Genomic DNA, 68200 nt, shown 5'->3' with positions numbered 1-68200 from the left:
ATAATTTTGCAGTCATTTCATAAACATCATCTTTACTGCATTGTACAAGTTATTAATAAAAATACTGATTATACTGAATCTGGAAGACACTGAACTGTACCAAATACATCTTTCCTGTATGGTAGAGACTTAATAGTATCTCAGTAGATACTCACTAATCATATAGAAGTTTCATACAGATTATGTTTCCTTCATTTGCTTATGAGAATTTCTTTAGAGATAGTGTTTGAAGCCTGTATCCCTCTCCTACACTCCGCCCCCCAGAGCTGTCAGTGTGTCAGAGAAGAAAGATTACTTCTATTTCAGTCCTTCTCAGATGAATCTGTGCAGATTGTTACTTACTGCTGCGTTGTCTTCTGGGTGCTTGCATACAGTTTCTTCAATGGGTGATTCCAATATTTTTCCAAATACTGAAGCTAGGCTTAATGATCTGCTGTTTCCCAACTCCTCCTTTTCCGCCTTCTTAAGAGACAGACAGGTTTTTTCCAGTCTTCCGAAGAAAATTCCTTCATCCGCCACGGGTTTCCTGAAGGAATTGCCTACAGCTCTAGGATTATTTCAGACAACTTCTAGAAGACAAAAGATAACATAAGAACCTGTAATTAACACTACTTGAGGGAGTGTGTGTTAGCTGGTCCAGACCCTGTGTCATGACTGCTCTATGTGTTCTTGGTTTCTCATACTAAGTGAAGATTTTCCACTTCCTATGGACTAGTTAAATATTAATTTGGCTAACCAATAGCAGGGGCTAGCAGTAAAGGTGTACTGACCTAGAAATGGAACAGCAAGGTTTTACACTATTAGCTTCGCTAGGTCTTTTGCAGCACACCAGGATGCATGAATAAATGGTTTTCTCTTTGTAGCTCTGATCTGAGTTCATCTGGCTTTAGTTGGGATTCACATAAGTCTGTGTGTTAGCACAGATTTGGGATGACAGATTAAGGATATTCTTATCCATTAAAGCTTCATTATCAAGAACATCCTCATCATAAAATCTGTAACTTAGTGTGAGTGTACGTGTAGCTTTAATAGTGAGGAAATGATAATTGGACAACAGAACACAGCAAACCAATCATTCTTAATCTAGCTATACAACAGAAGAGGAATGAGGAAAATTCAGGTCACTGCTTCAGCGAGGACTTCTACAGCATAATTACTCTCTTAATCAATGCAAACCAAGTAGTGTTATTGCTATGAAGCAGACTTTGTTTATATCTATTTTTTTAGAACATTATTCATGTTGGATATAAATTATTCTCTTGCGGATGCACAGAAGAATAGAATGGCTTAGTGCAATGAAGAGCAATAAATCACAGATCTGCCATGTATTTCATCTATAGTTGGGTAATTTCTTATAATTTTATTCTAAGTATTTTGATTGCAACAGAATATGTTTATGCTTATCACTAAAGCAGAAATCTTTCTGCTCTAAGCTAAGCAACACTGTATATTTGATCTTACTGTTTGATCTTCATAAGAAATAATCATCCAACTAGCTTAAAAATAGCACTCTACAAGCAATGCTGCTATTAAATTATTGACAAAAATAAGTTACTAGTTAAAATATTAATTACTTTACCTAAACCCCAGCAAGCAGATCAGCAGCATTGCTTCAGTCCAGGTTGTTCTGTAGAGCATGAGAGCATTTGCTTACAGACCATACCCTACCAGTAGTGTTACTAAATGGCATAACCACATCCTTCTCTTCTTCTCTCTCTCTTTTTTTTTTTTTCTATTTCAAAACAGACTGTGGTTTAGTTTGAGTTTTGTTTGTTTGTTTGTTTTGGTTTTTATATAGGCTAGTGATGGTGAACAAGTGTAAAGACTTGAATCCTCAGCTCTTTCCAGTCAGTAGTCATTGTGGGGCAGAGAGCACTTTGTCTCTGAAGCCACGGTTGGTTTTGGACTTGATTGCCTGGTGTGAAGCAGCTGAGAGTTTTTATGGGCTTGTGGTGGCTGCCTCCAAATTTCCAATTATTCCTTGAGCTGGAGGGGAGACGGGGAATTGGAAAGTTGTAGGAGAGGCTGTGATAGAAATAAAGCTTCTTCCTCCAGTTTCTGCTCAATTTGCACACTGGAGATTAGTAGTTTAGCACTTGGATGCTTCTGAAAGATATGGCTACTTATATGTATGCAGCTGTTAAACTATTTAAAGGACATGTGCCAGTTTTAGTCAGTTCAGGTGTTTGATTCATAACCGCAAGTTGGCATACAAATGCTTATTGGCAAGAGGAGTGAGCTATATGGAGCACTAAACTAGTGCCTTATGCCTGAGACATAAAGTAGCCAAGACACTTTTCTTGAAATGAGCTTTCAAGCCTTTTCCATCAATAGGACTTTCCTGATGGAGTCTGCAGCTCTTCCTCTGCTCTGAGATGTGTCACGTAATGTACATCCTTTGAAGAGGTAACTGTGCTTGCAAAGAGTGAACAGGAGGAATATTCATCCACTGCTGTCTTTAGGAGATAGTGGACAGGAGTGGGACACAGCAAAGTACCCAAAGCTGCTGGTCTCCTCAAGTCCTGATCAGCTGTGGCTTGGCTGTGACTGGCATCAGAAGAATGTTTGCCATTACATAAAGTGACATAATTTACTGGGAAAAAATTGCTGTTTGATGACAGTATGACGTTCTTGTACACAATTTTATCTCCAAGCCACAAAAATGGTGGAAGAATAAAACCCTAAGTAGGCTTTCATCTGTGTATGTCGTATGGACACTTCATGCGAATAAGTGCAAATAGTCTCTGGAGCTGCTCTGGCGGAAGTGCAAAACTCGCTTGCTAGTGCTGAGAGGCATTCTTCTGACTTGTGGCCTGCTGTTTTACCTTACACACTGCAACCCTTTGCTGCAGCAGTAAATGCAGAAAAAAAAAAAAAAAGAATCTCTAAGTGACATTTTTCAAGTTGCTGCCTGGCTTTGGAGATAATATGGTCTTTCTGGTGAAGTTCTGCACTTCGTGAAGAAAAAGTAGCACGAGCATTTGAACTCCACAGGACTTGGAGAAGAAAAAACTTATAAGTTCTTAACAAATTTTTTCTTCCTGTCTCATCTGAAAATGAGATTTGAAGCAAAAAGAAAAAAAGCAGAACTTGAAGCTTTGGATAAGCCTTGTAAGAAAAAAATCACATGGCAGAGGAAGTGAAGGTAACATGATTCATATCGTTTGGGAAACATTACGGAATTGGGATGTTTCAAAGGCTTTTCAACTTCTGTCTTCTCAGAGATATGGGCTAGCAATAAGTCTCAGGAATGGGCTGTAATGAATATGGAGTCACAAAAAGAAATCTAAGAGTGGAACTAAATATTAGCAGAAAACAAATACCCTACAATTATATGTGACCTTAGAATGAATTATTCTGTGTCCTGTTACAGCTGAAATGGGGTTGCTTCTTTAAACCTCTTGCAACAGGCATATTTCAGACTTACCTTAAAAATTAATTTTAATACTTTGTGCTGCCTCCACTCCCAGCACTAGGTTCTTGTGGCTTTATGAACTTCCCACTTAGTATCACTTGGTGCAGCAGAGCTAAACAAAAAAATCACCATTTCTGCACACATCAACAGCATGTTTGCTAAGCTGGCAATTTGCTTGTGATATGAGTGGGCTCATCACTTGTAGATGAGCATGTCATTTGCTGGTTTGTATATAAGTTGTTCTTTTGCAGGTTGGCCTTTTTGGTTTAATATAGGACAACTTTTATCTAGAGTATATTTAATGAGGGCAAGTTATAAATGACTCACTCCCACATCTGCAGTTAGATTATTGGCTGAGAAATTAGAGCTTGTTTGCCCCCTGTCTTTGGTAACTTCTTTTGTAATTTCTCCCACCAGGTCCTCTACATGAATATGCTCAGCAGGAATTCTTTCAGTGAGTCCTTTGCGCTCCCAGTGCCTTTATCAGCCAGCACTACTGCTTGCTAAATGCTGAATTCCAGGGACCCAGGTGGCTGCATGGCTCTGAGGTTTTCAGCAGGAAGAAGGGCTTTGTTTGTTTCAGTTTCTTTTTTGTTATTTGGGTTTTTTTAATTAACCACTAAAATGTGCTGAATATGTATTATTTGCCCTGCCTAGAGACAGCAATATTATCAACCTTATCCTTTTCTCAAGATTGCATTCCAGCTAGCAAATGAATAGTGGCTGGAAGAACCTAAACCAAACTCTGAGTAACTAAAAGGAAGTATATGAGGAAAAAAATTATAACGCTTAGGGTAAAGATGAGTAGGGGTTTTTTGTGCTTTTTTTTTTGGTAGAGGTTGGTGAGCTTTCTCCATTTTTATCTAGGTGCAATGAGTGCTGCTTTTGCTAAGCTGGGCAACAGCAGGGAGCGTTTGTCATTTTCAAGGAATCAAAATCTGTTTCAAAGGAAAGATGTTCATACAGTGCAAAACCACATTCATTTGCATTACAGTATCATGAATTCTGCTGTTCTTCTTTTTTTAGTGGAAAATATATCAAAGCAGCTTTGCAGTTCAGCTTTCAGAAATGCCTAAAATATGTGTTTGTTTGTACTTAATGGCCAGAATGGAGTAAGTTGAGTCTCAGATCTAGAATTAGGATGCTTAAGTGCAAATGAATCAAATTTCAGTGGTGGTGTCCAATGTGTTTCTCTGCCATTCTGAAGGCATGTGTGATTTGTTGTTCTCCCAGACAGCTATAAAATATTGTCTCAGATAACAAGACTGAACATCCAGAACAAAAAGAGCCAGGAAAAGACATTGCGTACTTGAGTGCTAGGAGGTGAGCGAAAAACTGTCTTTGTCCTTGTGAAGCATGCTGGATGCAGTGGAGCAATAAAATGCTTATTATCCCAGACCTGAGTCTAAGTTGTCTTCTATATTGTGCTGTCACTGGTTTCTGATATTTTTGTGTGTTTAAGGGTTTCAAAAGCTGGATGGCCAAAGTGAGTTAAGCTAACAAATTGTCTTGTTCTGAGCAGGCTACCACAGCTTGCTACCCTAAAAAGGATTGGCTTCCTTTTAAGAGGAGGAATGCTGGGGACTTCACGTAACTCCAGTTGAGGTCACTCCTGGAAAGGAGAACTACACAAAGAGCTCATGGTGCTATCACCTACCCAAACATGTACCTTGATGCTCTTTCTGTCTAAAACAGGGATAAATTAAAGAACAAGCTCATTTTTCATTAGTGAATTAGAAATTGTTGTTTGTACTTGGGCTGGAATACAAACAGTGTTTTCTTTACTTGGAGGCCTTTTGCTTCACACTAGTGCTCTTTGGGTTGCTCAGTACTCTTTTCCTCATCTTCATAAGCAATCAAAGCCTGGCTTACAGCGAATTATCTTAATTGCACGGTTGGGAACTTTGGATGGCTGGGGGATTGTGTTATTCTCATGTAGCCACTTTTTTGGAGCAAGTGCAAAAGTGGAAATCAGGAAACCTGGCAACAGCTGTAATTTGTGGGGACCACATTCAGCCTATCCAAGATGAGACAGAGATCTTTAAAGGCAGCCCAGGACAGAGCAAAAAGTGGTTGTTCTTGGAGCTGACCAGCTATGAGTGTACATTTGTTTCTGACTGCATTTGAGAAACCTTGCAGAGGTTTCTTAGGGTTATATGTTGGTAGGAAAGGAACTGGCCAGTCTGGTAAACAGCCAGTCTCATGCTAGTATGGTTGAGTGAGCAGAACCGTGGGAGTAATATTTTAAGGTACAGTGTGTCTTCAGCTGTATCTGATTCAGAAATTCACCAAGCATGCAGGGCAGCATCTCCTTCATGACTTCAGAGACCCACAGTGTACACCTGATCTGAAATTATCTAGTTCACCATAGTTCAATTTGTTCTTCCAGAGCCAAAAAAGAAAATTTAGACATGGCCTGTGTCAGCTAGGTGCCAGTGAGGGCATGCATTTCATGGCAAGTCCATCTCTTCCCCAAGGCAGGGACAGAGCAGCTTGCATCTGGCCAAAAGCAATTCTGGTCATGGCTGTGCCAATAGGCTATAATTTTTCTTCTGTGTGTATAGGAAGAAGCAGCCAGTCAAGATGCGAGCTCAACTTTCATGAAACTGTGTAAGAATAGACATAGATCTTCCTGCATGAATGTGCTTTGCAGTCTGCTCCACAAGATTCACCAGTACACCCAACCTGTGCCAGCTGGCCAGTTGAGAGGGTTTGTGGTTGCTCAGAATAGCTGGCCTGGCGCTGGTGAAACACAGCCCACAGCAATTGCCATCCACGAAGATGTGTGCAGTTCTTACAGGTGTTTTCATGGGACGTATACAGACTCTTTTGAGGAGCCCCCTGGAAAGGGAAAAATGTGAGGCTGCTGTCTTTATCTCTTAAAACAGAGAGAAGCTTTTGTTTAATGAAGATGCTGTGCTCACTGAGCAGTGGCACTACCAGAGGAAATTGTAGGTGTGCACAAAACTAAGGTTTCAAACTAAACCACATGCTAATTTCACGATTATAAGTAAAAGGAACTAATACTTAGCAGCAGTGTGGATGCGTGTCATCTTTGCACTCTGGGTCTTTCCCATTTTAGTTTATGTGTTGCCAAGTTTCTACTACATTTTTATTGTTTTCAATAATTGGCTGTGCATTAATAAGGCATGTCTCAAAAGATTACGGAGAAGCAGGACCAGATCTGGCCTCTTGCAGTATGGCCAAAATGAATGTTGCTCTCCCAGGAACAAGGCTATTTGCAATGTCAGTTGGAGACTGTTTCTTATACTGGCATTATCTCACCTGGACAATGGCAGTTAGCATGCTCATGGCTCGTGTGTTTGATTAGCTTGTTTTTTCTTGAGATTTCTGCAGGCTATAGCACACACTGCATTGCTCCATCACAGCCCAAGTATACTGGCAGTGCTCTTGTCAGTGCAGACTTTCCAGCCTGTGCCAGCTCCTCTTGACACTTAGATCTGAGGGTATGAGAATAGCTGTCAACCTTGCTGCTGCCATAATAGTGTCCTGACAGATCCCAGGGCACCAAAGTCCAAACATAAATCCCTGAGTGACTTAACATGGAGATGCAATGACTACTGCTGAGAAATAGAAAGTGCCCGGAAAGAGCTAGTCAGACAGACAAAATAAGAAAAAGAAAAAAAAGGAAGTTTAAGAAAAAGCTTACAGGGATCTCTGCCTTTGCTTCAAAGTCACAGTTTTGGGTGGTTGCCGATGCTGGTGGAAATGCTACCCGACAGTGCCATCTTGAGGGAGTTTACATCTATAAGTTGGGAAAGAGGGATCAAGCTGGAACCTTACTTTTTCTTTGTGTGGTGCTCTCTCTCCCAGTATATATGTCTGTGTGTGTATATATAATATATAAATATATATAAAAAGTGTGCATATATTTGTGTGTGCATCAATATCTTAATAACAGTCATTATGTTGTGCATGTGGTTTGCAAGCACACTTACTTTATGAGCTTTATTTTGTTCTCATCTCTCCTAATCTCTCCTGGCTGACCACGTTTTATTTTAGTAAGATAGCCGGAATTTGAGAGAGAGAGCTCTATTTTCAGCTGCTGAAAATATGTCTCTCTGTGACAACATGGCTTAGTCTCTTCTCCCTTAGAAAGGGCAACTGAGCAAATTTCCTTATTTATTGCAGTGTAGAAGGGGTCTCTGCCTTGAAAACAATTATTCGTCCTTGAATCTGGCATCTGAAGATGACGGTAATGGAGGTAAGTTCAATCAGCTGTAGCTCGTTTCTTCTATGCATGTAGGTTATCTGCCCTTGCTATCAGCATATGGTTAGTATTTAAAATATAACTGATGGATCTCTGTCTCAGAGTCTTGGGTGCTGCAGAATGGGGATGATGCAATCTGTTACCAGCGCAGCTGGATCCCAAGGGGAAAAGGCACTCTGGCTTGTTTCACTGAGAGTGGGAATTCATCCTCCTTTGTGCACAGAGAAGTTGTGGTGTTTGAATATAACGGTGTCTAGATATTTACTTCTTTCTGATGTGTAATGTTAGTCTAGCAGAGTGGATATGTTTATCTTTGTTCCAGCTGCCTGCCAAAGCCAAATGTCTTTATACACAATTTACAGTGAATGAATGGCTTTGGAAATAAAACCGCACTTCATTTGAGTATAAACATGCCACTTACGATGATAACCTTCTAGCTTTCTGCTTCAAACTACGTGCTAGAAATTTATTTGAAATGCTGAAAAGGTCCCTTTGCTTTAGCACAGGTGCAGTCCTATAAATAGCCTGTATAGAAAAGCCTCATGACTTCGAAGGGATCAAGAAAGCAATTTGCAGGGAAGTGAAAAACCTCAAACAGATGAAAACCTCTCAAACTAAGTAAGGCTAGAATGGCAAAAACTATCACACAGTCAGATGCAGACTTTTTTTTTTTGAACAAAGAGAAAACCTAAGATTTTTTAAAAAAACCTTAAGGGACAGAAGTTTTGGCAAGTAACCTTACGAGGTTACTGAAGCATCAGTCTGAGATGACAACTTTTGGATTTCTGTGGACACACCCTCTGGAAGACCCAAGAATTACCTGAAATGCAGAGTGGTCCAGGATGCTCTCCACTTTAAAAATGCACTTTTTTCACTTTGCATCCAGGTAGATGTGTGTTGGCCTGTGCTAGGTGTGGACGCCAGACACCAATGTGGCTGCTCTCAGGCATGACTATTGCTGTATATTATGTAGGGTTTTGTTGTGCTGCAGTGTCCTGGGCGTGGAGGCCTTCAAGGATTCAGATAAAGGCCCTGAATGTATGCTGACTAGCTAGCTCTCTCCAAGAAAGACTGCCTCCATTTTTTTATGCTACAAACCTAAGTCATTGCCTGATCTGTTTGGAGTAGGATGAAGGGTATGTGAGCTGAATGCAAGTGTCAGCCTCTACTAAAAAAAACCATTGTGCTGTTATAATAGGCTGCTCTGAATAAATCGCATTTCTTTCTGTGTTGGGTGAGAAGGGTGATTGCTAAAACGAGAGTAGCTGTACAGGGATTGTACTGAGGTGGCTGAGAAACGTGTAGAACATAGGTTATCACATAGGAATTGTATTGTTGCCTTGAAGTCTTGTGCTTTTGGACTCCTCACTGATCCCAGAGATTACCTCATATGCACCACGTGTGACAAAAAAGGGGCTTTAGATTTGATGCTGGGCTTAAATTTTCTAGGCCAGAGGAAGACGTTCTTTGCAAATCTTTTCCCTGAGCCTAAACCTCAGTTTAGATCATTCTGGAGCACCTAGACAAACAATGGTAACTGGCCAGATGTGCAGATATTTCTCCAATTCCACCTTAAATCTGCAGTATTCCTCAAATGGCAAGCCTTTACCCCCAGATCACAGCCTGAGGGTCATCTTCCAGCCTGAACAAGCAAAGCTTGCCTTGGAGATGCTGCCAGCTAGTGAGGGACTTGCAGCCCAACAGCGTCTGGTCACAACTAATCATCTCCATCCTCTGCTTGCACCACCTCTGGGTAAGTTCACTTTCAAGGCAGATGTAACCAACAAATGCAAAAGTTCACCACAATAACTTTCCACATTCAGAGGTCTGACCAGATGGGAACGGGGAGAGGTTCTCCTGTTCCAGGCCCCAGACTCCATCAATCCCAGGGGAAACTCCACGTTACCATGAGCCCAGAGTTGCAGGGACAGAAGGCTTGAAGACCTGGTTAGCTGTGGTTACAGCTCAGGTAGAACTGTTGGATCCCTCTCAGCATCCCAGCTCAAGAGTGCTGAAACACACTGTTACTCTTGATGTCAGTGCTTCACACTTCTAAAACAAACAAAACGTCCTAAATCTTTGGTCATGGCAATGCAGTCCTAAATATAATGGAGAAGTTTCTGGTGAACATACTGTCCTGTGGTTCTGCTTAAGCTAGATGAACTGTTATCTCTGTGTGGAGGAGTATTTTCTTTTTGAAAATAACAACACTCTTCAAATATGTTAAAAGGACATCTCCTTCAAAAGGACAGAAACCACTAAACCTCTCTGTTCATTGTATGGCAGCAGTGGGGGTGATTGGAATAGCTTAGGCCAACAGTGCCAATTTGAGCATGAGCAAAGTGTTTTAGAGAAGATCTTCTGGATTACGGGCAGACCTTTGTAAGGCACATAGCACAGCAGCACTGAACACATACAGCATTAGCTGTATAGGGCTGTAATAAGGGGAACGCTGACAAGGCTGGTCTGTGGCTATAGCTGAGCTGCGGGAACTAAGGTGAGGTGGTGCTGTCAGACGTGTGCTGCCACGTACTGTAACTAAAAAGTTGGTTGACATCTCGGTGAAGTGATATTCCAAACCACCTGGGTGGCAGAGGTAGAAGTACGTTCCCTTCACCTGCAGCCCCTCACTGGGCTGCAAGTCGGAGAGGGCGCCTCTTCCCTCCCTGGCCTGCGGAGCCGCTGCACGAGCTGGCAGAGCCTCGCCTGGCAGCATGTGCGTGAAGAGAAAGAACCTTTTTCACTGGGGTATGGGGAGGGGAATGGAAAGGAGCGGGTCGAGAGGCAGTGGTCGCGGAAGGGATCAGTCGCCTTTTTTAGCACAGACTCTAGTTGAGAGGAGAGAGAGAGAGAGACTGTAGGCAGCACTGACAAGAGTGGAGGGTCTGCAGGGGAGATGTGGGTTCCCTCTTAGATCTTTAAGAGCACCTAGAAATCTTCATTCCCTCAGTGTCTAGTAAAATTTCAGAAGCCATTCAATATTTTTTTCCCCTTCTCTCACCAAGTTTTCAGCACCACCTTCTGAGAGTCACAAGCTTCCAAGTCCTTTCCTCCACTTGCTGTGCAACAGAGTTGTGTGTGTGTCCCTGATGCTGTAGGGATGTTTATAATGTCTGCTGAAAACGTAATATGTGTGATGTCTTTGTTGTTAGATGAGGGAAATTTATTTCTACCTAGCAGCAATAGGTAGCAGGTTGACTTGATTCACTTGTAGGAGGTTTAGCAGATCTAAGAATGCCAACTATGTTTTGCTAAGATTAATTCATGTCTTGGCTCTGTCGTTAAAGAGATGGGTGTTGGGAATACTGTGAACAGTTCACGGGAACACAAGCTTGTAGGAGGTTTTGCGAAAACTCTGTAGTGAGGAGGAAGAATCTAGCTCTGGTGTCCCAAGAGGCAGACAGCTAACTGGACGTGATCGATTATCTTGATGGATAAGCTTTGTTATATTTTTTACAGTGGAGATTATAAACTTCTCTGACCAAGGAAAAAAAGTGAAAGCTCTGGAAAACTTGTAACACAAGAGTGCTCACTCTTGCATGGGGTTTTGGCATAAACTTCCTGTCTCTGCTAGCTGCAGAGCACTGGGTTGCTGACGGCTGCAGTTTGGTGTCAGAGTATGGGCTGATTTTCAAGACCTTGCAGTTTGATAAAGAGATTAACAGTAGATACCAGAAAAGTGCCCTTAATAAAGCAAGAGATGCAATCTGCTTGCTTCCCATTTTATAATGCTAAAGAGCATAAGTTCTAGGCCAAGTAAAGGAAGTGGCTTGAAATAAGGCTTTTATGTGCAAAAATCCTATGGGAACTGAAAGTTACTGCTAGCAAGCATGTAGCAGTAACAAAGCTGTGTTGAACTCAGCAATGAGATCATTTAGATGTGGGTGATAAAGACCCAGTAATTCATGATAATTTCAATGTCTGTGGTATCCCCGCATGCTTAGTTGGCAAACTGGGGTACATGTTTCCCATAGGTACTGTACACACAAGCAGGAGTGTGTAGGCATGGAGAAGTCTTTGTATACACCTGTCTCTGCTTCCCAGTGAACTGTGAAGTCTCTGGTCCTAATAAAAATGCTCAATCCCTGCACTAGAAATGCAATTTCTAAATCCCTGATTGTCGCTGTTCCTGAGAAGATTAGTGGTATTCTTGCCACAAAACTACCAAATACAACTTTAGTCTTCCAAGGAGTTTCCTGTCCACATGGTCCATGGGGAATGGCTCTTTTCATTCATATTGGGAAGTTTTAATCTGTTTTGTTTTCATATCCCTTCAGAAATAACCTGGATTCTGAAGATGCCTTGACTATGAGACGAGCAGCTCAAGCAAAAGACATCAAGAACTCTCTTGCAGAAAGGATAAGGAGCCTGACCAGGAGTATGCAGAATGCTTCCAGCAGTTTTGCAGCCAGTCCCATAGCACAGATCATAAGGACAAGAAGTCCAAGAGGTATCCTAGACGATGCAGAGCCCATGAGACTTACAGCTATAGCAGCCACAAGGGGAAGGGTTGGGGCAGATCTTCCCACATCTTGCTCTCTTTAGATCAAGTGTACTTGGGCTATGGACGAGCTGTGTCACCTCAGCCTCAGGACACATACACAGACACTTATGCCTCTGAGGAGCAGGAAGAACCAACAGTCTTTTATCTAAAAGCCCGTAAAGGTCACAGCTTTCAGGAGAAGCTGCGTAGAAGCAGGGAGAGGTACCCGGGTGAGCTCTGTGAGAAAGGGAACATGAGTGGAACCAAAGAGCGCAAGTCTTCTCACGAGCAGCAGCGACTGGATGGCAGAGGGAAGAGCAAAGTCTCTGTCGTGGACGAAAAATCAAAGGGCTTTTCTTCAAATTTTGGGGAGGGGGAAGAGAAGGATGAATTTGAACAACCCACAATGTCCTTTGAGTGGTACCTCAACTATGACCAGCCCCAGAAAAAGTAAAAGGAAAGTGCTCAAGCCCTCTGTGTCAGCCGGGGAGAAAGACCAAGGGCACAGCAAACCGGACGGCTGCAGAGCCAGTGCCACCAGCTCAAGCCCAAGCCAGAAAAGTCCAAGCCGCAAGCGAACCAATGAGACAGAGGCAGAGAAGGAACTACCAGAGTCTCGTGAACCAAAGCGGGTAAGGATTTGAAGGATCCGAAAAGGAAGAAAGGAGGTGACATCAGCTGTTCTCGGGCCTCTGGCACCTGGGGCTTGTTAGTTTTCCCCTTGGAAGTGCTGGGCTTGGTTCTGCACCAGGGTGTGCTTGGGGTGTCTCATTGGTACCAGGTCTGTGACTCTTGGTTCCTGCCGGGAGCCACCGTGTGTTTCGTATGCTCTATGCCGCAGGCATTGCTTTGTGCTGTTGGAGCGGAGCTCTGCTGGAAAAGTGGGTGAAGAGAGAGAGGGGAGTAAAGAAATGCAATAGGCAAACCCCTCTTTATTAAAAAATGGGGGGGTGTGGGGGGGGGGGGGTGTATTTAAAAGAGAACACCTTCAGCTCAGTCCTCGTAAGAGAGCATATTGGGCGTGATCTACTTTTAAGCATGCAGAATACCTTGAGATGTGGGTCAGCTTCGAATCCAGCCTAATGTGCAGTGCAGCTCCACCCGCCAGCGAGGTTCCCCTGTCCCTCCTCCCAAGTATCGATGCGTCTCTAAAATGGACCTTTCAAAAATCTCTGTCAGCACTACAATTTTCTTAACGAAATCCGTTGGTCTCCAGAAGTGGGGGACAAGTGGGAGATCTGGTGTTAACAGTGCAGCTGATTCTAGAAGACAGAACGGTAAGGGTCGGACAGACCTTCTTGGGTGAAAGCTTGAAAAATGAGCATTATTTCTGTACAAATTCATAGCCACATGAGTGCCAGGGTTTTGTATATAAACAGGGACTGATGTGCAAAACCTTTAGTGCCTCATCTTTTTACTCAAGTCTGGAACACTTTGCTCTTCAAAACAGTGTTTTTCCACTCTCGGCAGCATTTTAAAACCCTGCTTTGCCATTCGTTCTAGCAAGTGCCTCCTATCAAAGTTTTAGGTTTCCCTCAGCTCGTGAGATTCCCCTCTCCTCTGCCACTGTGGATGGCTCTTAGTGGAGGGAGCGGAGCGATTCCGATCCCAAATTTTGGCTTCTTTGTATTCACAGCCTGGACAGAGCCACAGTAACGTGGCAGAAGGGCAGCCTCCCCGTGAGGCTACGTTGTGGCGCAAGCTGAGGAGCGTTGAGGGGCTTATTCGACATAGCAAACAAAATGCAGTTCAGTGCTGTTTGTATGCTGGCAGGATGCAACGTTCTGCTGTATTGTCGGCTTACGTGCACGGACATCCTCTCCTTCCAGATACTTTTAGATGTGCCACCACCGTTACCAGACAACCCGCTGGCCCTGCTCCCGGCCCGTTACCGCCCTGTTCCTTGCATCAAGTCCACTGCCCGCTCCCAGGCAAAAGGGAAAGGTATGCTGGGCAGGAAAATAGGTTTGAGCGGGGCTGCAGCCATTGTTTGTGGGAGAGAGTGGGAGCAGATGCCGGCTGGGTTCAAGCCCTTCTGTTGGGGTCTGGTGTCCTGCGTCTGATGCCCAGAGCCTAGGTTTCAGAGGAAGGGGGCTGCTCTCCCACATGCTCTAGCAGAAATGAGGAAGATCCTTTGCTGACCCTTCCTGAGGCTTGGGCTTTGGACTTGCCCTTTCTGAACTAGGTGGCAGGTCTTTTAGAGAAGACTTCGCCCTTTAGGTCGCTTCTGGGTGACTCCAATTGGTGTCTGCTGTGCCATTCAGCAGGGTGGGCTCTTCTTTTCTCCGCTCTCTTCTTACTCCAAGTCTTTCACTTTACAGCAGTGTCGTCACCAGCTGAAGAGAGTGAAGAAGGTTTTAAAGGCTGCCGGGTGTATTCAAGGATGCCCGTGTATTCGGGTTCCAAGGCTACCTCCTTGCCCGAGATGCTGTCTCTGTATCAGCAATGCGTCAGAGTGCTCAGTAACAACATGGACTGCAAGTACCTTTCCTCATCTGTCTTAAAGTCCTGAGCCGTGCCTGGCGTCTTGGTAGCTTGTTTGTATACCTCTCCGCAGCATCTGGCTTGGAGCATGTGAAGAGTTGCCCCTTGTTGCAAGGCAAGCTAGCTAGTAGGGGACAGATCCCACTGAAAGCTCAGGTGCTGCGGGACTCAGCACCCAGCATGCTTTCAGGGAGTGCTAAAGCGCTGGAAATAGTGTGAGACAGAGTCTTGCGCACGCACCTCTTGACTTGGAGGTACTGGTGCCCGACGGCTCCCTAGAGCTACGGCACCTACGGTTCCTTCCTCCTTGCCCTCCTATTGCGTGGCGTCACGCAGCACTGCAGGTTTTTCCACCGCGTTTCAAGGCGTCAAGCCCTTTCCTCGGCAAGCAAGAAGCAGGATCGATACTGTGTGCATCTTGCTTTGCTCTAGCAATCCACGAAGCGAGTGGCGTCCCTTTCTCAGCTCTGAGGCCAGTATTGGAGAGATGCACCCCAGAGCAGCTGTGTCGCATGGAGGAATGTAATCATGTGGGTGCCTTGGCCTGGGGAAGGGAGGGTGAGGTGTGGAAGTGATGTTCTGTCCTCACTTGCAACAGCAGAATGGTAAAGACCAACGCTCTTTATAGCAAGGGGTGGCTTTTGCTAGTCTCGAGTTCCTGCATTTGCCATCGGCCGATCTCTTGCTGCAAGTTGGCCCCTAAGCCGTCTTGCCCTCTGTGCTATTCCAGTGGCACTGGCACTAGCTGGTGCCGAGGGAGAGAGGGGAGTGAAGGTGTCAGGAGGGATCCCAGCTTACGTGTGCCTTTGCTTCAGTTCCTCACTGAGGATACGGACCAACTGTGGCGCAATCACTGTCTCCGAGACTTCAAGAATGAGAAGCCAGAAGAGGCTGAGTCCTGGCGGGAGGCGTACTTTCGGCTTCGCGATGCACGCGAGCAGCGGCTGCTCGTGTTAGTAGGGAAGATCAGCTCGGCTTATGCCAACAAACCCAGAGGTAAAGTAGGGCTGAATGACCAGAGCGGGGTCTGGGAATGCTGCCTAGGGGATATCTTTGGGGCGAGGGGGGTGGAAGGTCTTTTGAATGCCTGGTTGAAATCTAGTCCAATTTAGGAGATGCCTAGCTCTCTGTTCTTTCTGTGGCGGCCTTTGCTTAGTGGCTTAGCAGGCTCTTGATTTCATCCATAGCGGTGTCGATGCGGACTAGACAGGGCAGAAAACCGGGGGGAGGGAGGCGGCCGGGGGGGGGGGGCATTCCTCCTCTTTTGGTGAACCTAATGAGAGCTACCGACCCGATCAGTCTGGTTTCTCACGGCCCATGTTGTGACTGCAAGAGGTTCGGAGCTTAGGGACGAGGCTATCACCAGAGCCTGGGAATGGGTGGACTGGGGAGAGGTGGCTGGAGCTTGCTGTAATAAGGCAAGCACTGAGGAGCCTCCTTTATATATAGTAGGTTGGGTCCAAGCAACGTTTCCCTCTGGCCAACTACAGGCAGAGTGACCAAGGTGGCACTTATGGACTGTGCAGCGAAGCCCGCTTGGAACGTACACAGGAGACGAGAGCGGTTGGGAACTGGAGGACCTCCTCTTCCAAAGACCAAGTGAGCGTCTCTCTTTTCCTGGGAGCCCCTGCCAGCTTCCCGCTGAAGCTCTGCATCTGGCAGGAAAGGATACCGTGCGTCTGGGAGGTCTTTGTGCGGTGAAACTTGTAACTGTAATAGGCTCTTTCTTGCTGGGACGTATGGAGATCCTGGGCACCGCTGGCTCCGTGCGATATCAGCCGTGCTGCTGCGAACAGGTGTGGCTCGTGTCTGAAGAATCGCACCAGACCACAGGGATTCCCTTACTGCAGCGTCTGTCCCACCTCTGTTTCAGTACAAAACCAGTCCCGTACGTACCTAGCCAAAGCCGCGCTCCTGTGAGCGAGGAGCACTCGTGCGACGGGCCCAGCACCAGCAGCGCCCATTCTGTCTCTATCCCATCTTCAGCTAGAACCCGCTCCTCTAGTGGCGCCAGGAAACGACAAGGGAAGAGTAAGTACCAACTGCGGAACGTCCCTGTGGTCTCCTCGAGCTCCTCCTTTACAAACACATGAACCCGCTGCTTCTGCTGTGAGAGAAATGCAGGCTATGCAGGAGGGTTAACGTTGGTGGCCTCTCTTCTCTCCTCTCCCTAAGGAGAGCGTGAGAAAGACTGCCCAAACTTCTTGCAGAAGAAAAAGCATAGGGAAACAGCCGATTCGCCTGTCTGCTCGGCGCTGACTGTGTCAGCCTGTCCTAACGGTCCTAGTGGCAGAAACCCTGCCTTTTCCCTCCTGCTGTCCTTTGGTGCCTGTCCAGCCGTTTGGAACAAGGAAATTGTAGTGCAGCTCCCCTGGGAGGGAAGCAGGGAGAGTTTAAGCAGAGATCTGCGTTCCTGCAGTGCAGAAAGCAGAGTGGGCTCTCCTTGGTCTGTGACCTGAAAATACGACGAGCCACGATCAGAGAGCACACGCTTAGGCCCGCCTTGCGTCTCTTCTGCCAGGGCCGCGGCTTTGAATTGCTCTCTGCTCTCCTAGTCTGCGACTGCTGCTTTAACGCGTGGGGTTCTTGTTTGCTTTGTTTTGTTGGTTTTTTTTTTCCCTTCTCTTTCTCTGTCGCAGACCTTTCACCCGTGACGGCAAAAACGAACAAAGATTTTCAGAAGAGCTTCTCTCTGAGATGAGTTTGCAGTGCAGATCTGGGACTTTCTCTCTCATGGGGGGACTGGGAGTGAAGAGGGAGAAAGTACCCCACCCCCCTCAACAGCCCTTCTCGTTGAACTCTTTGGAGGCTGCCGCTGCTGGGAGAGGATTCGATCTGCACAAGACGACGGCACAGTGTTTTCTCTTTACTCTGGTCCCTTTCTCAGGTTCAAGCCCCCCTCTTTTCCCCCTGCCCTTAACATCCTGTTTCGGGCGCTGTCATTGGAAGATGGAGCGACTATTTGCTATTTGACCTCTTAATAAATGATAGAATTGTTTTAATTGATATTAAACTGCTCCTCTATCCCGCCTGTATTATTTACGTCGCTCCCAGTAGTCTCCCTCCTCCCAGTCCAGTACAAGGACCGGCCTCTCTGTGGCTCGAGCTGGCAGGAACCCATCTGTCTGAGGGGAGACACTGGGTGTCACTGGAGTCACTCCTCATGATCTGGTACCTGCTGGGCTCCAAGTCCCACCCGGACTCTCTGGGGCGGGTAGGACCGGCGGCCCATTTGCTCGTCAGTCCTTTGGCAAGCACGTCGAGTCCCGAGGCTTTGCTCTCTACCCATGTATGTTAATGAAACCTTAGCTCTTGACCTTTCCTCTGCTGTTACTATAGGTCTTGCACAGGTGCTTACGTTGCTGTGCAGGGGTGCCAAGAGGCCTTGGGGACTTGTGCTCTGCTGCTGTGGTCTTCTGCTGGCTACTGGGAATAAAACTAGGAGGGGGTTGGGGAGAAATTTTACTGCGCACCAAGTCAGGTTTTAACTTTTCTTTTTTTTTTTTTTTTCCTTTCCCCTTGAAGAGAGAGAGGGGACTTTGCCTCTCAAATTGCAGACAGCTTTTAAATGTCGATGGAGGCATCGGCTTGTCTCTTGTAGTGGAAAGAAGGAATGATTTTGTCGTGTTCTCTGTGTGGAACTGGGAAGGATTTCTTTCCAGTTTGGAAGCCGTTTCCCCTGTATGTTTTGCCCTGACCCCCTCTTTGGAAAAAAAAAGCAAGGATTTTAGTCTTTGAACCTGAAGCCACTTGACTGGGGTTGGAGGGAAGCGAATAACGGAACGCGGTTTGTTTCTAGTGCGTGCACACTTCATAGCCGGCGTTCAAAACGCTCGGTTGTACTTGGGGTGTGAGGAACTGGAGCTCTGGAAGGAGCAGGTGTGCGACGTGAGCCTGCAGACCCAGGGGTTGGTGGGAGTGTGAGGAGGTGCCCTGGAGCAGAGCTCCTCTGGGCAGGTTGGGGAGCCCGAGTGCTGCACGAGGCCTGTGGTTTCCGGTGGCCTCGCTGAGGCCGCAGCAGAGAGCGGGGAGCCGGCCACAACGGGGCAGTCGCTATTAACTGTGAAGTGAGCAGCAGAGGGCAGTTTTGGCCCGGGGGGCTGTGTTAGTCTTTGGTGGCCCCTGGAGAGGTGTCTTTCCGTGAACTCTGGAGTCTTTCTTCCCTATACGGGCTTCTGTTGTCTCGGCCCTCTGTTTGCCCGTTCTCCCGTTTCCTTGCCTTGGTTTCTCTTGGTTTCTCTGCATACGCCCAGGACGTGCCAGTCTAGGTGGCAAAGATGTCCTCGACCGTCTTCCTGCCTGAGGCTCCCTACAACACTGTAACTAAAAAGCTGGTCGACATCTCGGTGAAGGGATGTCCCAAACCACCTGGGTGGCAGAGGTAGAAGTACGTTCCCTTCACCTGCAGCCCCCTCACTGGGCTGCAAGTCGGAGAGGGCGCCTCTTCCCTCCCTGGCCTGCGGAGCCGCTGCACGAGCTGGCAGAGCCTCGCCTGGCAGCATGTGCGTGAAGAGAAAGAACCTTTTTCACTGGGGTATGGGGAGGGGAATGGAAAGGAGCGGGTCGAGAGGCAGTGGTCGCGGAAGGGATCAGTCGCCTTTTTAGCACAGACTCTAGTTGAGAGGAGAGAGAGAGAGAGACTGTAGGCAGCACTGACAAGAGTGGAGGGTCTGCAGGGGAGATGTGGGTTCCCTCTTCAGCTCTTGAATAGTCGCAAGCTTCCAATGGAATTGGCTACGTGCTGCAGGCCCGTGTCCGAGGTGCCGCTGCGGTGAGGTTCTCGGTGTCCATGGTGCCATTGTGATGAGGCTCGCTACATTCCAGGCACGAGGAGGGAGCCTGTCAGAGCAAGCGTGGAAGCCACGGAGGGCAGTTTGTCATCCTCAGTTCTTCTTTCAAACGCTTAACGCTTGACTGGGATACGAGAGCTGCAGGCTGGGAGAGGTACCCGGGTGAGCTCTGTGAGAAAGGGAACATGAGTGGAACCAAAGAGCGCAAGTCTTCTCACGAGCAGCAGTGACTGGATGGCAGAGGGAAGCGCAAAGTCTCTGTCGTGGACGAAAAATCAAAGGGCTTTTCTTCAAATTTTGGGGAGGGGGAAGAGAAGGATGAATTTGAACAACCCACAATGTCCTTTGAGTGGTACCTCAACTATGACCAGCCCCAGAAAAAGAAAAGGAAAGTGCTCAAGCCCTCTGTGTCAGCTGGGGAGAAAGACCAAGGGCACAGCAAACCGGACGGCTGCAGAGCCAGTGCCACCAGCTCAAGCCCAAGCCAGAAAAGTCCAAGCCGCAAGCGAACCAATGAGACAGAGGCAGAGAAGGAACTACCAGAGTCTCGTGAACCAAAGCGGGTAAGGTTTTGAAGGATCCGAAAAGGAAGAAAGGAGGTGGCATCAGCTGTTCTCGGGCCTCTGGCACCTGGGGCTTGTTAGTTTTCCCCTTGGAAGTGCTGGGCTTGGTTCTGCACCAGGGTGTGCTTGGGGTGTCTCATTGGTACTAGGTCTGTGACTCTTGGTTCCTGCCGGGAGCCACCGTGTGTTTCGTATGCTCTATGCCGCAGGCATTGCTTTGTGCTGTTGGAGCGGAGCTCTGCTGGAAAAGTGGGTGAAGAGAGAGAGGGGAGTAAAGAAATGCAATAGGCAAACCCCTCTTTATTAAAAAATGGGGGGGGGGGTGTGGGGGGGTGGTGTGTATTTAAAAGAGAACACCTTCAGCTCAGTCCTCGTAGGAGAGCATATTGGGCGTGATCTACTTTTAAGCATGCAGAATACCTTGAGATGTGGGTCAGCTTCGAATCCAACCTAATGTGCAGTGCAGCTCCACCCGCCAGCGAGGTTCCCCTGTCCCTCCTCCCAAGTATCGATGCGTCTCTAAAATGGACCTTTCAAAAATCTCTGTCAGCACTACAATTTTCTTAACGAAATCCGTTGGCCTCCAGAAGTGGGGGACAAGTGGGAGATCTGGTGTTAACAGTGCAGCTGATTCTAGAAGACAGAACGGTAGGGGTCGGACAGACCTTCTTGGGTGAAAGCTTGAAAAATGAGCATTATTTCTGTACAAATTCATAGCCACATGAGTGCCAGGGTTTTGTATATAAACAGGGACTGATGTGCAAAACCTTTAGTGCCTCATCTTTTTACTCAAGTCTGGAACACTTTGCTCTTCAAAACAGTGTTTTTCCACTCTCGGCAGCATTTTAAAACCCTGCTTTGCCATTCGTTCTAGCAAGTGCCTCCTATCAAAGTTTTAGGTTTCCCTCAGCTCGTGAGATTCCCCTCTCCTCTGCCACTGTGGATGGCTCTTAGTGGAGGGAGCGGAGCGATTCCGATCCCAAATTTTGGCTTCTTTGTATTCACAGCCTGGACAGAGCCACAGTAACGTGGCAGAAGGGCAGCCTCCCCGTGAGGCTACGTTGTGGCGCAAGCTGAGGAGCGTTGAGGGGCTTATTCGACATAGCAAACAAAATGCAGTTCAGTGCTGTTTGTATGCTGGCAGGATGCAACGTTCTGCTGTATTGTTGGCTTACGTGCACGGACATCCTCTCCTTCCAGATACTTTTAGATGTGCCACCACCGTTACCAGACAACCCGCTGGCCCTGCTCCCGGCCCGTTACCGCCCTGTTCCTTGCATCAAGTCCACTGCCCGCTCCCAGGCAAAAGGGAAAGGTATGCTGGGCAGGAAAATAGGTTTGAGCGGGGCTGCAGCCATTGTTTGTGGGAGAGAGTGGGAGCAGATGCCGGCTGGGTTCAAGCCCTTCTGTTGGGGTCTGGTGTCCTGCGTCTGATGCCCAGAGCCTAGGTTTCAGAGGAAGGGGGCTGCTCTCCCACATGCTCTAGCAGAAATGAGGAAGATCCTTTGCTGACCCTTCCTGAGGCTTGGGCTTTGGACGTGCCCTTTCTGAACTAGGTGGCAGGTCTTTTAGAGAAGACTTCGCCCTTTAGGTCGCTTCTGGGTGACTCCAATTGGTGTCTGCTGTGCCATTCAGCAGGGTGGGCTCTTCTTTTCTCCGCTCTCTTCTTACTCCAAGTCTTTCACTTTACAGCAGTGTCGTCACCAGCTGAAGAGAGTGAAGAAGGTTTTAAAGGCTGCCGGGTGTATTCAAGGATGCCCGTGTATTCGGGTTCCAAGGCTACCTCCTTGCCCGAGATGCTGTCTCTGTATCAGCAATGCGTCAGAGTGCTCAGTAACAACATGGACTGCAAGTACCTTTCCTCATCTGTCTTAAAGTCCTGAGCCGTGCCTGGCGTCTTGGTAGCTTGTTTGTATACCTCTCCGCAGCATCTGGCTTGGAGCATGTGAAGAGTTGCCCCTTGTTGCAAGGCAAGCTAGCTAGTAGGGGACAGATCCCACTGAAAGCTCAGGTGCTGCGGGACTCAGCACCCAGCATGCTTTCAGGGAGTGCTAAAGCGCTGGAAATAGTGTGAGACAGAGTCTTGCGCACGCACCTCTTGACTTGGAGGTACTGGTGCCCGACGGCTCCCTAGAGCTACGGCACCTACGGTTCCTTCCTCCTTGCCCTCCTATTGCGTGGCGTCACGCAGCACTGCAGGTTTTTCCACCGCGTTTCAAGGCGTCAAGCCCTTTCCTCGGCAAGCAAGAAGCAGGATCGATACTGTGTGCATCTTGCTTTGCTCTAGCAATCCACGAAGCGAGTGGCGTCCCTTTCTCAGCTCTGAGGCCAGTATTGGAGAGATGCACCCCAGAGCAGCTGTGTCGCATGGAGGAATGTAATCATGTGGGTGCCTTGGCCTGGGGAAGGGAGGGTGAGGTGTGGAAGTGATGTTCTGTCCTCACTTGCAACAGCAGAATGGTAAAGACCAACGCTCTTTATAGCAAGGGGTGGCTTTTGCTAGTCTCGAGTTCCTGCATTTGCCATCGGCCGATCTCTTGCTGCAAGTTGGCCCCTAAGCCGTCTTGCCCTCTGTGCTATTCCAGTGGCACTGGCACTAGCTGGTGCCGAGGGAGAGAGGGGAGTGAAGGTGTCAGGAGGGATCCCAGCTTACGTGTGCCTTTGCTTCAGTTCCTCACTGAGGATACGGACCAACTGTGGCGCAATCACTGTCTCCGAGACTTCAAGAATGAGAAGCCAGAAGAGGCTGAGTCCTGGCGGGAGGCGTACTTTCGGCTTCGCGATGCACGCGAGCAGCGGCTGCTCGTGTTAGTAGGGAAGATCAGCTCGGCTTATGCCAACAAACCCAGAGGTAAAGTAGGGCTGAATGACCAGAGCGGGGTCTGGGAATGCTGCCTAGGGGATATCTTTGGGGCGAGGGGGGTGGAAGGTCTTTTGAATGCCTGGTTGAAATCTAGTCCAATTTAGGAGATGCCTAGCTCTCTGTTCTTTCTGTGGCGGCCTTTGCTTAGTGGCTTAGCAGGCTCTTGATTTCATCCATAGCGGTGTCGATGCGGACTAGACAGGGCAGAAAACCGGGGGGAGGGAGGCGGCGGGGGGGGGGGGGCATTCCTCCTCTTTTGGTGAACCTAATGAGAGCTACCGACCCGATCAGTCTGGTTTCTCACGGCCCATGTTGTGACTGCAAGAGGTTCGGAGCTTAGGGACGAGGCTATCACCAGAGCCTGGGAATGGGTGGACTGGGGAGAGGTGGCTGGAGCTTGCTGTAATAAGGCAAGCACTGAGGAGCCTCCTTTATATATAGTAGGTTGGGTCCAAGCAACGTTTCCCTCTGGCCAACTACAGGCAGAGTGACCAAGGTGGCACTTATGGACTGTGCAGCGAAGCCCGCTTGGAACGTACACAGGAGACGAGAGCGGTTGGGAACTGGAGGACCTCCTCTTCCAAAGACCAAGTGAGCGTCTCTCTTTTCCTGGGAGCCCCTGCCAGCTTCCCGCTGAAGCTCTGCATCTGGCAGGAAAGGATACCGTGCGTCTGGGAGGTGTTTGTGCGGTGAAACTTGTAACTGTAATAGGCTCTTTCTTGCTGGGACGTATGGAGATCCTGGGCACCGCTGGCTCCGTGCGATATCAGCCGTGCTGCTGCGAACAGGTGTGGCTCGTGTCTGAAGAATCGCATCAGACCACAGGGATTCCCTTACTGCAGCGTCTGTCCCACCTCTGTTTCAGTACAAAACCAGTCCCGTACGTACCTAGCCAAAGCCGCGCTCCTGTGAGCGAGGAGCACTCGCGCGACGGGCCCAGCACCAGCAGCGCCCATTCTGTCTCTATCCCATCTTCAGCTAGAACCCGCTCCTCTAGTGGCGCCAGGAAACGACAAGGGAAGAGTAAGTACCAACTGCGGAACGTCCCTGTGGTCTCCTCGAGCTCCTCCTTTACAAACACATGAACCCGCTGCTTCTGCTGTGAGAGAAATGCAGGCTATGCAGGAGGGTTAACGTTGGTGGCCTCTCTTCTCTCCTCTCCCTAAGGAGAGCGTGAGAAAGACTGCCCAAACTTCTTGCAGAAGAAAAAGCATAGGGAAACAGCCGATTCGCCTGTCTGCTCGGCGCTGACTGTGTCAGCCTGTCCTAACGGTCCTAGTGAGGCAGAAACCCTGCCTTTTCCCTCCTGCTGTCCTTTGGTGCCTGTCCAGCCGTTTGGAACAAGGAAATTGTAGTGCAGCTCCCCTGGGAGGGAAGCAGGGAGAGTTTAAGCAGAGATCTGCGTTCCTGCAGTGCAGAAAGCAGAGTGGGCTCTCCTTGGTCTGTGACCTGAAAATACGACGAGCCACGATCAGAGAGCACACGCTTAGGCCCGCCTTGCGTCTCTTCTCCCAGGGCCGCGGCTTTGAATTGCTCTCTGCTCTCCTAGTCTGTGACTGCTGCTTTAACGCGTGGGGTTCTTGTTTGCTTTGTTTTGTTGGTTTGTTTTTTTTCCCTTCTCTTTCTCTGTCGCAGACCTTTCACCCGTGACGGCAAAAACGAACAAAGATTTTCAGAAGAGCTTCTCTCGGAGATGAGTTTGCAGTGCAGATCTGGGACTTTCTCTCTCATGGGCGACTGGGAGTGAAGAGGGAGAAAGTACCCCACCCCCCTCAACAGCCCTTCTCGTTGAACTCTTTGGAGGCTGCCGCTGCTGGGAGAGGATTCGATCTGCACAAGACGACGGCACAGTGTTTTCTCTTTACTCTGGTCCCTTTCTCAGGTTCAAGCCCCCCTCTTTTCCCCCTGCCCTTAACATCCTGTTTCGGGCGCTGTCATTGGAAGATGGAGCGACTATTTGCTATTTGACCTCTTAATAAATGATAGAATTGTTTTAATTGATATTAAACTGCTCCTCTATCCCGCCTGTATTATTTACGTCGCTCCCAGTAGTCTCCCTCCTCCCAGTCCAGTACAAGGACCGGCCTCTCTGTGGCTCGAGCTGGCAGGAACCCATCTGTCTGAGGGGAGACACTGGGTGTCACTGGAGTCACTCCCCATGATCTGGTACCTGCTGGGCTCCAAGTCCCACCCGGACTCTCTGGGGCGGGTAGGACCGGCGGCCCATTTGCTCGTCAGTCCTTTGGCAAGCACGTCGAGTCCCGAGGCTTTGCTCTCTACCCATGTATGTTAATGAAACCTTAGCTCTTGACCTTTCCTCTGCTGTTACTATAGGTCTTGCACAGGTGCTTACGTTGCTGTGCAGGGATGCCAAGAGGCCTTGGGGACTTGTGCTCTGCTGCTGTGGTCTTCTGCTGGCTACTGGGAATAAAACTAGGAGGGGGTTGGGGAGAAATTTTACTGCGCACCAAGTCAGGTTTTAACTTTTCTTTTTTTTTTTTTTTCCTTTCCCCTTGAAGAGAGAGAGGGGACTTTGCCTCTCAAATTGCAGACAGCTTTTAAATGTCGATGGAGGCATCGGCTTGTCTCTTGTAGTGGAAAGAAGGAATGATTTTGTCGTGTTCTCTGTGTGGAACTGGGAAGGATTTCTTTCCAGTTTGGAAGCCGTTTCCCCTGTATGTTTTGCCCTGACCCCCTCTTTGGAAAAAAAAAGCAAGGATTTTAGTCTTTGAACCTGAAGCCGCTTGACTGGGGTTGGAGGGAAGCGAATAACGGAACGCCGTTTGTTTCTAGTGCGTGCACACTTCATAGCCGGCGTTCAAAACGCTCGGTTGTACTTGGGGTGTGAGGAACTGGAGCTCTGGAAGGAGCAGGTGTGCGACGTGAGCCTGCAGACCCAGGGGTTGGTGGGAGTGTGAGGAGGTGCCCTGGAGCAGAGCTCCTCTGGGCAGGTTGGGGAGCCCGAGTGCTGCACGAGGCCTGTGGTTTCCGGTGGCCTCGCTGAGGCCGCAGCAGAGAGCGGGGAGCCGGCCACAACGGGGCAGTCGCTATTAACTGTGAAGTGAGCAGCAGAGGGCAGTTTTGGCCCGGGGGGCTGTGTTAGTCTTTGGTGGCCCCTGGAGAGGTGTCTTTCCGTGAACTCTGGAGTCTTTCTTCCCTATACGGGCTTCTGTTGTCTCGGCCCTCTGTTTGCCCGTTCTCCCGTTTCCTTGCCTTGGTTTCTCTTGGTTTCTCTGCATACGCCCAGGACGTGCCAGTCTAGGTGGCAAAGATGTCCTCGACCGTCTTCCTGCCTGAGGCTCCCTACAACACTGTAACTAAAAAGCTGGTCGACATCTCGGTGAAGGGATGTCCCAAACCACCTGGGTGGCAGAGGTAGAAGTACGTTCCCTTCACCTGCAGCCCCCTCACTGGGCTGCAAGTCGGAGAGGGCGCCTCTTCCCTCCCTGGCCTGCGGAGCCGCTGCACGAGCTGGCAGAGCCTCGCCTGGCAGCATGTGCGTGAAGAGAAAGAACCTTTTTTCACTGGGGTATGGGGAGGGGAATGGAAAGGAGCGGGTCGAGAGGCAGTGGTCGCGGAAGGGATCAGTCGCCTTTTTAGCACAGACTCTAGTTGAGAGGAGAGAGAGAGAGAGACTGTAGGCAGCACTGACAAGAGTGGAGGGTCTGCAGGGGAGATGTGGGTTCCCTCTTCAGCTCTTGAATAGTCGCAAGCTTCCAATGGAATTGGCTACGTGCTGCAGGCCCGTGTCCGAGGTGCCGCTGCGGTGAGGTTCTCGGTGTCCATGGTGCCATTGTGATGAGGCTCGCTACATTCCAGGCACGAGGAGGGAGCCTGTCAGAGCAAGCGTGGAAGCCACGGAGGGCAGTTTGTCATCCTCAGTTCTTCTTTCAAACGCTTAACGCTTGACTGGGATACGAGAGCTGCAGGCTGGGAAAGGTACCCGGGTGAGCTCTGTGAGAAAGGGAACATGAGTGGAACCAAAGAGCGCAAGTCTTCTCACGAGCAGCAGCGACTGGATGGCAGAGGGAAGCGCAAAGTCTCTGTCGTGGACGAAAAATCAAAGGGCTTTTCTTCAAATTTTGGGGAGGGGGAAGAGAAGGATGAATTTGAACAACCCACAATGTCCTTTGAGTGGTACCTCAACTATGACCAGCCCCAGAAAAAGAAAAGGAAAGTGCTCAAGCCCTCTGTGTCAGCTGGGGAGAAAGACCAAGGGCACAGCAAACCGGACGGCTGCAGAGCCAGTGCCACCAGCTCAAGCCCAAGCCAGAAAAGTCCAAGCCGCAAGCGAACCAATGAGACAGAGGCAGAGAAGGAACTACCAGAGTCTCGTGAACCAAAGCGGGTAAGGTTTTGAAGGATCCGAAAAGGAAGAAAGGAGGTGGCATCAGCTGTTCTCGGGCCTCTGGCACCTGGGGCTTGTTAGTTTTCCCCTTGGAAGTGCTGGGCTTGGTTCTGCACCAGGGTGTGCTTGGGGTGTCTCATTGGTACTAGGTCTGTGACTCTTGGTTCCTGCCGGGAGCCACCGTGTGTTTCGTATGCTCTATGCCGCAGGCATTGCTTTGTGCTGTTGGAGCGGAGCTCTGCTGGAAAAGTGGGTGAAGAGAGAGAGGGGAGTAAAGAAATGCAATAGGCAAACCCCTCTTTATTAAAAAATGGGGGTGGGGGGGTGGGGGGGTGGTGTGTATTTAAAAGAGAACACCTTCAGCTCAGTCCTCGTAGGAGAGCATATTGGGCGTGATCTACTTTTAAGCATGCAGAATACCTTGAGATGTGGGTCAGCTTCGAATCCAACCTAATGTGCAGTGCAGCTCCACCCGCCAGCGAGGTTCCCCTGTCCCTCCTCCCAAGTATCGATGCGTCTCTAAAATGGACCTTTCAAAAATCTCTGTCAGCACTACAATTTTCTTAACGAAATCCGTTGGCCTCCAGAAGTGGGGGACAAGTGGGAGATCTGGTGTTAACAGTGCAGCTGATTCTAGAAGACAGAACGGTAGGGGTCGGACAGACCTTCTTGGGTGAAAGCTTGAAAAATGAGCATTATTTCTGTACAAATTCATAGCCACATGAGTGCCAGGGTTTTGTATATAAACAGGGACTGATGTGCAAAACCTTTAGTGCCTCATCTTTTTACTCAAGTCTGGAACACTTTGCTCTTCAAAACAGTGTTTTTCCACTCTCGGCAGCATTTTAAAACCCTGCTTTGCCATTCGTTCTAGCAAGTGCCTCCTATCAAAGTTTTAGGTTTCCCTCAGCTCGTGAGATTCCCCTCTCCTCTGCCACTGTGGATGGCTCTTAGTGGAGGGAGCGGAGCGATTCCGATCCCAAATTTTGGCTTCTTTGTATTCACAGCCTGGACAGAGCCACAGTAACGTGGCAGAAGGGCAGCCTCCCCGTGAGGCTACGTTGTGGCGCAAGCTGAGGAGCGTTGAGGGGCTTATTCGACATAGCAAACAAAATGCAGTTCAGTGCTGTTTGTATGCTGGCAGGATGCAACGTTCTGCTGTATTGTTGGCTTACGTGCACGGACATCCTCTCCTTCCAGATACTTTTAGATGTGCCACCACCGTTACCAGACAACCCGCTGGCCCTGCTCCCGGCCCGTTACCGCCCTGTTCCTTGCATCAAGTCCACTGCCCGCTCCCAGGCAAAAGGGAAAGGTATGCTGGGCAGGAAAATAGGTTTGAGCGGGGCTGCAGCCATTGTTTGTGGGAGAGAGTGGGAGCAGATGCCGGCTGGGTTCAAGCCCTTCTGTTGGGGTCTGGTGTCCTGCGTCTGATGCCCAGAGCCTAGGTTTCAGAGGAAGGGGGCTGCTCTCCCACATGCTCTAGCAGAAATGAGGAAGATCCTTTGCTGACCCTTCCTGAGGCTTGGGCTTTGGACGTGCCCTTTCTGAACTAGGTGGCAGGTCTTTTAGAGAAGACTTCGCCCTTTAGGTCGCTTCTGGGTGACTCCAATTGGTGTCTGCTGTGCCATTCAGCAGGGTGGGCTCTTCTTTTCTCCGCTCTCTTCTTACTCCAAGTCTTTCACTTTACAGCAGTGTCGTCACCAGCTGAAGAGAGTGAAGAAGGTTTTAAAGGCTGCCGGGTGTATTCAAGGATGCCCGTGTATTCGGGTTCCAAGGCTACCTCCTTGCCCGAGATGCTGTCTCTGTATCAGCAATGCGTCAGAGTGCTCAGTAACAACATGGACTGCAAGTACCTTTCCTCATCTGTCTTAAAGTCCTGAGCCGTGCCTGGCGTCTTGGTAGCTTGTTTGTATACCTCTCCGCAGCATCTGGCTTGGAGCATGTGAAGAGTTGCCCCTTGTTGCAAGGCAAGCTAGCTAGTAGGGGACAGATCCCACTGAAAGCTCAGGTGCTGCGGGACTCAGCACCCAGCATGCTTTCAGGGAGTGCTAAAGCGCTGGAAATAGTGTGAGACAGAGTCTTGCGCACGCACCTCTTGACTTGGAGGTACTGGTGCCCGACGGCTCCCTAGAGCTACGGCACCTACGGTTCCTTCCTCCTTGCCCTCCTATTGCGTGGCGTCACGCAGCACTGCAGGTTTTTCCACCGCGTTTCAAGGCGTCAAGCCCTTTCCTCGGCAAGCAAGAAGCAGGATCGATACTGTGTGCATCTTGCTTTGCTCTAGCAATCCACGAAGCGAGTGGCGTCCCTTTCTCAGCTCTGAGGCCAGTATTGGAGAGATGCACCCCAGAGCAGCTGTGTCGCATGGAGGAATGTAATCATGTGAGTGCCTTGGCCTGGGGAAGGGAGGGTGAGGTGTGGAAGTGATGTTCTGTCCTCACTTGCAACAGCAGAATGGTAAAGACCAACGCTCTTTATAGCAAGGGGTGGCTTTTGCTAGTCTCGAGTTCCTGCATTTGCCATCGGCCGATCTCTTGCTGCAAGTTGGCCCCTAAGCCGTCTTGCCCTCTGTGCTATTCCAGTGGCACTGGCACTAGCTGGTGCCGAGGGAGAGAGGGGAGTGAAGGTGTCAGGAGGGATCCTAGCTTACGTGTGCCTTTGCTTCAGTTCCTCACTGAGGATACGGACCAACTGTGGCGCAATCACTGTCTCCGAGACTTCAAGAATGAGAAGCCAGAAGAGGCTGAGTCCTGGCGGGAGGCGTACTTTCGGCTTCGCGATGCACGCGAGCAGCGGCTGCTCGTGTTAGTAGGGAAGATCAGCTCGGCTTATGCCAACAAACCCAGAGGTAAAGTAGGGCTGAATGACCAGAGCGGGGTCTGGGAATGCTGCCTAGGGGATATCTTTGGGGCGGGGGGGGTGGGGGGTGGAAGGTCTTTTGAATGCCTGGTTGAAATCTAGTCCAATTTAGGAGATGCCTAGCTCTCTGTTCTTTCTGTGGCGGCCTTTGCTTAGTGGCTTAGCAGGCTCTTGATTTCATCCATAGCGGTGTCGATGCGGACTAGACAGGGCAGAAAACCGGGGGGAGGGAGGCGGCGGGGGGTGGGGGCATTCCTCCTCTTTTGGTGAACCTAATGAGAGCTACCGACCCGATCAGTCTGGTTTCTCACGGCCCATGTTGTGACTGCAAGAGGTTCGGCGCTTAGGGACGAGGCTATCACCAGAGCTTGGGAATGGGTGGACTGGGGAGAGGTGGCTGGAGCTTGCTGTAATAAGGCAAGCACTGAGGAGCCTCCTTTATATATAGTAGGCTGGGTCCAAGCAACGTTTCCCTCTGGCCTCCTACAGGCAGAGTGACCAAGGTGGCACTTATGGACTGTGCAGCGAAGCCCGCTTGGAACGTACACAGGAGACGAGAGCGGTTGGGAACTGGAGGACCTCCTCTTCCAAAGACCAAGTGAGCGTCTCTCTTTTCCTGGGAGCCCCTGCCAGCTTCCCGCTGAAGCTCTGCATCTGGCAGGAAAGGATACCGTGCGTCTGGGAGGTCTTTGTGCGGTGAAACTTGTAACTGTAATAGGCTCTTTCTTGCTGGGACGTATGGAGATCCTGGGCACCGCTGGCTCCGTGCGATATCAGCCGTGCTGCTGCGAACAGGTGTGGCTCGTGTCTGAAGAATCGCACCAGACCACAGGGATTCCCTTACTGCAGCGTCTGTCCCACCTCTGTTTCAGTACAAAACCAGTCCCGTACGTACCTAGCCAAAGCCGCGCTCCTGTGAGCGAGGAGCACTCGCGCGACGGGCCCAGCACCAGCAGCGCCCATTCTGTCTCTATCCCATCTTCAGCTAGAACCCGCTCCTCTAGTGGCGCCAGGAAACGACAAGGGAAGAGTAAGTACCAACTGCGGAACGTCCCTGTGGTCTCCTCGAGCTCCTCCTTTACAAACACATGAACCCGCTGCTTCTGCTGTGAGAGAAATGCAGGCTATGCAGGAGGGTTAACGTTGGTGGCCTCTCTTCTCTCCTCTCCCTAAGGAGAGCGTGAGAAAGACTGCCCAAACTTCTTGCAGAAGAAAAAGCATAGGGAAACAGCCGATTCGCCTGTCTGCTCGGCGCTGACTGTGTCAGCCTGTCCTAACGGTCCTAGTGAGGCAGAAACCCTGCCTTTTCCCTCCTGCTGTCCTTTGGTGCCTGTCCAGCCGTTTGGAACAAGGAAATTGTAGTGCAGCTCCCCTGGGAGGGAAGCAGGGAGAGTTTAAGCAGAGATCTGCGTTCCTGCAGTGCAGAAAGCAGAGTGGGCTCTCCTTGGTCTGTGACCTGAAAATACGACGAGCCACGATCAGAGAGCACACGCTTAGGCCCGCCTTGCGTCTCTTCTGCCAGGGCCGCGGCTTTGAATTGCTCTCTGCTCTCCTAGTCTGTGACTGCTGCTTTAACGCGTGGGGTTCTTGTTTGCTTTGTTTTGTTGGTTTGTTTTTTTTTCCCTTCTCTTTCTCTGTCGCAGACCTTTCACCCGTGACGACAAAAACGAACAAAGATTTTCAGAAGAGCTTCTCTCGGAGATGAGTTTGCAGTGCAGATCTGGGACTTTCTCTCTCATGGGCGACTGGGAGTGAAGAGGGAGAAAGTACCCCACCCCCCTCAACAGCCCTTCTCGTTGAACTCTTTGGAGGCTGCCGCTGCTGGGAGAGGATTCGATCTGCACAAGACGACGGCACAGTGTTTTCTCTTTACTCTGGTCCCTTTCTCAGGTTCAAGCCCCCCTCTTTTCCCCCTGCCCTTAACATCCTGTTTCGGGCGCTGTCATTGGAAGATGGAGCGACTATTTGCTATTTGACCTCTTAATAAATGATAGAATTGTTTTAATTGATATTAAACTGCTCCTCTATCCCGCCTGTATTATTTACGTCGCTCCCAGTAGTCTCCCTCCTCCCAGTCCAGTACAAGGACCGGCCTCTCTGTGGCTCGAGCTGGCAGGAACCCATCTGTCTGAGGGGAGACACTGGGTGTCACTGGAGTCACTCCCCATGATCTGGTACCTGCTGGGCTCCAAGTCCCACCCGGACTCTCTGGGGCGGGTAGGACCGGCGGCCCATTTGCTCGTCAGTCCTTTGGCAAGCACGTCGAGTCCCGAGGCTTTGCTCTCTACCCATGTATGTTAATGAAACCTTAGCTCTTGACCTTTCCTCTGCTGTTACTATAGGTCTTGCACAGGTGCTTACGTTGCTGTGCAGGGGTGCCAAGAGGCCTTGGGGACTTGTGCTCTGCTGCTGTGGTCTTCTGCTGGCTACTGGGAATAAAACTAGGAGGGGGTTGGGGAGAAATTTTACTGCGCACCAAGTCAGGTTTTAACTTTTCTTTTTTTTTTTTTTTTTCCTTTCCCCTTGAAGAGAGAGAGGACACTTTGCCTCTCAAATTGCAGACAGCTTTTAAATGTCGATGGAGGCATCGGCTTGTCTCTTGTAGTGGAAAGAAGGAATGATTTTGTCGTGTTCTCTGTGTGGAACTGGGAAGGATTTCTTTCCAGTTTGGAAGCCGTTTCCCCTGTATCTTTTGCCCTGACCCCCTCTTTGGAAAAAAAAAGCAAGGATTTTAGTCTTTGAACCTGAAGCCGCTTGACTGGGGTTGGAGGGAAGCGAATAACGGAACGCGGTTTGTTTCTAGTGCGTGCACACTTCATAGCCGGCGTTCAAAACGCTCGGTTGTACTTGGGGTGTGAGGAACTGGAGCTCTGGAAGGAGCAGGTGTGCGACGTGAGCCTGCAGACCCAGGGGTTGGTGGGAGTGTGAGGAGGTGCCCTGGAGCAGAGCTCCTCTGGGCAGGTTGGGGAGCCCGAGTGCTGCACGAGGCCTGTGGTTTCCGGTGGCCTCGCTGAGGCCGCAGCAGAGAGCGGGGAGCCGGCCACAACGGGGCAGTCGCTATTAACTGTGAAGTGAGCAGCAGAGGGCAGTTTTGGCCCGGGGGGCTGTGTTAGTCTTTGGTGGCCCCTGGAGAGGTGTCTTTCCGTGAACTCTGGAGTCTTTCTTCCCTATACGGGCTTCTGTTGTCTCGGCCCTCTGTTTGCCCGTTCTCCCGTTTCCTTGCCTTGGTTTCTCTTGGTTTCTCTGCATACGCCCAGGACGTGCCAGTCTAGGTGGCAAAGATGTCCTCGACCGTCTTCCTGCCTGAGGCTCCCTACAACACTGTAACTAAAAAGCTGGTCGACATCTCGGTGAAGGGATGTCCCAAACCACCTGGGTGGCAGAGGTAGAAGTACGTTCCCTTCACCTGCAGCCCCCTCACTGGGCTGCAAGTCGGAGAGGGCGCCTCTTCCCTCCCTGGCCTGCGGAGCCGCTGCACGAGCTGGCAGAGCCTCGCCTGGCAGCATGTGCGTGAAGAGAAAGAACCTTTTTCACTGGGGTATGGGGAGGGGAATGGAAAGGAGCGGGTCGAGAGGCAGTGGTCGCGGAAGGGATCAGTCGCCTTTTTAGCACAGACTCTAGTTGAGAGGAGAGAGAGACTGTAGGCAGCACTGACAAGAGTGGAGGGTCTGCAGGGGAGATGTGGGTTCCCTCTTTAGCTCTTGAATAGTCGCAAGCTTCCAATGGAATTGGCTACGTGCTGCAGGCCCGTGTCCGAGGTGCCGCTGCGGTGAGGTTCTCGGTGTCCATGGTGCCATTGTGATGAGGCTCGCTACATTCCAGGCACGAGGAGGGAGCCTGTCAGAGCAAGCGTGGAAGCCACGGAGGGCAGTTTGTCATCCTCAGTTCTTCTTTCAAACGCTTAACGCTTGACTGGGATACGAGAGCTGCAGGCTGGGAGAGGTACCCGGGTGAGCTCTGTGAGAAAGGGAACATGAGTGGAACCAAAGAGCGCAAGTCTTCTCACGAGCAGCAGCGACTGGATGGCAGAGGGAAGCGCAAAGTCTCTGTCGTGGACGAAAAATCAAAGGGCTTTTCTTCAAATTTTGGGGAGGGGGAAGAGAAGGATGAATTTGAACAACCCACAATGTCCTTTGAGTGGTACCTCAACTATGACCAGCCCCAGAAAAAGAAAAGGAAAGTGCTCAAGCCCTCTGTGTCAGCTGGGGAGAAAGACCAAGGGCACAGCAAACCGGACGGCTGCAGAGCCAGTGCCACCAGCTCAAGCCCAAGCCAGAAAAGTCCAAGCCGCAAGCGAACCAATGAGACAGAGGCAGAGAAGGAACTACCAGAGTCTCGTGAACCAAAGCGGGTAAGGTTTTGAAGGATCCGAAAAGGAAGAAAGGAGGTGGCATCAGCTGTTCTCGGGCCTCTGGCACCTGGGGCTTGTTAGTTTTCCCCTTGGAAGTGCTGGGCTTGGTTCTGCACCAGGGTGTGCTTGGGGTGTCTCATTGGTACTAGGTCTGTGACTCTTGGTTCCTGCCGGGAGCCACCGTGTGTTTCGTATGCTCTATGCCGCAGGCATTGCTTTGTGCTGTTGGAGCGGAGCTCTGCTGGAAAAGTGGGTGAAGAGAGAGAGGGGAGTAAAGAAATGCAATAGGCAAACCCCTCTTTATTAAAAAATGGGGGGGGGGGGTGTGGGGGGGGGGGGTGTATTTAAAAGAGAACACCTTCAGCTCAGTCCTCGTAGGAGAGCATATTGGGCGTGATCTACTTTTAAGCATGCAGAATACCTTGAGATGTGGGTCAGCTTCGAATCCAACCTAATGTGCAGTGCAGCTCCACCCGCCAGCGAGGTTCCCCTGTCCCTCCTCCCAAGTATCGATGCGTCTCTAAAATGGACCTTTCAAAAATCTCTGTCAGCACTACAATTTTCTTAACGAAATCCGTTGGCCTCCAGAAGTGGGGGACAAGTGGGAGATCTGGTGTTAACAGTGCAGCTGATTCTAGAAGACAGAACGGTAGGGGTCGGACAGACCTTCTTGGGTGAAAGCTTGAAAAATGAGCATTATTTCTGTACAAATTCATAGCCACATGAGTGCCAGGGTTTTGTATATAAACAGGGACTGATGTGCAAAACCTTTAGTGCCTCATCTTTTTACTCAAGTCTGGAACACTTTGCTCTTCAAAACAGTGTTTTTCCACTCTCGGCAGCATTTTAAAACCCTGCTTTGCCATTCGTTCTATCAAGTGCCTCCTATCAAAGTTTTAGGTTTCCCTCAGCTCGTGAGATTCCCCTCTCCTCTGCCACTGTGGATGGCTCTTAGTGGAGGGAGCGGAGCGATTCCGATCCCAAATTTTGGCTTCTTTGTATTCACAGCCTGGACAGAGCCACAGTAACGTGGCAGAAGGGCAGCCTCCCCGTGAGGCTACGTTGTGGCGCAAGCTGAGGAGCGTTGAGGGTCTTATTCGACATAGCAAACAAAATGCAGTTCAGTGCTGTTTGTATGCTGGCAGGATGCAACGTTCTGCTGTATTGTTGGCTTACGTGCACGGACATCCTCTCCTTCCAGATACTTTTAGATGTGCCACCACCGTTACCAGACAACCCGCTGGCCCTGCTCCCGGCCCGTTACCGCCCTGTTCCTTGCATCAAGTCCACTGCCCGCTCCCAGGCAAAAGGGAAAGGTATGCTGGGCAGGAAAATAGGTTTGAGCGGGGCTGCAGCCATTGTTTGTGGGAGAGAGTGGGAGCAGATGCCGGCTGGGTTCAAGCCCTTCTGTTGGGGTCTGGTGTCCTGCGTCTGATGCCCAGAGCCTAGGTTTCAGAGGAAGGGGGCTGCTCTCCCACATGCTCTAGCAGAAATGAGGAAGATCCTTTGCTGACCCTTCCTGAGGCTTGGGCTTTGGACGTGCCCTTTCTGAACTAGGTGGCAGGTCTTTTAGAGAAGACTTCGCCCTTTAGGTCGCTTCTGGGTGACTCCAATTGGTGTCTGCTGTGCCATTCAGCAGGGTGGGCTCTTCTTTTCTCCGCTCTCTTCTTACTCCAAGTCTTTCACTTTACAGCAGTGTCGTCACCAGCTGAAGAGAGTGAAGAAGGTTTTAAAGGCTGCCGGGTGTATTCAAGGATGCCCGTGTATTCGGGTTCCAAGGCTACCTCCTTGCCCGAGATGCTGTCTCTGTATCAGCAATGCGTCAGAGTGCTCAGTAACAACATGGACTGCAAGTACCTTTCCTCATCTGTCTTAAAGTCCTGAGCCGTGCCTGGCGTCTTGGTAGCTTGTTTGTATACCTCTCCGCAGCATCTGGCTTGGAGCATGTGAAGAGTTGCCCCTTGTTGCAAGGCAAGCTAGCTAGTAGGGGACAGATCCCACTGAAAGCTCAGGTGCTGCGGGACTCAGCACCCAGCATGCTTTCAGGGAGTGCTAAAGCGCTGGAAATAGTGTGAGACAGAGTCTTGCGCACGCACCTCTTGACTTGGAGGTACTGGTGCCCGACGGCTCCCTAGAGCTACGGCACCTACGGTTCCTTCCTCCTTGCCCTCCTATTGCGTGGCGTCACGCAGCACTGCAGGTTTTTCCACCGCGTTTCAAGGCGTCAAGCCCTTTCCTCGGCAAGCAAGAAGCAGGATCGATACTGTGTGCATCTTGCTTTGCTCTAGCAATCCACGAAGCGAGTGGCGTCCCTTTCTCAGCTCTGAGGCCAGTATTGGAGAGATGCACCCCAGAGCAGCTGTGTCGCATGGAGGAATGTAATCATGTGAGTGCCTTGGCCTGGGGAAGGGAGGGTGAGGTGTGGAAGTGATGTTCTGTCCTCACTTGCAACAGCAGAATGGTAAAGACCAACGCTCTTTATAGCAAGGGGTGGCTTTTGCTAGTCTCGAGTTCCTGCATTTGCCATCGGCCGATCTCTTGCTGCAAGTTGGCCCCTAAGCCGTCTTGCCCTCTGTGCTATTCCAGTGGCACTGGCACTAGCTGGTGCCGAGGGAGAGAGGGGAGTGAAGGTGTCAGGAGGGATCCCAGCTTACGTGTGCCTTTGCTTCAGTTCCTCACTGAGGATACGGACCAACTGTGGCGCAATCACTGTCTCCGAGACTTCAAGAATGAGAAGCCAGAAGAGGCTGAGTCCTGGCGGGAGGCGTACTTTCGGCTTCGCGATGCACGCGAGCAGCGGCTGCTCGTGTTAGTAGGGAAGATCAGCTCGGCTTATGCCAACAAACCCAGAGGTAAAGTAGGGCTGAATGACCAGAGCGGGGTCTGGGAATGCTGCCTAGGGGATATCTTTGGGGCGGGGGGGGTGGGGGGTGGAAGGTCTTTTGAATGCCTGGTTGAAATCTAGTCCAATTTAGGAGATGCCTAGCTCTCTGTTCTTTCTGTGGCGGCCTTTGCTTAGTGGCTTAGCAGGCTCTTGATTTCATCCATAGCGGTGTCGATGCGGACTAGACAGGGCAGAAAACCGGGGGGAGGGAGGCGGCGGGGGGTGGGGGCATTCCTCCTCTTTTGGTGAACCTAATGAGAGCTACCGACCCGATCAGTCTGGTTTCTCACGGCCCATGTTGTGACTGCAAGAGGTTCGGCGCTTAGGGACGAGGCTATCACCAGAGCTTGGGAATGGGTGGACTGGGGAGAGGTGGCTGGAGCTTGCTGTAATAAGGCAAGCACTGAGGAGCCTCCTTTATATATAGTAGGCTGGGTCCAAGCAACGTTTCCCTCTGGCCTCCTACAGGCAGAGTGACCAAGGTGGCACTTATGGACTGTGCAGCGAAGCCCGCTTGGAACGTACACAGGAGACGAGAGCGGTTGGGAACTGGAGGACCTCCTCTTCCAAAGACCAAGTGAGCGTCTCTCTTTTCCTGGGAGCCCCTGCCAGCTTCCCGCTGAAGCTCTGCATCTGGCAGGAAAGGATACCGTGCGTCTGGGAGGTCTTTGTGCGGTGAAACTTGTAACTGTAATAGGCTCTTTCTTGCTGGGACGTATGGAGATCCTGGGCACCGCTGGCTCCGTGCGATATCAGCCGTGCTGCTGCGAACAGGTGTGGCTCGTGTCTGAAGAATCGCACCAGACCACAGGGATTCCCTTACTGCAGCGTCTGTCCCACCTCTGTTTCAGTACAAAACCAGTCCCGTACGTACCTAGCCAAAGCCGCGCTCCTGTGAGCGAGGAGCACTCGCGCGACGGGCCCAGCACCAGCAGCGCCCATTCTGTCTCTATCCCATCTTCAGCTAGAACCCGCTCCTCTAGTGGCGCCAGGAAACGACAAGGGAAGAGTAAGTACCAACTGCGGAACGTCCCTGTGGTCTCCTCGAGCTCCTCCTTTACAAACACATGAACCCGCTGCTTCTGCTGTGAGAGAAATGCAGGCTATGCAGGAGGGTTAACGTTGGTGGCCTCTCTTCTCTCCTCTCCCTAAGGAGAGCGTGAGAAAGACTGCCCAAACTTCTTGCAGAAGAAAAAGCATAGGGAAACAGCCGATTCGCCTGTCTGCTCGGCGCTGACTGTGTCAGCCTGTCCTAACGGTCCTAGTGAGGCAGAAACCCTGCCTTTTCCCTCCTGCTGTCCTTTGGTGCCTGTCCAGCCGTTTGGAACAAGGAAATTGTAGTGCAGCTCCCCTGGGAGGGAAGCAGGGAGAGTTTAAGCAGAGATCTGCGTTCCTGCAGTGCAGAAAGCAGAGTGGGCTCTCCTTGGTCTGTGACCTGAAAATACGACGAGCCACGATCAGAGAGCACACGCTTAGGCCCGCCTTGCGTCTCTTCTGCCAGGGCCGCGGCTTTGAATTGCTCTCTGCTCTCCTAGTCTGTGACTGCTGCTTTAACGCGTGGGGTTCTTGTTTGCTTTGTTTTGTTGGTTTGTTTTTTTTTCCCTTCTCTTTCTCTGTCGCAGACCTTTCACCCGTGACGACAAAAACGAACAAAGATTTTCAGAAGAGCTTCTCTCGGAGATGAGTTTGCAGTGCAGATCTGGGACTTTCTCTCTCATGGGCGACTGGGAGTGAAGAGGGAGAAAGTACCCCACCCCCCTCAACAGCCCTTCTCGTTGAACTCTTTGGAGGCTGCCGCTGCTGGGAGAGGATTCGATCTGCACAAGACGACGGCACAGTGTTTTCTCTTTACTCTGGTCCCTTTCTCAGGTTCAAGCCCCCCTCTTTTCCCCCTGCCCTTAACATCCTGTTTCGGGCGCTGTCATTGGAAGATGGAGCGACTATTTGCTATTTGACCTCTTAATAAATGATAGAATTGTTTTAATTGATATTAAACTGCTCCTCTATCCCGCCTGTATTATTTACGTCGCTCCCAGTAGTCTCCCTCCTCCCAGTCCAGTACAAGGACCGGCCTCTCTGTGGCTCGAGCTGGCAGGAACCCATCTGTCTGAGGGGAGACACTGGGTGTCACTGGAGTCACTCCCCATGATCTGGTACCTGCTGGGCTCCAAGTCCCACCCGGACTCTCTGGGGCGGGTAGGACCGGCGGCCCATTTGCTCGTCAGTCCTTTGGCAAGCACGTCGAGTCCCGAGGCTTTGCTCTCTACCCATGTATGTTAATGAAACCTTAGCTCTTGACCTTTCCTCTGCTGTTACTATAGGTCTTGCACAGGTGCTTACGTTGCTGTGCAGGGGTGCCAAGAGGCCTTGGGGACTTGTGCTCTGCTGCTGTGGTCTTCTGCTGGCTACTGGGAATAAAACTAGGAGGGGGTTGGGGAGAAATTTTACTGCGCACCAAGTCAGGTTTTAACTTTTCTTTTTTTTTTTTTTTTTCCTTTCCCCTTGAAGAGAGAGAGGACACTTTGCCTCTCAAATTGCAGACAGCTTTTAAATGTCGATGGAGGCATCGGCTTGTCTCTTGTAGTGGAAAGAAGGAATGATTTTGTCGTGTTCTCTGTGTGGAACTGGGAAGGATTTCTTTCCAGTTTGGAAGCCGTTTCCCCTGTATCTTTTGCCCTGACCCCCTCTTTGGAAAAAAAAAGCAAGGATTTTAGTCTTTGAACCTGAAGCCGCTTGACTGGGGTTGGAGGGAAGCGAATAACGGAACGCGGTTTGTTTCTAGTGCGTGCACACTTCATAGCCGGCGTTCAAAACGCTCGGTTGTACTTGGGGTGTGAGGAACTGGAGCTCTGGAAGGAGCAGGTGTGCGACGTGAGCCTGCAGACCCAGGGGTTGGTGGGAGTGTGAGGAGGTGCCCTGGAGCAGAGCTCCTCTGGGCAGGTTGGGGAGCCCGAGTGCTGCACGAGGCCTGTGGTTTCCGGTGGCCTCGCTGAGGCCGCAGCAGAGAGCGGGGAGCCGGCCACAACGGGGCAGTCGCTATTAACTGTGAAGTGAGCAGCAGAGGGCAGTTTTGGCCCGGGGGGCTGTGTTAGTCTTTGGTGGCCCCTGGAGAGGTGTCTTTCCGTGAACTCTGGAGTCTTTCTTCCCTATACGGGCTTCTGTTGTCTCGGCCCTCTGTTTGCCCGTTCTCCCGTTTCCTTGCCTTGGTTTCTCTTGGTTTCTCTGCATACGCCCAGGACGTGCCAGTCTAGGTGGCAAAGATGTCCTCGACCGTCTTCCTGCCTGAGGCTCCCTACAACACTGTAACTAAAAAGCTGGTCGACATCTCGGTGAAGGGATGTCCCAAACCACCTGGGTGGCAGAGGTAGAAGTACGTTCCCTTCACCTGCAGCCCCCTCACTGGGCTGCAAGTCGGAGAGGGCGCCTCTTCCCTCCCTGGCCTGCGGAGCCGCTGCACGAGCTGGCAGAGCCTCGCCTGGCAGCATGTGCGTGAAGAGAAAGAACCTTTTTCACTGGGGTATGGGGAGGGGAATGGAAAGGAGCGGGTCGAGAGGCAGTGGTCGCGGAAGGGATCAGTCGCCTTTTTAGCACAGACTCTAGTTGAGAGGAGAGAGAGAGAGAGAGACTGTAGGCAGCACTGACAAGAGTGGAGGGTCTGCAGGGGAGATGTGGGTTCCCTCTTTAGCTCTTGAATAGTCGCAAGCTTCCAATGGAATTGGCTACGTGCTGCAGGCCCGTGTCCGAGGTGCCGCTGCGGTGAGGTTCTCGGTGTCCATGGTGCCATTGTGATGAGGCTCGCTACATTCCAGGCACGAGGAGGGAGCCTGTCAGAGCAAGCGTGGAAGCCACGGAGGGCAGTTTGTCATCCTCAGTTCTTCTTTCAAACGCTTAACGCTTGACTGGGATACGAGAGCTGCAGGCTGGGAGAGGTACCCGGGTGAGCTCTGTGAGAAAGGGAACATGAGTGGAACCAAAGAGCGCAAGTCTTCTCACGAGCAGCAGCGACTGGATGGCAGAGGGAAGCGCAAAGTCTCTGTCGTGGACGAAAAATCAAAGGGCTTTTCTTCAAATTTTGGGGAGGGGGAAGAGAAGGATGAATTTGAACAACCCACAATGTCCTTTGAGTGGTACCTCAACTATGACCAGCCCCAGAAAAAGAAAAGGAAAGTGCTCAAGCCCTCTGTGTCAGCTGGGGAGAAAGACCAAGGGCACAGCAAACCGGACGGCTGCAGAGCCAGTGCCACCAGCTCAAGCCCAAGCCAGAAAAGTCCAAGCCGCAAGCGAACCAATGAGACAGAGGCAGAGAAGGAACTACCAGAGTCTCGTGAACCAAAGCGGGTAAGGTTTTGAAGGATCCGAAAAGGAAGAAAGGAGGTGGCATCAGCTGTTCTCGGGCCTCTGGCACCTGGGGCTTGTTAGTTTTCCCCTTGGAAGTGCTGGGCTTGGTTCTGCACCAGGGTGTGCTTGGGGTGTCTCATTGGTACTAGGTCTGTGACTCTTGGTTCCTGCCGGGAGCCACCGTGTGTTTCGTATGCTCTATGCCGCAGGCATTGCTTTGTGCTGTTGGAGCGGAGCTCTGCTGGAAAAGTGGGTGAAGAGAGAGAGGGGAGTAAAGAAATGCAATAGGCAAACCCCTCTTTATTAAAAAATGGGGGGGGGGTGTGGGGGGGTGGTGTGTATTTAAAAGAGAACACCTTCAGCTCAGTCCTCGTAGGAGAGCATATTGGGCGTGATCTACTTTTAAGCATGCAGAATACCTTGAGATGTGGGTCAGCTTCGAATCCAGCCTAATGTGCAGTGCAGCTCCACCCGCCAGCGAGGTTCCCCTGTCCCTCCTCCCAAGTATCGATGCGTCTCTAAAATGGACCTTTCAAAAATCTCTGTCAGCACTACAATTTTCTTAACGAAATCCGTTGGCCTCCAGAAGTGGGGGACAAGTGGGAGATCTGGTGTTAACAGTGCAGCTGATTCTAGAAGACAGAACGGTAGGGGTCGGACAGACCTTCTTGGGTGAAAGCTTGAAAAATGAGCATTATTTCTGTACAAATTCATAGCCACATGAGTGCCAGGGTTTTGTATATAAACAGGGACTGATGTGCAAAACCTTTAGTGCCTCATCTTTTTACTCAAGTCTGGAACACTTTGCTCTTCAAAACAGTGTTTTTCCACTCTCGGCAGCATTTTAAAACCCTGCTTTGCCATTCGTTCTAGCAAGTGCCTCCTATCAAAGTTTTAGGTTTCCCTCAGCTCGTGAGATTCCCCTCTCCTCTGCCACTGTGGATGGCTCTTAGTGGAGGGAGCGGAGCGATTCCGATCCCAAATTTTGGCTTCTTTGTATTCACAGCCTGGACAGAGCCACAGTAACGTGGCAGAAGGGCAGCCTCCCCGTGAGGCTACGTTGTGGCGCAAGCTGAGGAGCGTTGAGGGTCTTATTCGACATAGCAAACAAAATGCAGTTCAGTGCTGTTTGTATGCTGGCAGGATGCAACGTTCTGCTGTATTGTTGGCTTACGTGCACGGACATCCTCTCCTTCCAGATACTTTTAGATGTGCCACCACCGTTACCAGACAACCCGCTGGCCCTGCTCCCGGCCCGTTACCGCCCTGTTCCTTGCATCAAGTCCACTGCCCGCTCCCAGGCAAAAGGGAAAGGTATGCTGGGCAGGAAAATAGGTTTGAGCGGGGCTGCAGCCATTGTTTGTGGGAGAGAGTGGGAGCAGATGCCGGCTGGGTTCAAGCCCTTCTGTTGGGGTCTGGTGTCCTGCGTCTGATGCCCAGAGCCTAGGTTTCAGAGGAAGGGGGCTGCTCTCCCACATGCTCTAGCAGAAATGAGGAAGATCCTTTGCTGACCCTTCCTGAGGCTTGGGCTTTGGACGTGCCCTTTCTGAACTAGGTGGCAGGTCTTTTAGAGAAGACTTCGCCCTTTAGGTCGCTTCTGGGTGACTCCAATTGGTGTCTGCTGTGCCATTCAGCAGGGTGGGCTCTTCTTTTCTCCGCTCTCTTCTTACTCCAAGTCTTTCACTTTACAGCAGTGTCGTCACCAGCTGAAGAGAGTGAAGAAGGTTTTAAAGGCTGCCGGGTGTATTCAAGGATGCCCGTGTATTCGGGTTCCAAGGCTACCTCCTTGCCCGAGATGCTGTCTCTGTATCAGCAATGCGTCAGAGTGCTCAGTAACAACATGGACTGCAAGTACCTTTCCTCATCTGTCTTAAAGTCCTGAGCCGTGCCTGGCGTCTTGGTAGCTTGTTTGTATACCTCTCCGCAGCATCTGGCTTGGAGCATGTGAAGAGTTGCCCCTTGTTGCAAGGCAAGCTAGCTAGTAGGGGACAGATCCCACTGAAAGCTCAGGTGCTGCGGGACTCAGCACCCAGCATGCTTTCAGGGAGTGCTAAAGCGCTGGAAATAGTGTGAGACAGAGTCTTGCGCACGCACCTCTTGACTTGGAGGTACTGGTGCCCGACGGCTCCCTAGAGCTACGGCACCTACGGTTCCTTCCTCCTTGCCCTCCTATTGCGTGGCGTCACGCAGCACTGCAGGTTTTTCCACCGCGTTTCAAGGCGTCAAGCCCTTTCCTCGGCAAGCAAGAAGCAGGATCGATACTGTGTGCATCTTGCTTTGCTCTAGCAATCCACGAAGCGAGTGGCGTCCCTTTCTCAGCTCTGAGGCCAGTATTGGAGAGATGCACCCCAGAGCAGCTGTGTCGCATGGAGGAATGTAATCATGTGAGTGCCTTGGCCTGGGGAAGGGAGGGTGAGGTGTGGAAGTGATGTTCTGTCCTCACTTGCAACAGCAGAATGGTAAAGACCAACGCTCTTTATAGCAAGGGGTGGCTTTTGCTAGTCTCGAGTTCCTGCATTTGCCATCGGCCGATCTCTTGCTGCAAGTTGGCCCCTAAGCCGTCTTGCCCTCTGTGCTATTCCAGTGGCACTGGCACTAGCTGGTGCCGAGGGAGAGAGGGGAGTGAAGGTGTCAGGAGGGATCCCAGCTTACGTGTGCCTTTGCTTCAGTTCCTCACTGAGGATACGGACCAACTGTGGCGCAATCACTGTCTCCGAGACTTCAAGAATGAGAAGCCAGAAGAGGCTGAGTCCTGGCGGGAGGCGTACTTTCGGCTTCGCGATGCACGCGAGCAGCGGCTGCTCGTGTTAGTAGGGAAGATCAGCTCGGCTTATGCCAACAAACCCAGAGGTAAAGTAGGGCTGAATGACCTGAGCGGGGTCTGGGAATGCTGCCTAGGGGATATCTTTGGGGCGGGGGGGGTGGGGGGTGGAAGGTCTTTTGAATGCCTGGTTGAAATCTAGTCCAATTTAGGAGATGCCTAGCTCTCTGTTCTTTCTGTGGCGGCCTTTGCTTAGTGGCTTAGCAGGCTCTTGATTTCATCCATAGCGGTGTCGATGCGGACTAGACAGGGCAGAAAACCGGGGGGAGGGAGGCGGCGGGGGTGGGGGCATTCCTCCTCTTTTGGTGAACCTAATGAGAGCTACCGACCCGATCAGTCTGGTTTCTCACGGCCCATGTTGTGACTGCAAGAGGTTCGGAGCTTAGGGACGAGGCTATCACCAGAGCTTGGGAATGGGTGGACTGGGGAGAGGTGGCTGGAGCTTGCTGTAATAAGGCAAGCACTGAGGAGCCTCCTTTATATATAGTAGGCTGGGTCCAAGCAACGTTTCCCTCTGGCCTCCTACAGGCAGAGTGACCAAGGTGGCACTTATGGACTGTGCAGCGAAGCCCGCTTGGAACGTACACAGGAGACGAGAGCGGTTGGGAACTGGAGGACCTCCTCTTCCAAAGACCAAGTGAGCGTCTCTCTTTTCCTGGGAGCCCCTGCCAGCTTCCCGCTGAAGCTCTGCATCTGGCAGGAAAGGATACCGTGCGTCTGGGAGGTCTTTGTGCGGTGAAACTTGTAACTGTAATAGGCTCTTTCTTGCTGGGACGTATGGAGATCCTGGGCACCGCTGGCTCCGTGCGATATCAGCCGTGCTGCTGCGAACAGGTGTGGCTCGTGTCTGAAGAATCGCATCAGACCACAGGGATTCCCTTACTGCAGCGTCTGTCCCACCTCTGTTTCAGTACAAAACCAGTCCCGTACGTACCTAGCCAAAGCCGCGCTCCTGTGAGCGAGGAGCACTCGCGCGACGGGCCCAGCACCAGCAGCGCCCATTCTGTCTCTATCCCATCTTCAGCTAGAACCCGCTCCTCTAGTGGCGCCAGGAAACGACAAGGGAAGAGTAAGTACCAACTGCAGAACGTCCCTGTGGTCTCCTCGAGCTCCTCCTTTACAAACACATGAACCCGCTGCTTCTGCTGTGAGAGAAATGCAGGCTATGCAGGAGGGTTAACGTTGGTGGCCTCTCTTCTCTCCTCTCCCTAAGGAGAGCGTGAGAAAGACTGCCCAAACTTCTTGCAGAAGAAAAAGCATAGGGAAACAGCCGATTCGCCTGTCTGCTCGGCGCTGACTGTGTCAGCCTGTCCTAACGGTCCTAGTGAGGCAGAAACCCTGCCTTTTCCCTCCTGCTGTCCTTTGGTGCCTGTCCAGCCGTTTGGAACAAGGAAATTGTAGTGCAGCTCCCCTGGGAGGGAAGCAGGGAGAGTTTAAGCAGAGATCTGCGTTCCTGCAGTGCAGAAAGCAGAGTGGGCTCTCCTTGGTCTGTGACCTGAAAATACGACGAGCCACGATCAGAGAGCACACGCTTAGGCCCGCCTTGCGTCTCTTCTGCCAGGGCCGCGGCTTTGAATTGCTCTCTGCTCTCCTAGTCTGTGACTGCTGCTTTAACGCGTGGGGTTCTTGTTTGCTTTGTTTTGTTGGTTTGTTTTTTTTTCCCTTCTCTTTCTCTGTCGCAGACCTTTCACCCGTGACGGCAAAAACGAACAAAGATTTTCAGAAGAGCTTCTCTCGGAGATGAGTTTTCAGTGCAGATCTGGGACTTTCTCTCTCATGGGCGACTGGGAGTGAAGAGGGAGAAAGTACCCCACCCCCCTCAACAGCCCTTCTCGTTGAACTCTTTGGAGGCTGCCGCTGCTGGGAGAGGATTCGATCTGCACAAGACGACGGCACAGTGTTTTCTCTTTACTCTGGTCCCTTTCTCAGGTTCAAGCCCCCCTCTTTTCCCCCTGCCCTTAACATCCTGTTTCGGGCGCTGTCATTGGAAGATGGAGCGACTATTTGCTATTTGACCTCTTAATAAATGATAGAATTGTTTTAATTGATATTAAACTGCTCCTCTATCCCGCCTGTATTATTTACGTCGCTCCCAGTAGTCTCCCTCCTCCCAGTCCAGTACAAGGACCGGCCTCTCTGTGGCTCGAGCTGGCAGGAACCCATCTGTCTGAGGGGAGACACTGGGTGTCACTGGAGTCACTCCCCATGATCTGGTACCTGCTGGGCTCCAAGTCCCACCCGGACTCTCTGGGGCGGGTAGGACCGGCGGCCCATTTGCTCGTCAGTCCTTTGGCAAGCACGTCGAGTCCCGAGGCTTTGCTCTCTACCCATGTATGTTAATGAAACCTTAGCTCTTGACCTTTCCTCTGCTGTTACTATAGGTCTTGCACAGGTGCTTACGTTGCTGTGCAGGGGTGCCAAGAGGCCTTGGGGACTTGTGCTCTGCTGCTGTGGTCTTCTGCTGGCTACTGGGAATAAAACTAGGAGGGGGTTGGGGAGAAATTTTACTGCGCACCAAGTCAGGTTTTAACTTTTCTTTTTTTTTTTTTTTTTCCTTTCCCCTTGAAGAGAGAGAGGGGACTTTGCCTCTCAAATTGCAGACAGCTTTTAAATGTCGATGGAGGCATCGGCTTGTCTCTTGTAGTGGAAAGAAGGAATGATTTTGTCGTGTTCTCTGTGTGGAACTGGGAAGGATTTCTTTCCAGTTTGGAAGCCGTTTCCCCTGTATCTTTTGCCCTGACCCCCTCTTTGGAAAAAAAAAGCAAGGATTTTAGTCTTTGAACCTGAAGCCGCTTGACTGGGGTTGGAGGGAAGCGAATAACGGAACGCGGTTTGTTTCTAGTGCGTGCACACTTCATAGCCGGCGTTCAAAACGCTCGGTTGTACTTGGGGTGTGAGGAACTGGAGCTCTGGAAGGAGCAGGTGTGCGACGTGAGCCTGCAGACCCAGGGGTTGGTGGGAGTGTGAGGAGGTGCCCTGGAGCAGAGCTCCTCTGGGCAGGTTGGGGAGCCCGAGTGCTGCACGAGGCCTGTGGTTTCCGGTGGCCTCGCTGAGGCCGCAGCAGAGAGCGGGGAGCCGGCCACAACGGGGCAGTCGCTATTAACTGTGAAGTGAGCAGCAGAGGGCAGTTTTGGCCCGGGGGGCTGTGTTAGTCTTTGGTGGCCCCTGGAGAGGTGTCTTTCCGTGAACTCTGGAGTCTTTCTTCCCTATACGGGCTTCTGTTGTCTCGGCCCTCTGTTTGCCCGTTCTCCCGTTTCCTTGCCTTGGTTTCTCTTGGTTTCTCTGCATACGCCCAGGACGTGCCAGTCTAGGTGGCAAAGATGTCCTCGACCGTCTTCCTGCCTGAGGCTCCCTACAACACTGTAACTAAAAAGCTGGTCGACATCTCGGTGAAGGGATGTCCCAAACCACCTGGGTGGCAGAGGTAGAAGTACGTTCCCTTCACCTGCAGCCCCCTCACTGGGCTGCAAGTCGGAGAGGGCGCCTCTTCCCTCCCTGGCCTGCGGAGCCGCTGCACGAGCTGGCAGAGCCTCGCCTGGCAGCATGTGCGTGAAGAGAAAGAACCTTTTTCACTGGGGTATGGGGAGGGGAATGGAAAGGAGCGGGTCGAGAGGCAGTGGTCGCGGAAGGGATCAGTCGCCTTTTTAGCACAGACTCTAGTTGAGAGGAGAGAGAGAGAGAGAGACTGTAGGCAGCACTGACAAGAGTGGAGGGTCTGCAGGGGAGATGTGGGTTCCCTCTTTAGCTCTTGAATAGTCGCAAGCTTCCAATGGAATTGGCTACGTGCTGCAGGCCCGTGTCCGAGGTGCCGCTGCGGTGAGGTTCTCGGTGTCCATGGTGCCATTGTGATGAGGCTCGCTACATTCCAGGCACGAGGAGGGAGCCTGTCAGAGCAAGCGTGGAAGCCACGGAGGGCAGTTTGTCATCCTCAGTTCTTCTTTCAAACGCTTAACGCTTGACTGGGATACGAGAGCTGCAGGCTGGGAGAGGTACCCGGGTGAGCTCTGTGAGAAAGGGAACATGAGTGGAACCAAAGAGCGCAAGTCTTCTCACGAGCAGCAGCGACTGGATGGCAGAGGGAAGCGCAAAGTCTCTGTCGTGGACGAAAAATCAAAGGGCTTTTCTTCAAATTTTGGGGAGGGGGAAGAGAAGGATGAATTTGAACAACCCACAATGTCCTTTGAGTGGTACCTCAACTATGACCAGCCCCAGAAAAAGAAAAGGAAAGTGCTCAAGCCCTCTGTGTCAGCTGGGGAGAAAGACCAAGGGCACAGCAAACCGGACGGCTGCAGAGCCAGTGCCACCAGCTCAAGCCCAAGCCAGAAAAGTCCAAGCCGCAAGCGAACCAATGAGACAGAGGCAGAGAAGGAACTACCAGAGTCTCGTGAACCAAAGCGGGTAAGGTTTTGAAGGATCCGAAAAGGAAGAAAGGAGGTGGCATCAGCTGTTCTCGGGCCTCTGGCACCTGGGGCTTGTTAGTTTTCCCCTTGGAAGTGCTGGGCTTGGTTCTGCACCAGGGTGTGCTTGGGGTGTCTCATTGGTACTAGGTCTGTGACTCTTGGTTCCTGCCGGGAGCCACCGTGTGTTTCGTATGCTCTATGCCGCAGGCATTGCTTTGTGCTGTTGGAGCGGAGCTCTGCTGGAAAAGTGGGTGAAGAGAGAGAGGGGAGTAAAGAAATGCAATAGGCAAACCCCTCTTTATTAAAAAATGGGGGGGGGGGGGGTGTGGGGGGGGGTGTATTTAAAAGAGAACACCTTCAGCTCAGTCCTCGTAGGAGAGCATATTGGGCGTGATCTACTTTTAAGCATGCAGAATACCTTGAGATGTGGGTCAGCTTCGAATCCAACCTAATGTGCAGTGCAGCTCCACCCGCCAGCGAGGTTCCCCTGTCCCTCCTCCCAAGTATCGATGCGTCTCTAAAATGGACCTTTCAAAAATCTCTGTCAGCACTACAATTTTCTTAACGAAATCCGTTGGCCTCCAGAAGTGGGGGACAAGTGGGAGATCTGGTGTTAACAGTGCAGCTGATTCTAGAAGACAGAACGGTAGGGGTCGGACAGACCTTCTTGGGTGAAAGCTTGAAAAATGAGCATTATTTCTGTACAAATTCATAGCCACATGAGTGCCAGGGTTTTGTATATAAACAGGGACTGATGTGCAAAACCTTTAGTGCCTCATCTTTTTACTCAAGTCTGGAACACTTTGCTCTTCAAAACAGTGTTTTTCCACTCTCGGCAGCATTTTAAAACCCTGCTTTGCCATTCGTTCTATCAAGTGCCTCCTATCAAAGTTTTAGGTTTCCCTCAGCTCGTGAGATTCCCCTCTCCTCTGCCACTGTGGATGGCTCTTAGTGGAGGGAGCGGAGCGATTCCGATCCCAAATTTTGGCTTCTTTGTATTCACAGCCTGGACAGAGCCACAGTAACGTGGCAGAAGGGCAGCCTCCCCGTGAGGCTACGTTGTGGCGCAAGCTGAGGAGCGTTGAGGGGCTTATTCGACATAGCAAACAAAATGCAGTTCAGTGCTGTTTGTATGCTGGCAGGATGCAACGTTCTGCTGTATTGTTGGCTTACGTGCACGGACATCCTCTCCTTCCAGATACTTTTAGATGTGCCACCACCGTTACCAGACAACCCGCTGGCCCTGCTCCCGGCCCGTTACCGCCCTGTTCCTTGCATCAAGTCCACTGCCCGCTCCCAGGCAAAAGGGAAAGGTATGCTGGGCAGGAAAATAGGTTTGAGCGGGGCTGCAGCCATTGTTTGTGGGAGAGAGTGGGAGCAGATGCCGGCTGGGTTCAAGCCCTTCTGTTGGGGTCTGGTGTCCTGCGTCTGATGCCCAGAGCCTAGGTTTCAGAGGAAGGGGGCTGCTCTCCCACATGCTCTAGCAGAAATGAGGAAGATCCTTTGCTGACCCTTCCTGAGGCTTGGGCTTTGGACGTGCCCTTTCTGAACTAGGTGGCAGGTCTTTTAGAGAAGACTTCGCCCTTTAGGTCGCTTCTGGGTGACTCCAATTGGTGTCTGCTGTGCCATTCAGCAGGGTGGGCTCTTCTTTTCTCCGCTCTCTTCTTACTCCAAGTCTTTCACTTTACAGCAGTGTCGTCACCAGCTGAAGAGAGTGAAGAAGGTTTTAAAGGCTGCCGGGTGTATTCAAGGATGCCCGTGTATTCGGGTTCCAAGGCTACCTCCTTGCCCGAGATGCTGTCTCTGTATCAGCAATGCGTCAGAGTGCTCAGTAACAACATGGACTGCAAGTACCTTTCCTCATCTGTCTTAAAGTCCTGAGCCGTGCCTGGCGTCTTGGTAGCTTGTTTGTATACCTCTCCGCAGCATCTGGCTTGGAGCATGTGAAGAGTTGCCCCTTGTTGCAAGGCAAGCTAGCTAGTAGGGGACAGATCCCACTGAAAGCTCAGGTGCTGCGGGACTCAGCACCCAGCATGCTTTCAGGGAGTGCTAAAGCGCTGGAAATAGTGTGAGACAGAGTCTTGCGCACGCACCTCTTGACTTGGAGGTACTGGTGCCCGACGGCTCCCTAGAGCTACGGCACCTACGGTTCCTTCCTCCTTGCCCTCCTATTGCGTGGCGTCACGCAGCACTGCAGGTTTTTCCACCGCGTTTCAAGGCGTCAAGCCCTTTCCTCGGCAAGCAAGAAGCAGGATCGATACTGTGTGCATCTTGCTTTGCTCTAGCAATCCACGAAGCGAGTGGCGTCCCTTTCTCAGCTCTGAGGCCAGTATTGGAGAGATGCACCCCAGAGCAGCTGTGTCGCATGGAGGAATGTAATCATGTGAGTGCCTTGGCCTGGGGAAGGGAGGGTGAGGTGTGGAAGTGATGTTCTGTCCTCACTTGCAACAGCAGAATGGTAAAGACCAACGCTCTTTATAGCAAGGGGTGGCTTTTGCTAGTCTCGAGTTCCTGCATTTGCCATCGGCCGATCTCTTGCTGCAAGTTGGCCCCTAAGCCGTCTTGCCCTCTGTGCTATTCCAGTGGCACTGGCACTAGCTGGTGCCGAGGGAGAGAGGGGAGTGAAGGTGTCAGGAGGGATCCCAGCTTACGTGTGCCTTTGCTTCAGTTCCTCACTGAGGATACGGACCAACTGTGGCGCAATCACTGTCTCCGAGACTTCAAGAATGAGAAGCCAGAAGAGGCTGAGTCCTGGCGGGAGGCGTACTTTCGGCTTCGCGATGCACGCGAGCAGCGGCTGCTCGTGTTAGTAGGGAAGATCAGCTCGGCTTATGCCAACAAACCCAGAGGTAAAGTAGGGCTGAATGACCTGAGCGGGGTCTGGGAATGCTGCCTAGGGGATATCTTTGGGGCGGGGGGGGTGGGGGGTGGAAGGTCTTTTGAATGCCTGGTTGAAATCTAGTCCAATTTAGGAGATGCCTAGCTCTCTGTTCTTTCTGTGGCGGCCTTTGCTTAGTGGCTTAGCAGGCTCTTGATTTCATCCATAGCGGTGTCGATGCGGACTAGACAGGGCAGAAAACCGGGGGGAGGGAGGCGGCGGGGGTGGGGGCATTCCTCCTCTTTTGGTGAACCTAATGAGAGCTACCGACCCGATCAGTCTGGTTTCTCACGGCCCATGTTGTGACTGCAAGAGGTTCGGAGCTTAGGGACGAGGCTATCACCAGAGCTTGGGAATGGGTGGCCTGGGGATAGGTGGCTGGAGCTTGCTGTAATAAGGCAAGCACTGAGGAGCCTCCTTTATATATAGTAGGCTGGGTCCAAGCAACGTTTCCCTCTGGCCTCCTACAGGCAGAGTGACCAAGGTGGCACTTATGGACTGTGCAGCGAAGCCCGCTTGGAACGTACACAGGAGACGAGAGCGGTTGGGAACTGGAGGACCTCCTCTTCCAAAGACCAAGTGAGCGTCTCTCTTTTCCTGGGAGCCCCTGCCAGCTTCCCGCTGAAGCTCTGCATCTGGCAGGAAAGGATACCGTGCGTCTGGGAGGTCTTTGTGCGGTGAAACTTGTAACTGTAATAGGCTCTTTCTTGCTGGGACGTATGGAGATCCTGGGCACCGCTGGCTCCGTGCGATATCAGCCGTGCTGCTGCGAACAGGTGTGGCTCGTGTCTGAAGAATCGCATCAGACCACAGGGATTCCCTTACTGCAGCGTCTGTCCCACCTCTGTTTCAGTACAAAACCAGTCCCGTACGTACCTAGCCAAAGCCGCGCTCCTGTGAGCGAGGAGCACTCGCGCGACGGGCCCAGCACCAGCAGCGCCCATTCTGTCTCTATCCCATCTTCAGCTAGAACCCGCTCCTCTAGTGGCGCCAGGAAACGACAAGGGAAGAGTAAGTACCAACTGCAGAACGTCCCTGTGGTCTCCTCGAGCTCCTCCTTTACAAACACATGAACCCGCTGCTTCTGCTGTGAGAGAAATGCAGGCTATGCAGGAGGGTTAACGTTGGTGGCCTCTCTTCTCTCCTCTCCCTAAGGAGAGCGTGAGAAAGACTGCCCAAACTTCTTGCAGAAGAAAAAGCATAGGGAAACAGCCGATTCGCCTGTCTGCTCGGCGCTGACTGTGTCAGCCTGTCCTAACGGTCCTAGTGAGGCAGAAACCCTGCCTTTTCCCTCCTGCTGTCCTTTGGTGCCTGTCCAGCCGTTTGGAACAAGGAAATTGTAGTGCAGCTCCCCTGGGAGGGAAGCAGGGAGAGTTTAAGCAGAGATCTGCGTTCCTGCAGTGCAGAAAGCAGAGTGGGCTCTCCTTGGTCTGTGACCTGAAAATACGACGAGCCACGATCAGAGAGCACACGCTTAGGCCCGCCTTGCGTCTCTTCTCCCAGGGCCGCGGCTTTGAATTGCTCTCTGCTCTCCTAGTCTGTGACTGCTGCTTTAACGCGTGGGGTTCTTGTTTGCTTTGTTTTGTTGGTTTGTTTTTTTTTCCCTTCTCTTTCTCTGTCGCAGACCTTTCACCCGTGACGGCAAAAACGAACAAAGATTTTCAGAAGAGCTTCTCTCGGAGATGAGTTTTCAGTGCAGATCTGGGACTTTCTCTCTCATGGGCGACTGGGAGTGAAGAGGGAGAAAGTACCCCACCCCCCTCAACAGCCCTTCTCGTTGAACTCTTTGGAGGCTGCCGCTGCTGGGAGAGGATTCGATCTGCACAAGACGACGGCACAGTGTTTTCTCTTTACTCTGGTCCCTTTCTCAGGTTCAAGCCCCCCTCTTTTCCCCCTGCCCTTAACATCCTGTTTCGGGCGCTGTCATTGGAAGATGGAGCGACTATTTGCTATTTGACCTCTTAATAAATGATAGAATTGTTTTAATTGATATTAAACTGCTCCTCTATCCCGCCTGTATTATTTACGTCGCTCCCAGTAGTCTCCCTCCTCCCAGTCCAGTACAAGGACCGGCCTCTCTGTGGCTCGAGCTGGCAGGAACCCATCTGTCTGAGGGGAGACACTGGGTGTCACTGGAGTCACTCCCCATGATCTGGTACCTGCTGGGCTCCAAGTCCCACCCGGACTCTCTGGGGCGGGTAGGACCGGCGGCCCATTTGCTCGTCAGTCCTTTGGCAAGCACGTCGAGTCCCGAGGCTTTGCTCTCTACCCATGTATGTTAATGAAACCTTAGCTCTTGACCTTTCCTCTGCTGTTACTATAGGTCTTGCACAGGTGCTTACGTTGCTGTGCAGGGGTGCCAAGAGGCCTTGGGGACTTGTGCTCTGCTGCTGTGGTCTTCTGCTGGCTACTGGGAATAAAACTAGGAGGGGGTTGGGGAGAAATTTTACTGCGCACCAAGTCAGGTTTTAACTTTTCTTTTTTTTTTTTTTTTTCCTTTCCCCTTGAAGAGAGAGAGGGGACTTTGCCTCTCAAATTGCAGACAGCTTTTAAATGTCGATGGAGGCATCGGCTTGTCTCTTGTAGTGGAAAGAAGGAATGATTTTGTCGTGTTCTCTGTGTGGAACTGGGAAGGATTTCTTTCCAGTTTGGAAGCCGTTTCCCCTGTATCTTTTGCCCTGACCCCCTCTTTGGAAAAAAAAAGCAAGGATTTTAGTCTTTGAACCTGAAGCCGCTTGACTGGGGTTGGAGGGAAGCGAATAACGGAACGCGGTTTGTTTCTAGTGCGTGCACACTTCATAGCCGGCGTTCAAAACGCTCGGTTGTACTTGGGGTGTGAGGAACTGGAGCTCTGGAAGGAGCAGGTGTGCGACGTGAGCCTGCAGACCCAGGGGTTGGTGGGAGTGTGAGGAGGTGCCCTGGAGCAGAGCTCCTCTGGGCAGGTTGGGGAGCCCGAGTGCTGCACGAGGCCTGTGGTTTCCGGTGGCCTCGCTGAGGCCGCAGCAGAGAGCGGGGAGCCGGCCACAACGGGGCAGTCGCTATTAACTGTGAAGTGAGCAGCAGAGGGCAGTTTTGGCCCGGGGGGCTGTGTTAGTCTTTGGTGGCCCCTGGAGAGGTGTCTTTCCGTGAACTCTGGAGTCTTTCTTCCCTATACGGGCTTCTGTTGTCTCGGCCCTCTGTTTGCCCGTTCTCCCGTTTCCTTGCCTTGGTTTCTCTTGGTTTCTCTGCATACGCCCAGGACGTGCCAGTCTAGGTGGCAAAGATGTCCTCGACCGTCTTCCTGCCTGAGGCTCCCTACAACACTGTAACTAAAAAGCTGGTCGACATCTCGGTGAAGGGATGTCCCAAACCACCTGGGTGGCAGAGGTAGAAGTACGTTCCCTTCACCTGCAGCCCCCTCACTGGGCTGCAAGTCGGAGAGGGCGCCTCTTCCCTCCCTGGCCTGCGGAGCCGCTGCACGAGCTGGCAGAGCCTCGCCTGGCAGCATGTGCGTGAAGAGAAAGAACCTTTTTCACTGGGGTATGGGGAGGGGAATGGAAAGGAGCGGGTCGAGAGGCAGTGGTCGCGGAAGGGATCAGTCGCCTTTTTAGCACAGACTCTAGTTGAGAGGAGAGAGAGAGACTGTAGGCAGCACTGACAAGAGTGGAGGGTCTGCAGGCGAGATGTGGGTTCCCTCTTCAGCTCTTGAATAGTCGCAAGCTTCCAATGGAATTGGCTACGTGCTGCAGGCCCGTGTCCGAGGTGCCGCTGCGGTGAGGTTCTCGGTGTCCATGGTGCCATTGTGATGAGGCTCGCTACATTCCAGGCACGAGGAGGGAGCCTGTCAGAGCAAGCGTGGAAGCCACGGAGGGCAGTTTGTCATCCTCAGTTCTTCTTTCAAACGCTTAACGCTTGACTGGGATACGAGAGCTGCAGGCTGGGAGAGGTACCCGGGTGAGCTCTGTGAGAAAGGGAACATGAGTGGAACCAAAGAGCGCAAGTCTTCTCACGAGCAGCAGCGACTGGATGGCAGAGGGAAGCGCAAAGTCTCTGTCGTGGACGAAAAATCAAAGGGCTTTTCTTCAAATTTTGGGGAGGGGGAAGAGAAGGATGAATTTGAACAACCCACAATGTCCTTTGAGTGGTACCTCAACTATGACCAGCCCCAGAAAAAGAAAAGGAAAGTGCTCAAGCCCTCTGTGTCAGCTGGGGAGAAAGACCAAGGGCACAGCAAACCGGACGGCTGCAGAGCCAGTGCCACCAGCTCAAGCCCAAGCCAGAAAAGTCCAAGCCGCAAGCGAACCAATGAGACAGAGGCAGAGAAGGAACTACCAGAGTCTCGTGAACCAAAGCGGGTAAGGTTTTGAAGGATCCGAAAAGGAAGAAAGGAGGTGGCATCAGCTGTTCTCGGGCCTCTGGCACCTGGGGCTTGTTAGTTTTCCCCTTGGAAGTGCTGGGCTTGGTTCTGCACCAGGGTGTGCTTGGGGTGTCTCATTGGTACTAGGTCTGTGACTCTTGGTTCCTGCCGGGAGCCACCGTGTGTTTCGTATGCTCTATGCCGCAGGCATTGCTTTGTGCTGTTGGAGCGGAGCTCTGCTGGAAAAGTGGGTGAAGAGAGAGAGGGGAGTAAAGAAATGCAATAGGCAAACCCCTCTTTATTAAAAAATGGGGGGGGGGGGGTGTGGGGGGGTGGTGTGTATTTAAAAGAGAACACCTTCAGCTCAGTCCTCGTAGGAGAGCATATTGGGCGTGATCTACTTTTAAGCATGCAGAATACCTTGAGATGTGGGTCAGCTTCGAATCCAACCTAATGTGCAGTGCAGCTCCACCCGCCAGCGAGGTTCCCCTGTCCCTCCTCCCAAGTATCGATGCGTCTCTAAAATGGACCTTTCAAAAATCTCTGTCAGCACTACAATTTTCTTAACGAAATCCGTTGGCCTCCAGAAGTGGGGGACAAGTGGGAGATCTGGTGTTAACAGTGCAGCTGATTCTAGAAGACAGAACGGTAGGGGTCGGACAGACCTTCTTGGGTGAAAGCTTGAAAAATGAGCATTATTTCTGTACAAATTCATAGCCACATGAGTGCCAGGGTTTTGTATATAAACAGGGACTGATGTGCAAAACCTTTAGTGCCTCATCTTTTTACTCAAGTCTGGAACACTTTGCTCTTCAAAACAGTGTTTTTCCACTCTCGGCAGCATTTTAAAACCCTGCTTTGCCATTCGTTCTATCAAGTGCCTCCTATCAAAGTTTTAGGTTTCCCTCAGCTCGTGAGATTCCCCTCTCCTCTGCCACTGTGGATGGCTCTTAGTGGAGGGAGCGGAGCGATTCCGATCCCAAATTTTGGCTTCTTTGTATTCACAGCCTGGACAGAGCCACAGTAACGTGGCAGAAGGGCAGCCTCCCCGTGAGGCTACGTTGTGGCGCAAGCTGAGGAGCGTTGAGGGGCTTATTCGACATAGCAAACAAAATGCAGTTCAGTGCTGTTTGTATGCTGGCAGGATGCAACGTTCTGCTGTATTGTTGGCTTACGTGCACGGACATCCTCTCCTTCCAGATACTTTTAGATGTGCCACCACCGTTACCAGACAACCCGCTGGCCCTGCTCCCGGCCCGTTACCGCCCTGTTCCTTGCATCAAGTCCACTGCCCGCTCCCAGGCAAAAGGGAAAGGTATGCTGGGCAGGAAAATAGGTTTGAGCGGGGCTGCAGCCATTGTTTGTGGGAGAGAGTGGGAGCAGATGCCGGCTGGGTTCAAGCCCTTCTGTTGGGGTCTGGTGTCCTGCGTCTGATGCCCAGAGCCTAGGTTTCAGAGGAAGGGGGCTGCTCTCCCACATGCTCTAGCAGAAATGAGGAAGATCCTTTGCTGACCCTTCCTGAGGCTTGGGCTTTGGACGTGCCCTTTCTGAACTAGGTGGCAGGTCTTTTAGAGAAGACTTCGCCCTTTAGGTCGCTTCTGGGTGACTCCAATTGGTGTCTGCTGTGCCATTCAGCAGGGTGGGCTCTTCTTTTCTCCGCTCTCTTCTTACTCCAAGTCTTTCACTTTACAGCAGTGTCGTCACCAGCTGAAGAGAGTGAAGAAGGTTTTAAAGGCTGCCGGGTGTATTCAAGGATGCCCGTGTATTCGGGTTCCAAGGCTACCTCCTTGCCCGAGATGCTGTCTCTGTATCAGCAATGCGTCAGAGTGCTCAGTAACAACATGGACTGCAAGTACCTTTCCTCATCTGTCTTAAAGTCCTGAGCCGTGCCTGGCGTCTTGGTAGCTTGTTTGTATACCTCTCCGCAGCATCTGGCTTGGAGCATGTGAAGAGTTGCCCCTTGTTGCAAGGCAAGCTAGCTAGTAGGGGACAGATCCCACTGAAAGCTCAGGTGCTGCGGGACTCAGCACCCAGCATGCTTTCAGGGAGTGCTAAAGCGCTGGAAATAGTGTGAGACAGAGTCTTGCGCACGCACCTCTTGACTTGGAGGTACTGGTGCCCGACGGCTCCCTAGAGCTACGGCACCTACGGTTCCTTCCTCCTTGCCCTCCTATTGCGTGGCGTCACGCAGCACTGCAGGTTTTTCCACCGCGTTTCAAGGCGTCAAGCCCTTTCCTCGGCAAGCAAGAAGCAGGATCGATACTGTGTGCATCTTGCTTTGCTCTAGCAATCCACGAAGCGAGTGGCGTCCCTTTCTCAGCTCTGAGGCCAGTATTGGAGAGATGCACCCCAGAGCAGCTGTGTCGCATGGAGGAATGTAATCATGTGAGTGCCTTGGCCTGGGGAAGGGAGGGTGAGGTGTGGAAGTGATGTTCTGTCCTCACTTGCAACAGCAGAATGGTAAAGACCAACGCTCTTTATAGCAAGGGGTGGCTTTTGCTAGTCTCGAGTTCCTGCATTTGCCATCGGCCGATCTCTTGCTGCAAGTTGGCCCCTAAGCCGTCTTGCCCTCTGTGCTATTCCAGTGGCACTGGCACTAGCTGGTGCCGAGGGAGAGAGGGGAGTGAAGGTGTCAGGAGGGATCCCAGCTTACGTGTGCCTTTGCTTCAGTTCCTCACTGAGGATACGGACCAACTGTGGCGCAATCACTGTCTCCGAGACTTCAAGAATGAGAAGCCAGAAGAGGCTGAGTCCTGGCGGGAGGCGTACTTTCGGCTTCGCGATGCACGCGAGCAGCGGCTGCTCGTGTTAGTAGGGAAGATCAGCTCGGCTTATGCCAACAAACCCAGAGGTAAAGTAGGGCTGAATGACCTGAGCGGGGTCTGGGAATGCTGCCTAGGGGATATCTTTGGGGCGGGGGGGGTGGGGGGTGGAAGGTCTTTTGAATGCCTGGTTGAAATCTAGTCCAATTTAGGAGATGCCTAGCTCTCTGTTCTTTCTGTGGCGGCCTTTGCTTAGTGGCTTAGCAGGCTCTTGATTTCATCCATAGCGGTGTCGATGCGGACTAGACAGGGCAGAAAACCGGGGGGAGGGAGGCGGCGGGGGTGGGGGCATTCCTCCTCTTTTGGTGAACCTAATGAGAGCTACCGACCCGATCAGTCTGGTTTCTCACGGCCCATGTTGTGACTGCAAGAGGTTCGGAGCTTAGGGACGAGGCTATCACCAGAGCTTGGGAATGGGTGGCCTGGGGATAGGTGGCTGGAGCTTGCTGTAATAAGGCAAGCACTGAGGAGCCTCCTTTATATATAGTAGGCTGGGTCCAAGCAACGTTTCCCTCTGGCCTCCTACAGGCAGAGTGACCAAGGTGGCACTTATGGACTGTGCAGCGAAGCCCGCTTGGAACGTACACAGGAGACGAGAGCGGTTGGGAACTGGAGGACCTCCTCTTCCAAAGACCAAGTGAGCGTCTCTCTTTTCCTGGGAGCCCCTGCCAGCTTCCCGCTGAAGCTCTGCATCTGGCAGGAAAGGATACCGTGCGTCTGGGAGGTCTTTGTGCGGTGAAACTTGTAACTGTAATAGGCTCTTTCTTGCTGGGACGTATGGAGATCCTGGGCACCGCTGGCTCCGTGCGATATCAGCCGTGCTGCTGCGAACAGGTGTGGCTCGTGTCTGAAGAATCGCATCAGACCACAGGGATTCCCTTACTGCAGCGTCTGTCCCACCTCTGTTTCAGTACAAAACCAGTCCCGTACGTACCTAGCCAAAGCCGCGCTCCTGTGAGCGAGGAGCACTCGCGCGACGGGCCCAGCACCAGCAGCGCCCATTCTGTCTCTATCCCATCTTCAGCTAGAACCCGCTCCTCTAGTGGCGCCAGGAAACGACAAGGGAAGAGTAAGTACCAACTGCGGAACGTCCCTGTGGTCTCCTCGAGCTCCTCCTTTACAAACACATGAACCTGCTGCTTCTGCTGTGAGAGAAATGCAGGCTATGCAGGAGGGTTAACGTTGGTGGCCTCTCTTCTCTCCTCTCCCTAAGGAGAGCGTGAGAAAGACTGCCCAAACTTCTTGCAGAAGAAAAAGCATAGGGAAACAGCCGATTCGCCTGTCTGCTCGGCGCTGACTGTGTCAGCCTGTCCTAACGGTCCTAGTGAGGCAGAAACCCTGCCTTTTCCCTCCTGCTGTCCTTTGGTGCCTGTCCAGCCCTTTGGAACAAGGAAATTGTAGTGCAGCTCCCCTGGGAGGGAAGCAGGGAGAGTTTAAGCAGAGATCTGCGTTCCTGCAGTGGAGAAAGCAGAGTGGGCTCTCCTTGGTCTGTGACCTGAAAATACGACGAGCCACGATCAGAGAGCACACGCTTAGGCCCGCCTTGCGTCTCTTCTGCCAGGGCCGCGGCTTTGAATTGCTCTCTGCTCTCCTAGTCTGTGACTGCTGCTTTAACGCGTGGGGTTCTTGTTTGCTTTGTTTTGTTGGTTTGTTTTTTTTTCCCTTCTCTTTCTCTGTCGCAGACCTTTCACCCGTGACGACAAAAACGAACAAAGATTTTCAGAAGAGCTTCTCTCGGAGATGAGTTTGCAGTGCAGATCTGGGACTTTCTCTCTCATGGGCGACTGGGAGTGAAGAGGGAGAAAGTACCCCACCCCCCTCAACAGCCCTTCTCGTTGAACTCTTTGGAGGCTGCCGCTGCTGGGAGAGGATTCGATCTGCACAAGACGACGGCACAGTGTTTTCTCTTTACTCTGGTCCCTTTCTCAGGTTCAAGCCCCCCTCTTTTCCCCCTGCCCTTAACATCCTGTTTCGGGCGCTGTCATTGGAAGATGGAGCGACTATTTGCTATTTGACCTCTTAATAAATGATAGAATTGTTTTAATTGATATTAAACTGCTCCTCTATCCCGCCTGTATTATTTACGTCGCTCCCAGTAGTCTCCCTCCTCCCAGTCCAGTACAAGGACCGGCCTCTCTGTGGCTCGAGCTGGCAGGAACCCATCTGTCTGAGGGGAGACACTGGGTGTCACTGGAGTCACTCCCCATGATCTGGTACCTGCTGGGCTCCAAGTCCCACCCGGACTCTCTGGGGCGGGTAGGACCGGCGGCCCATTTGCTCGTCAGTCCTTTGGCAAGCACGTCGAGTCCCGAGGCTTTGCTCTCTACCCATGTATGTTAATGAAACCTTAGCTCTTGACCTTTCCTCTGCTGTTACTATAGGTCTTGCACAGGTGCTTACGTTGCTGTGCAGGGGTGCCAAGAGGCCTTGGGGACTTGTGCTCTGCTGCTGTGGTCTTCTGCTGGCTACTGGGAATAAAACTAGGAGGGGGTTGGGGAGAAATTTTACTGCGCACCAAGTCAGGTTTTAACTTTTCTTTTTTTTTTTTTTTTTTTCCTTTCCCCTTGAAGAGAGAGAAGACACTTTGCCTCTCAAATTGCAGACAGCTTTTAAATGTCGATGGAGGCATCGGCTTGTCTCTTGTAGTGGAAAGAAGGAATGATTTTGTCGTGTTCTCTGTGTGGAACTGGGAAGGATTTCTTTCCAGTTTGGAAGCCGTTTCCCCTGTATCTTTTGCCCTGACCCCCTCTTTGGAAAAAAAAAGCAAGGATTTTAGTCTTTGAACCTGAAGCCGCTTGACTGGGGTTGGAGGGAAGCGAATAACGGAACGCGATTTGTTTCTAGTGCGTGCACACTTCATAGCCGGCGTTCAAAACGCTCGGTTGTACTTGGGGTGTGAGGAACTGGAGCTCTGGAAGGAGCAGGTGTGCGACGTGAGCCTGCAGACCCAGGGGTTGGTGGGAGTGTGAGGAGGTGCCCTGGAGCAGAGCTCCTCTGGGCAGGTTGGGGAGCCCGAGTGCTGCACGAGGCCTGTGGTTTCCGGTGGCCTCGCTGAGGCCGCAGCAGAGAGCGGGGAGCCGGCCACAACGGGGCAGTCGCTATTAACTGTGAAGTGAGCAGCAGAGGGCAGTTTTGGCCCGGGGGGCTGTGTTAGTCTTTGGTGGCCCCTGGAGAGGTGTCTTTCCGTGAACTCTGGAGTCTTTCTTCCCTATACGGGCTTCTGTTGTCTCGGCCCTCTGTTTGCCCGTTCTCCCGTTTCCTTGCCTTGGTTTCTCTTGGTTTCTCTGCATACGCCCAGGACGTGCCAGTCTAGGTGGCAAAGATGTCCTCGACCGTCTTCCTGCCTGAGGCTCCCTACAACACTGTAACTAAAAAGCTGGTCGACATCTCGGTGAAGGGATGTCCCAAACCACCTGGGTGGCAGAGGTAGAAGTACGTTCCCTTCACCTGCAGCCCCCTCACTGGGCTGCAAGTCGGAGAGGGCGCCTCTTCCCTCCCTGGCCTGCGGAGCCGCTGCACGAGCTGGCAGAGCCTCGCCTGGCAGCATGTGCGTGAAGAGAAAGAACCTTTTTCACTGGGGTATGGGGAGGGGAATGGAAAGGAGCGGGTCGAGAGGCAGTGGTCGCGGAAGGGATCAGTCGCCTTTTTAGCACAGACTCTAGTTGAGAGGAGAGAGAGAGAGAGAGAGACTGTAGGCAGCACTGACAAGAGTGGAGGGTCTGCAGGGGAGATGTGGGTTCCCTCTTTAGCTCTTGAATAGTCGCAAGCTTCCAATGGAATTGGCTACGTGCTGCAGGCCCGTGTCCGAGGTGCCGCTGCGGTGAGGTTCTCGGTGTCCATGGTGCCATTGTGATGAGGCTCGCTACATTCCAGGCACGAGGAGGGAGCCTGTCAGAGCAAGCGTGGAAGCCACGGAGGGCAGTTTGTCATCCTCAGTTCTTCTTTCAAACGCTTAACGCTTGACTGGGATACGAGAGCTGCAGGCTGGGAGAGGTACCCGGGTGAGCTCTGTGAGAAAGGGAACATGAGTGGAACCAAAGAGCGCAAGTCTTCTCACGAGCAGCAGCGACTGGATGGCAGAGGGAAGCGCAAAGTCTCTGTCGTGGACGAAAAATCAAAGGGCTTTTCTTCAAATTTTGGGGAGGGGGAAGAGAAGGATGAATTTGAACAACCCACAATGTCCTTTGAGTGGTACCTCAACTATGACCAGCCCCAGAAAAAGAAAAGGAAAGTGCTCAAGCCCTCTGTGTCAGCTGGGGAGAAAGACCAAGGGCACAGCAAACCGGACGGCTGCAGAGCCAGTGCCACCAGCTCAAGCCCAAGCCAGAAAAGTCCAAGCCGCAAGCGAACCAATGAGACAGAGGCAGAGAAGGAACTACCAGAGTCTCGTGAACCAAAGCGGGTAAGGTTTTGAAGGATCCGAAAAGGAAGAAAGGAGGTGGCATCAGCTGTTCTCGGGCCTCTGGCACCTGGGGCTTGTTAGTTTTCCCCTTGGAAGTGCTGGGCTTGGTTCTGCACCAGGGTGTGCTTGGGGTGTCTCATTGGTACTAGGTCTGTGACTCTTGGTTCCTGCCGGGAGCCACCGTGTGTTTCGTATGCTCTATGCCGCAGGCATTGCTTTGTGCTGTTGGAGCGGAGCTCTGCTGGAAAAGTGGGTGAAGAGAGAGAGGGGAGTAAAGAAATGCAATAGGCAAACCCCTCTTTATTAAAAAATGGGGGGGGGTGTGGGGGGGTGGTGTGTATTTAAAAGAGAACACCTTCAGCTCAGTCCTCGTAGGAGAGCATATTGGGCGTGATCTACTTTTAAGCATGCAGAATACCTTGAGATGTGGGTCACCTTCGAATCCAACCTAATGTGCAGTGCAGCTCCACCCGCCAGCGAGGTTCCCCTGTCCCTCCTCCCAAGTATCGATGCGTCTCTAAAATGGACTTTTCAAAAATCTCTGTCAGCACTACAATTTTCTTAACGAAATCCGTTGGCCTCCAGACGTGGGGGACAAGTGGGAGATCTGGTGTTAACAGTGCAGCTGATTCTAGAAGACAGAACGGTAGGGGTCGGACAGACCTTCTTGGGTGAAAGCTTGAAAAATGAGCATTATTTCTGTACAAATTCATAGCCACATGAGTGCCAGGGTTTTGTATATAAACAGGGACTGATGTGCAAAACCTTTAGTGCCTCATCTTTTTACTCAAGTCTGGAACACTTTGCTCTTCAAAACAGTGTTTTTCCACTCTCGGCAGCATTTTAAAACCCTGCTTTGCCATTCGTTCTAGCAAGTGCCTCCTATCAAAGTTTTAGGTTTCCCTCAGCTCGTGAGATTCCCCTCTCCTCTGCCACTGTGGATGGCTCTTAGTGGAGGGAGCGGAGCGATTCCGATCCCAAATTTTGGCTTCTTTGTATTCACAGCCTGGACAGAGCCACAGTAACGTGGCAGAAGGGCAGCCTCCCCGTGAGGCTACGTTGTGGCGCAAGCTGAGGAGCGTTGAGGGGCTTATTCGACATAGCAAACAAAATGCAGTTCAGTGCTGTTTGTATGCTGGCAGGATGCAACGTTCTGCTGTATTGTTGGCTTACGTGCACGGACATCCTCTCCTTCCAGATACTTTTAGATGTGCCACCACCGTTACCAGACAACCCGCTGGCCCTGCTCCCGGCCCGTTACCGCCCTGTTCCTTGCATCAAGTCCACTGCCCGCTCCCAGGCAAAAGGGAAAGGTATGCTGGGCAGGAAAATAGGTTTGAGCGGGGCTGCAGCCATTGTTTGTGGGAGAGAGTGGGAGCAGATGCCGGCTGGGTTCAAGCCCTTCTGTTGGGGTCTGGTGTCCTGCGTCTGATGCCCAGAGCCTAGGTTTCAGAGGAAGGGGGCTGCTCTCCCACATGCTCTAGCAGAAATGAGGAAGATCCTTTGCTGACCCTTCCTGAGGCTTGGGCTTTGGACTTGCCCTTTCTGAACTAGGTGGCAGGTCTTTTAGAGAAGACTTCGCCCTTTAGGTCGCTTCTGGGTGACTCCAATTGGTGTCTGCTGTGCCATTCAGCAGGGTGGGCTCTTCTTTTCTCCGCTCTCTTCTTACTCCAAGTCTTTCACTTTACAGCAGTGTCGTCACCAGCTGAAGAGAGTGAAGAAGGTTTTAAAGGCTGCCGCGTTGTCTTGGTTTGAAAAGACAGGTGTCTGTGGAGGAAGGCAGGAGCCTCCCTTGAAATGGAGAGTGCAACCCCCTTCCCTCCAAACTATTATAATTTTGAAATTAACGGGCCTTCAGGCAAAGATATGGGGAATAGGAATAACAGTTCTTTACTAATATATATATAACACAAGGCAGGGAAAAACAAATAACCCCCTGGTTTACACTGACAGAGTCAGGAATACAACCTGACACCCTGTTAGGGTGGCAGTAGCAGTCCGATAAGATGCTGGCTGCAGTCCTCCTGAAGTGATGGGTGTAGTTCTGTGGAAGCAGCAATCAGGTAAAAGAGTCTGGTCTTCCTCCGAAGGTCCAGTGGTCGGCAGGTAGCTCTTGTCCTCTGGAACTCCAGTGGGGGGAAAAGCTCCTCTGGGAATCCAGTGGAAGAAAAGGCTGCTAGGGTGTTCAAAATCTCCGTTTTTATTTGGCATGGACTGCTTGGCTCCTTCCCCCCCCCTCCCCGGGCGGAGTATCTCACAAAGGGATGGGGAGTCGTGAGGCAGTTCCTTGATGGGCCATTAACAGGAGATAGCCCAGGAGCGAGTTACCGATGGGTCAGACGATAAGGCATTGTTGTGCCCAGTAACAGGAGATAGTCCAGAGGGGGGAGGCAGGGAGCACCGCCCCACCTGATCTCAACAGCTCCTGAAGATGGTAATAGAATATTATTTTTTTTTTTTTTCTTTTGGCACATTTTACACTGTAACCCAGGACACGGGTGTATTCAAGGATGCCCGTGTATTCGGGTTCCAAGGCTACCTCCTTGCCCGAGATGCTGTCTCTGTATCAGCAATGCGTCAGAGTGCTCAGTAACAACATGGACTGCAAGTACCTTTCCTCATCTGTCTTAAAGTCCTGAGCCGTGCCTGGCGTCTTGGTAGCTTGTTTGCATACCTCTCCGCAGCATCTGGCTTGGAGCATGTGAAGAGTTGCCCCTTGTTGCAAGGCAAGCTAGCTAGTAGGGGACAGATCCCACTGAAAGCTCAGGTGCTGCGGGACTCAGCACCCAGCATGCTTTCAGGGAGTGCTAAAGCGCTGGAAATAGTGTGAGACAGAGTCTTGCGCACGCACCTCTTGACTTGGAGGTACTGGTGCCCGACGGCTCCCTAGAGCTACGGCACCTACGGTTCCTTCCTCCTTGCCCTCCTATTGCGTGGCGTCACGCAGCACTGCAGGTTTTTCCACCGCGTTTCAAGGCGTCAAGCCCTTTCCTCGGCAAGCAAGAAGCAGGATCGATACTGTGTGCATCTTGCTTTGCTCTAGCAATCCACGAAGCGAGTGGCGTCCCTTTCTCAGCTCTGAGGCCAGTATTGGAGAGATGCACCCCAGAGCAGCTGTGTCGCATGGAGGAATGTAATCATGTGGGTGCCTTGGCCTGGGGAAGGGAGGGTGAGGTGTGGAAGTGATGTTCTGTCCTCACTTGCAACAGCAGAATGGTAAAGACCAACGCTCTTTATAGCAAGGGGTGGCTTTTGCTAGTCTCGAGTTCCTGCATTTGCCATCGGCCGATCTCTTGCTGCAAGTTGGCCCCTAAGCCGTCTTGCCCTCTGTGCTATTCCAGTGGCACTGGCACTAGCTGGTGCCGAGGGAGAGAGGGGAGTGAAGGTGTCAGGAGGGATCCCAGCTTACGTGTGCCTTTGCTTCAGTTCCTCACTGAGGATACGGACCAACTGTGGCGCAATCACTGTCTCCGAGACTTCAAGAATGAGAAGCCAGAAGAGGCTGAGTCCTGGCGGGAGGCGTACTTTCGGCTTCGCAATGCACGCGAGCAGCGGCTGCTCGTGTTAGTAGGGAAGATCAGCTCGGCTTATGCCAACAAACCCAGAGGTAAAGTAGGGCTGAATGACCAGAGCGGGGTCTGGGAATGCTGCCTAGGGGATATCTTTGGGGCGAGGGGGGTGGAAGGTCTTTTGAATGCCTGGTTGAAATCTAGTCCAATTTAGGAGATGCCTAGCTCTCTGTTCTTTCTGTGGCGGCCTTTGCTTAGTGGCTTAGCAGGCTCTTGATTTCATCCATAGCGGTGTCGATGCGGACTAGACAGGGCAGAAAACCGGGGGGAGGGAGGCGGCGGGGGGGGGGGGGGGCATTCCTCCTCTTTTGGTGAACCTAATGAGAGCTACCGACCCGATCAGTCTGGTTTCTCACGGCCCATGTTGTGACTGCAAGAGGTTCGGAGCTTAGGGACGAGGCTATCACCAGAGCCTGGGAATGGGTGGACTGGGGAGAGGTGGCTGGAGCTTGCTGTAATAAGGCAAGCACTGAGGAGCCTCCTTTATATATAGTAGGTTGGGTCCAAGCAACGTTTCCCTCTGGCCTCCTACAGGCAGAGTGACCAAGGTGGCACTTATGGACTGTGCAGCGAAGCCCGCTTGGAACGTACACAGGAGACGAGAGCGGTTGGGAACTGGAGGACCTCCTCTTCCAAAGACCAAGTGAGCGTCTCTCTTTTCCTGGGAGCCCCTGCCAGCTTCCCGCTGAAGCTCTGCATCTGGCAGGAAAGGATACCGTGCGTCTGGGAGGTGTTTGTGCGGTGAAACTTGTAACTGTAATAGGCTCTTTCTTGCTGGGACGTATGGAGATCCTGGGCACCGCTGGCTCCGTGCGATATCAGCCGTGCTGCTGCGAACAGGTGTGGCTCGTGTCTGAAGAATCGCACCAGACCACAGGGATTCCCTTACTGCAGCGTCTGTCCCACCTCTGTTTCAGTACAAAACCAGTCCCGTACGTACCTAGCCAAAGCCGCGCTCCTGTGAGCGAGGAGCACTCGTGCGACGGGCCCAGCACCAGCAGCGCCCATTCTGTCTCTATCCCATCTTCAGCTAGAACCCGCTCCTCTAGTGGCGCCAGGAAACGACAAGGGAAGAGTAAGTACCAACTGCGGAACGTCCCTGTGGTCTCCTCGAGCTCCTCCTTTACAAACACATGAACCCGCTGCTTCTGCTGTGAGAGAAATGCAGGCTATGCAGGAGGGTTAACGTTGGTGGCCTCTCTTCTCTCCTCTCCCTAAGGAGAGCGTGAGAAAGACTGCCCAAACTTCTTGCAGAAGAAAAAGCATAGGGAAACAGCCGATTCGCCTGTCTGCTCGGCGCTGACTGTGTCAGCCTGTCCTAACGGTCCTAGTGAGGCAGAAACCCTGCCTTTTCCCTCCT

General features: G+C 51.6%; 3 protein-coding genes across 3 annotated transcripts; all 3 read left to right on the top strand.

The window, feature by feature from the left end:
- The first annotated feature begins 7634 nt into the window (after positions 1-7634).
- Positions 7635-30641, top strand: LOC147415270 (elongin-A-like). Its single transcript, XM_086468584.1, is given in 16 exon segments — positions 7635-7640; positions 9231-9327; positions 10934-10999; positions 11002-11047; positions 11921-11948; positions 11951-12580; positions 12582-12761; positions 13959-14073; positions 14451-14606; positions 15046-15143; positions 15429-15609; positions 16104-16212; positions 16487-16644; positions 22686-22817; positions 29897-30028; positions 30529-30641. Coding segments are annotated over 16 exon segments (2247 nt in total).
- A 10593-nt stretch (positions 30642-41234) lies between these two features.
- LOC147415269 (elongin-A-like) lies at positions 41235-52294 on the top strand. Its single transcript, XM_086468583.1, has 9 exons — positions 41235-41612; positions 42812-42926; positions 43304-43459; positions 43899-43996; positions 44282-44462; positions 44962-45070; positions 45345-45502; positions 51551-51682; positions 52182-52294. Exons 1-9 carry the CDS (start codon positions 41235-41237, stop codon positions 52292-52294), a joined length of 1440 nt encoding a protein of 479 aa, XP_086324709.1.
- A 3373-nt stretch (positions 52295-55667) lies between these two features.
- On the top strand, positions 55668-67487 carry LOC147415268 (elongin-A-like). The gene is made up of 9 exons (XM_086468582.1): positions 55668-56045; positions 57248-57362; positions 57740-57895; positions 58335-58432; positions 58718-58898; positions 59398-59506; positions 59781-59938; positions 66747-66878; positions 67375-67487. Exons 1-9 carry the CDS (start codon positions 55668-55670, stop codon positions 67485-67487), a joined length of 1440 nt encoding a protein of 479 aa, XP_086324708.1.
- Positions 67488-68200: the final 713 nt, after the last annotated feature.

The sequence above is a fragment of the Leptosomus discolor genome, chromosome 7, assembly GCF_034619465.1.
Source record: "Leptosomus discolor isolate bLepDis1 chromosome 7, bLepDis1.hap2, whole genome shotgun sequence".
In the NCBI taxonomy this organism is placed as follows: Eukaryota; Metazoa; Chordata; class Aves; order Leptosomiformes; family Leptosomidae; genus Leptosomus; species Leptosomus discolor.
The sequence above is the reverse complement of the archived record's forward strand: the minus strand, read 5'-3'. Positions and strand labels throughout refer to the sequence as shown.

What these genes read in the sequence shown, in the direction of transcription:
- LOC147415269 (XM_086468583.1), top strand. Translation starts at nt 41,235, where the DNA reads ATGAGTGGAACCAAAGAGCGCAAGTCTTCTCACGAGCAGCAGCGACTG. An exon ending in GCTCAGTAACAACATGGACT is followed by an intron (nt 43,460 to 43,898) that starts GCAAGTACCTTT and finishes GCTTTGCTCTAG; the next exon opens with CAATCCACGAAGCGAGTGGC. An exon ending in CCTCCTCTTCCAAAGACCAA is followed by an intron (nt 45,071 to 45,344) that starts GTGAGCGTCTCT and finishes CCTCTGTTTCAG; the next exon opens with TACAAAACCAGTCCCGTACG.
- LOC147415268 (XM_086468582.1), top strand. Translation starts at nt 55,668, where the DNA reads ATGAGTGGAACCAAAGAGCGCAAGTCTTCTCACGAGCAGCAGCGACTG. An exon ending in CTCCCAGGCAAAAGGGAAAG is followed by an intron (nt 57,363 to 57,739) that starts GTATGCTGGGCA and finishes TTCACTTTACAG; the next exon opens with CAGTGTCGTCACCAGCTGAA. An exon ending in GCATGGAGGAATGTAATCAT is followed by an intron (nt 58,433 to 58,717) that starts GTGAGTGCCTTG and finishes CCTTTGCTTCAG; the next exon opens with TTCCTCACTGAGGATACGGA.